The 72089-nt window shown below is 36.8% G+C and overlaps 3 protein-coding genes and 1 pseudogene across 5 annotated transcripts in view; all 4 read right to left on the reverse strand.

Annotated features, from left to right (window-relative positions):
* Positions 1-11657: 11657 nt before the first annotated feature.
* On the reverse strand, positions 11658-38205 carry LOC140988724 (telomerase reverse transcriptase). 3 transcript variants are annotated; one of them, XM_073457776.1, is made up of 13 exons: positions 37850-38205; positions 36528-36605; positions 36271-36336; positions 36017-36185; positions 35279-35401; positions 34904-35154; positions 18642-18768; positions 18082-18226; positions 16835-16973; positions 14624-15895; positions 13910-14469; positions 12396-12668; positions 11658-12111 (listed from the first exon to the last, which is right to left on the reverse strand). In XM_073457776.1, the coding sequence occupies exons 1-13, from the start codon at positions 38135-38137 to the stop codon at positions 11838-11840; spliced, it is 3765 nt and encodes a 1254-aa protein (XP_073313877.1). In that variant the 5' UTR covers positions 38138-38205; the 3' UTR covers positions 11658-11837. The 3 variants fall into 3 exon arrangements, with proteins under 3 accessions (XP_073313877.1, XP_073313878.1, XP_073313879.1); XM_073457777.1 differs by lacking the exon at positions 37850-38205 and adding an exon at positions 37206-37762; XM_073457778.1 differs by lacking the exons at positions 16835-16973; positions 18082-18226; positions 18642-18768.
* Positions 38206-61727: 23522 nt separating this feature from the next.
* Positions 61728-62738, reverse strand: LOC140988838 (uncharacterized). Its single transcript, XM_073457919.1, has one exon. The coding sequence runs from the start codon at positions 62669-62671 to the stop codon at positions 61988-61990; it is 684 nt and encodes a 227-aa protein (XP_073314020.1). The 5' UTR covers positions 62672-62738; the 3' UTR covers positions 61728-61987.
* Positions 62739-63221: 483 nt separating this feature from the next.
* LOC140988957 (thylakoid lumenal 19 kDa protein, chloroplastic-like) lies at positions 63222-64214 on the reverse strand (annotated as a pseudogene).
* A 2742-nt stretch (positions 64215-66956) lies between these two features.
* The window catches only part of LOC140987991 (uncharacterized), a 10383-nt gene continuing 5250 nt past the window's right edge, over positions 66957-72089 (reverse strand). Inside the window, exons 4-9 of the mRNA XM_073456816.1 lie at positions 69585-70394; positions 69353-69407; positions 68974-69035; positions 68765-68871; positions 68552-68639; positions 66957-67679 (exon numbers count right to left, since the gene is read on the reverse strand). Coding sequence (XP_073312917.1) covers positions 67374-67679; positions 68552-68639; positions 68765-68871; positions 68974-69035; positions 69353-69407; positions 69585-70394 — 1428 coding nt within the window. The 3' untranslated portion in view covers positions 66957-67373. The remainder of the gene's footprint in view (positions 67680-68551; positions 68640-68764; positions 68872-68973; positions 69036-69352; positions 69408-69584; positions 70395-72089) is intronic.

Raw genomic sequence — 72089 nt, forward strand, 5'->3', positions numbered from 1 at the left:
AAAACATGAACAAGAGACCTTTGATTAGTCAGTCTGCTCAGAGTGGCCCCAAATTCAAAAGGCCAAACTATTCAAGCGGCCCCTTAAGAGGAACCTTTAGCAGTCCTGGCAATAAAGAAGGGAAGTGGTGCGATACTTGTCGACAGAATCACATTGGGGAATGTTATAGGAAAACGGGCGCTTGTTTCAGATGTGGTAAAGTGGGTCATCAGATCAAAGATTGTCTGAACAACAAAGACAAAGGGACGGGACCCAGCAAACAAAATGAAAACAAGAGTAATGCTCGGGTATATGCAATAACCCAGGAAAAAGCTGATAACACCAACGAGGTGGTGGCAGGTACTGTTTTACTCAATGAAATACCTGCATATACTTTGTTTGATTGTGGTGCTACGCACTCATTTTAAGTCTAGAAGATTTGCTAAGAAGCTAAAACTTGAGCATGAAATTCTTAGTGAACCGTTAAGAGTTGCAACACCTGCAAGAAAAACAATTGAAACCCACAAAGTGTATCGAAACTGTCAAATTTGTATCAGTAAACAGATTTTATAGGCAAAATTGATTCAACTCAATATGATTAAGTTTGTGGAATGGATTGGTTAGCTAGACACCATGCAATAGTAGACTACCAAAAGAAAAATGTTAGACTTCAAACTCCGACTAAGGAGGAAATCATATATCACGGAAAATCCAAAGAATGAAAATCTCTTCTATCTGCCTCACAGGCCTGGAAAGCCATAAAAGGAAGCGAAGAAATTTGTCTGGCAATGATTAATGAGGTCAAAGAAGAAGATGCCCCAAAATTGGAAGATATTCCAGTCGTCCAAGAATTTCCAGATGTTTTTCCTGAGGACTTACCGGGCGCAATACCAGATAGAGAAGTAGAATTTGAAATCAATTTGGTCCCTGGTACCGCACCAATTTCAAAGGCATCATACCGAATGGCTCCAGCTGAATTGAAAGAGTTAAAGGAACAACTTCAGGAGTTGTTGGACAAGAAACAAATCCGACCCAGTGCATCCCCGTGGGGAGCCCCAGTCCTATTTGTAAAGAAAAAGGACGGAAACATGAGACTATGCATTGACTATAGGGAGTTGAATAAGATCACAACAAAGAATAAGTACCCGCTCCCAAGAATAGATGATCTTTTCAATCAGCTAAAAGAAGCCAAAGTTTTCTCAAAACTCGATCTAAGATCAGGGTACCATAAGCTGAAAGTTAAAACAGAGGATATCCCTAAAACAGCTTTTAGGACAAGATATGGACACTACGAATTCACGGTAATGCCTTTTGGTATAACAAATGCTCCTGCAGCATTCATGGATCTTATGAACCGAGTATTCAAACCATACCTTGACAATTTTGTGGTAGTTTTCATTGATGATATCTTTGTGTACTCACCAAGTGAGGAAGAACATAGAGAACATCTGCGTCTCACTTTGCAGACAATACGAGAAAAGAAATTGTATGCCAAATTCAAGAAGTGTGAGTTTTGGCTAAAAAGTATGGCGTTTTTAGACCATATAATCTCTGAATTAGGGGTATCAGTGGACCCTAAGAAAATAGAGGCAATTAAGGACTGGCCTCAACCAAAAACAGTAACCGAGGAGAGAAATTTTCTGGGTTTAGCTGGCTACTATAGAAAATTAGTGGAAGGATTTTCTTCGATAGCCATTCATCTTACCAGAATTGCTAAGAAGAATTCAAAATTTATTTGGAATGAAGCATGCGAGAAAAGTATAGAAACCCTTAAAACCAAGCTTGCATCTACACCAGTACTAATTCTTCCCGAGGAGGGCAAGAACTTCACAATATATAGTGACACTTCAAAGGGAGGATTAGGATGTGTGCTTATGCAAGAAGTTCAAGTAATTGCCTTTGCATCACGGCAATTAAATCGTATGAGCAAAACTAGCCAACTCATGACCTTGAGTTAGCCGCAGTCGTATTTGCGCTCAAAATCTGGAGACACTACCTTTATAGGGTAAAATGCGAAGTATTTATAGATCACCAGATCCTCAAATACATCTTCACACAAAAGGAACTAAACATGAGGCAAAGAAGGTGGATTGAACTTCTGAAAGATTATGATTTATCAATCAACTATCATCCGGGTAAAGCAAATAAAGTGGCAGATGCTTTGAGACGAATGAACATTGGGAAAATGAGCTTATCTTCTCTGTCAGCATAACCATGCCTTAAAGAAGCAATCAAATTGAAACAAAACTAAGATCCCTCTATCACAAAAATTAAGGAATAAATCCAAGAAGGAAAAGCCGAAGAATTCCAGACTGATGGAAATGGTGTCCTATGGATGAAAGGACGGTTGTGTTTGCCAGGCATCGATGAGATTCGTGAAGAAGTAATGACCGAGGCACATAAATAAAAATTTACAGTTCATCCGAGAAGCACCAAGATGTACCGAGATCTGAAAAACAATTATTGGTGGAATGGAATGAAGAAAAACGTAGCGATCTTTGTTGCCAAGTGCTTAACCTGTCAACAAGTTAAGGCAGAACATCAACGGCCTGGAGGAATACTGCAACCACTAGAGATACCCAAGTGGAAGTGGGAACAAATCTCCATGGATTTCGTAGTAGGGCTACCAAAGTCAAGACAAGGTCACGATGGAATATGAGTAATCGTGGACAGGTTGACCAAATCAGCACATTTCTTATCGGTGCGAATGAATTACAATTTGGACAAATTAGCCACTCTGTACATGGACAATATAGTGAGATTACATAGAATTCCGGTAAGCATATTATCTTACAGAGACCCAAGATTTGTATCACGATTTTGGAAAAGTTTTCAAAAGGCTATGGGAACCAAAGTCACTCTCAGCACTGCCTATCATCCACAGACTGATGGCCAAACTGAAAGGACAATTCAAACCATCGAGGACATGTTGAGGGCATGTGCTCTGGATTTTCAAAGAAATTGGAGCGAGCAGTTATCTTTGATAGAATTTGCTTATAACAATATCGATCACATCAGTATTGAAATGGCTCCGTATGAAGCACTATATGGTCGAAAGTGTAGATCACTTCTGTAATGGGATGAAGTCGGATAAAAAGCTATTACTGGACCTGAGCATGTTCAAGTGACTATTGACAAGTTCGCCATAATCGAAGAAAGACTCGAGACAGCTCAAGATAGACAAAAGAGTTGGGCAGATTTGAAGAGAAGACCGTTGGAATTAGAGATCGGGGAAAATGCATATGTCAAAGTCTCTCCTATGAAGGGAGTGGTTCGGTTCAGTAAATCCGAAAAGTTAAATCCAAGGCATGTAGCACCGTTCGAGATACTAGAAAAAGTAGGAACTCTAGCCTACCGACTGGCTTCGCCCCCAGATATGTCCAGAATTCACAACGTTTACCACATCTCACAACTGAGTAAATATGTCTCAGACCCGAGTCATGTTCTCAAAGTTGCACCGCTGATTATTGAAGGACATCTGAACGAAGAACTTAAATATGAAGAGGTTCTTATTCGAATAGTGGACACAAAAGATCAAGTGTTGAGACACCGGACAATCTCATATGTCAAAGTACAGTGGTCAAATCATACTGAACGAGAAGCAACCTGGGAACTAGAAGAGAAGATGCGCACACAATACCCTCATTTATTCAAAAGATCGAGCTGATCCAAGTTTCGAGGACGAAACTTTCAATAAGGAGGGTAAGACGTGAGAACCCGGAATTTCCGAAGCAAATCATGTAAGAAATAAAAACTCGAAATTAAGCTTAAACTCAGCTCAAAACTTTCATTCTAACTATAAAACTCAAATATGAACTTAAATTTTCAGCTCACTTGACTCGAGCAAGTAGCTCTGAAGCTCGGGAATTAGCTCAACGGGAAGCTATGCTATAGGAAATCGCATCTACCGAAGAATCATAGGAGAAGTAAACCCCTAGTTCAAGGACTCAATCTTTCAGCTCAATGAAGCTCAACCATGATTGTCCTAAAAGGACCAAAAAAGGAGGAGCTAAGGGTTTGGACAAATTAATTATGCAAAAAATGACACTTTAGAAAACCTAAATGACTCTTGGTGCTTGGATGGATTGTTGACCACATTGAAGGCATTTCTTGGAGCACAAGTGGTCGGCCAAGAGGGAAAGGAAAAGCCACCATTCACCTATAAATATTGCATGCAATGCTGAATGAAATGTTACCAAAAATCCCTCCAAAAAACCTCAAGAAATTTCGGTCTTCCCCTCACTCAAAAAGCTTTCGGCCAACGCAAGCAAGGAGGAGGAAAGGAAGTGTCCCAGTTGTTTTGCGTGTTAAAAAGTTGCTGATATTGTCGTGAAGATCCTGTCCAGGATCCGGTCATCACTTGGCCGAAGTTCCAGAAGTTTCGCTCAACTAAGTATGCATATTTCGAAGTATACGTACGCATTTCAGTAAGTGAGTTTTTGCTACATAGTTTATTGAATTTTTAAATCTTGTATAAAAATAACATGACATGCTTGTATGTGTGTCTTCATTTTCAAAAAATATGATGCCTTTATTTTTAAAACATCGATCGATGACTGTTAAGTTTATTCTGAAATTCGATATTCTTTGATTCTCTCGAATCCTGTCAATGTTCTGAAAAGTTCTGTCTGAGAAATCTGAGCCTGTGTTACACTGTTACAATTCGAGTTAGATATGAAACCATAATTGTAATTCTGTTCTGGGCTCCATCGGTGGGTATAAAACCGTGTTCTGGCCCCATCGGTGGGTATAAAACCGTGTTCTGTCCGGCCCCTATCGGTGGGTATAAAACCGTGTTCTGACCTCACCACTTAGAGGACTAACATATTGGAGACAATTTGACCATAGAAATGAGAAGAGTAATAGTGCTTTGTTTGATCTGCTTCTAAATTATTGCTTCTGATCTGCTTTTGAATTATTTATTCTGAAACGTCTGATGGTCTTTGTCTAACTTGACTCGGTTCTGATAAGGTAAAATAATAAGTTTTGAAAGTTGTTAAAAAAGATGATTTAAAATTATTTCTATATTTATTTGTGGAAATCAATCGACCCCCACTTGCTGAGTGTTTCCCAAAACGATCACCCCTAACATCTCTTCCCAGATAAGACTGAGGAACAAGTGAATGATGAAGAGCAAGAAGCATTCTGAGGTTGGTGAATGCATCGAAAAATCCAGGATTAAAAGTTGTATTTCCTTTGTATTTATTTCGTTTCCGCAACTCTGAAGTAATTTCCATTGTCATTGTAAAGACAATATTTATTTATGAAAAAGACTGGTTTGTTTTGATACGAGGCTTATTGTTTTCAAGTAATTGTGAAACAATGTTGGATGTCACCGACGCTTCGGTCTCGGGGCGTGACATTATCTATCCTATCTCCGATAGCGCATGGGTAAGCCTTGTTCAGTGTGTGCCTAAGAAAGGTAGGATTACAGTGATCACTAATGAAAAGAATGAACTTATTCCCACTAGGACTGTTACGGGGTGGAGAATGTGTATTGATTATAGGAAATTGAATTATGCAACCCCTAAGGACCATTTTCCCCTTCCCTTTATTGATTAGATGTTAGAGAAACTAGCGGGGCATGAGTTTTACTGCTTTCTATATGGGTATTCGGGGTATAACCAAATCACTATTGCACCGGAGGACCAAGAGAAAACCACTTTCACTTGTCCTTATGGCACTTTTACTTTTCGACGTATGCCCTTTGGTCTTTGTAATGCCCCTGCTACTTTTCAGCGATGCATGACTGCTATATTCCATGATATGATTGAAACTTTTCTTGAAATATTTATGGATGACTTTTCTATCTTTGGTGCAACGTTTGATGAGTGTTTGCAGAATCTGAGCTCGGTGTTGAGGAGGTGTGAGAAAACAAACCTGGTGTTGAATTGGGCATGGTACAAAAGAGAATTGTATTAGGGCACAAGATTTCGGAACAAGGGATTGAGGTAGACAAAGCTAAAGTGGAAGTCATCAAGAACCTACCACCACCGACTTCAATAAAGGGGGTTAGAAGTTTTCTAGGGCATGTCGGGTTCTACCAGCGTTTCATTAGAGATTTTTCTAAAATTGCTAAGCCTCCATCGTCCCTACTCATGAAAGATGTACCATTTGACTTTAACTCTGATTGTCTGCAGACATATGAGAACCTGAATGAGCGCTTCGTGACAGCTCATGTGTTGGTGGCACCGGATTGGGATCTGCCTTTTGAGGTAATGTGCGACGCAAGTGATACTGCGGTTGGTGCTGTCCTAGGCCAAAGACGAAACAAAGTATTTCACACTATATACTATGCAAGTAAGACTCTAGATGAACCACAATTAAATTATGCAATCACTGAAAAAGAATTACTTGCAGTAGTATTTGCACTTGATAAGTTCCATTCATACCTGGTTTTGTCGAAAGTCATTGTATTTACTGACCACTCTGCACTTAAATATTTGCTTGCTAAGAAAGAGGCCAAACCACGATTGCTTAGGTGGATCTTACAACTCCAAGAGTTTGACCTCGAAATAAAAGATAAAAAAGATGTAGATAATGTGGTAACTGATCATCTTTCTAGGATTGATCATGATAGCAAAAATTGTGAAAATGATGAGATAGATGATTGGTTTCCGGATGAACAGCTGTTAGTGGTGTTGCCCATAGTTTGCACATTTTGAAAAACTTTTGGACAAATATGAGGTCACTCATAAAATATCCACCCCCAAACAAGTGGTCAAGTTGACGTGTCGAATCGCGAGATCAAGAGGATTCAAGAGAAGGTGGTGGGGATAAGTCAGAAAGACTGATCGTTGAGGTTAGATGACGCGCTTTGAGCGTATAGAACTGCTTTTAAAACACCTATAGGCACGACACCGTATAGGTTACTTTTTGGCAAGGCGTGTCATTTACCTGTTGAGTTATAACATATAGCATATTGGACAACAAAAGCACTGAATCTTGATCTTGCTCTTGCAGGTGAACACTGGTTGCTACAGTTGGACCAATTGGAAGAATTCAGAGGTCAAGCCTATGACCTGACGTTGACATACAAGAAGCGTACAAAGCAAGCACACGACAAACGCATATTGCCAAGGGAATTCAAAGAAGGTGAAGCGGTGCTGCTGTACAACTCCAAGTTGCGCCTGTTTCCTAGCAAACTCAAGTCAAGGTGGACGGGCCCATACATGATCACCAAGGTGTTCCCCTCGGGAGCAATAACTTTGAAAGATGAAAAAAATAAGCCGTTCACAGTCAATGCTCAACTACTGAAGCATTATTTGGTTGGCACAGTCGAGCCACAAATTGGAATCGCTCGATTCCAAAACAATCAAAGCTGAAGAGAACCCACAATCCAGCTCTCGACTATAAATTGAGAACTAATTTCTTTCTCTTCCAACTCGTTTTTAATTTTATTGAGTTGAGTCAATCATCTAGATGTTGGTTGTTTTTATTGTTTTTATTATTTTAAAAAAAAATGTTTTTTATTTTTATTTTTAATTATAAAAAAAATGGAAAATTAAGGTGAGTGTTCACGACAGAACGATAAGATATTACCGCTCGAGCGCGAACGCCTCTGCCCGTGAATCAATTCCAGTGCAGTCGACGCTCGGGCGGTAAAATCTTACCGCTCGGACAAGACTTCACATAAATTCACCCCTTCTCTTTCCCCTTTCTCATTCTGCACGAAAATTTCCCCCAAACCCTCCTAATACACGCCCCTTTCGTTTTTTTTTTTGCAGCGTAAATCCCTAAATTCAAGGTTTCAAACGGCGTGGCTCGCACTCCTCGTTAGGACTCAATCGACATCTTCTCTCCGATCACCATCTCCATCGTATATTACCATGGCTCCCAAGAGGTTGAAAGGTAATCCCGGCTCTTCCTCATCATCTTCATTTGATAGAATTCAATTTGTGAATGAGGCGGCTCGAGCTCGGTATGACCATGCCAAAATTCATAGAAACCCGATAGCCGAGAGGGGGGTTCCGTAGGCAATTTGAGGATAGACATTTAGAGCATCTTTTGGAATTGGGCAGGCGGGATGGGAGAAATTTGGAGATCAACCTAATGCGACGATGGTATCGAGAATTCTATGCAAATGTGACGAATGAGGTGGATGGTAAGGTTTTTGTTAGAGGTCAACTTGTACCGTTTGATTCTGTTACGATTAACGCACTACTAGAGACAACTGAAGTTGATGACTCTAGATTCGAGGCGTTGGTCGCCGACCCCAATTATGATATGATACTCGCGGCGTTGTGCCATCCGAGCGCGACTTGGAAACCATTGGACGGACCGCCAAGCTGTTTTGATGAGAAGTATTTGAAAGCCCAAATTGCCATGTGGTATCTATTTGTGGCAAGACGGATGATGCTGGTCTTGCATAAAAGCGAAGTGCAAAAAGATCGGGCGGTGCTAATGTTTGCCTTGACCGAAGGGTACAACATTAACGTGGACAAGCTTATAAATTCTCAGATCATGATGAATGCTCACAACAGTCACATCAACCTCTTCTTTCCCACCATCATCTTGGAGTTATGTGCGAGGGCAGGGGTTGTCTTCCGGGATGACAAGGCATGGCTACAACCGATGAAACCCATTTGTGTGGAGGACTTATAGCAGAAGAGCGCGAAACGACAAATAGAGTTTCGCACTCACAAGGAGATGCAGGTGGATCGAGCACCGCCGTCCCGCATCGCCTATAGCCACAGCCCCGCAGGCGGTCCCAAAACGACAAGATGGATGAGACTCTCACCTTCATGACTCATCAAGATCGAGTCAATGCGAGCTTTAATGAACATTTCGCCTACGTCGAGTCCATGATGGGCACTATGCTCGTCCAAGGGGGTGTTGACCCAAGGACCATACCATCACCTCCGCCGTTCATCCCCCTTTACCATTTTCAGTACGACTATTATCAGCGGGATGCAACGAGAGTGCCACCACCAGAACACGACGAGGATGAGCCTTGATCAGGTGAGTTCCCTTCTTTTCATTTTTCTTTTCTGCTGCAGTATGTTTTTGTTATCATTGTTGTTTCATTCTGTCATTCATATTATATTTGTTTCTGTGTTATGCATCTGTGTGTCGTTTATGTGTTTTTGTCTTTGGTGCAATAGGGACATTGCACACACTTAGTATGAGGGGGTCGTTTGTGTTTTGCATGTGTGTCAATTGATGGTGAAACAAGCAGTTGGTAGCCTATGATGATTTTGGGCTTCATGAATTGCATGTTTCTCAGTCTTATCACTCGTTAGGAATACCCATGTAGCATGAACTGTCATTCACACCACTAACAAAACCCACTATATGTGCATATAAAAATTTACAGTTCATGCTACATGGGTATTCCTAACGAGTGATAAAACTAAGAAACATGCAATTCATGAAGCCCAAAATCATCATCGGCTACCAACTGCTTGTTTCACCATCAATTGACACAACGCAAAACACAAACGACCCCCTCATACTAAATGTGTGCAATGTCCCCATTGCACCAAAGACTAAAACACATAAACGACACACGGATGCATAACACAGAAACAAATGCAATATGAATGACAGAATGAAACAATAATGATAACAAAAACATACTGCAGCAGAAAAGAAAAATGAAAAGAAGGGGAAACGGTGAACTCCCTTGATCAAGGCTCATCCTCGTCGTGTTCTTGTGGTGGCACTCCCGATGCATCTCTCTGGTGATAATATTCGTACTGAAAATGGTAAAGGGTGATGAACGGCAGAGGTGATGGTATGATCCTTGGGTCAACACCCCTTTGGACGGGCATAGTGCGCATCATGGACTCGACATAGGCGAAATGTTCATTAAAGCTCGCGTTGACTCGATCCTGATGAGTCATGAACGCGAGAGTCTCATCCATCTTGTCGTTTTGGGACCGCCTACGGGGCTGTGGCTGTAGGCGACGCGGGGCGGCGGTGCTCGATCCACCTGCATCTCCCTCGTGAGTGAGAAGGTCTATTTGTCGTTTCGCGCTCTTTCGCTGTAAGTCCTCCACACAAATGGGTTTCATCGGTTGTAGCATCATCGGCTACCAACTGCTTGTTTCACCATCAATTGACACACATGCAAAACACAAACGACCCCCTCATACTAAGTGTGTGCAATGTCTCCATTGCACCAAAGACTAAAACACATAAACGACACACGGATACATAACACAGAAACAAATGCAATATGAATGACAAAATGAAACAACAATGATAACAAAAACATACTGCAGCAGAAAAGAAAAATGAAAAGAAGGGGAAACAGTGAACTCCCCTAATCAAGGCTCATCTTCGTCGTGTTCTGGTGGTGGCACTCCCGATGCATCTCTCTGCTGATAATAGTCGTACTGAAAATGGTAAAGGGGGATGAACGGCGGAGGTGGTTGTATGGTCCTTGGGTCAACACCCCTTTGGACGAGCATAGTGTGCATCATGGACTCGACGTAGGCGAAATGTTCATTAAAGCTCGCATTGACTCGATCCTGATGAGTCATGAACGCGAGAGTCTCATCCATCTTGTCGTTTTGGGACCGCCTACGGGGCTGTGGCTGTAGGCGACGCGGGGCGGCGGTGCTCGATCCACCTGCATCTCCCTCGTGAGTGGGAAAGTATATTTGTCGTTTCGCGCTCTTCCGCTGTAAGTCCTCCACACAAATGGGTTTCATCGGTTGTAGCCATGCCTCGTCATCCCTGAAGACAACCCCTGCCCTCGCACATAACTCCGAGATAATGGTGGGGAAGAAGAGGCCAATGTGACTGTTGTGAGCACTCATCATGATCTGAGAATTTATAAGCTTGTCCACATTAATGTTGTACCCTTCGGTCAACGCAAACACTAGCGCCGCCTGCTCTTTTTGCACCTCTCTCTTATGCGAGACCGACATCATCCGTCTCGCCACAAATAGATACCACATGACAATTTGGGCTTTCAAATACTACTCATTAAAACAGCTTGGCGGTCTGCCCAATGGTTTCCAAGTCGCGCCCGGATAGCACAGCGCTGCGAGTATCATATCATAATTGAGGTCGGCGACCAACGCCTCGAATCGAAAGTCATCAACTTCAGCCGTCTCTAGTAGTGCGTTAATCGTAACAGAATCAAACGGTACAAATTGACTTCTAACAAAAACCTTACCATCTGCCCCTTCCGCCACATTTGCATAGAATTCTCTAACCACCGTCGCATTAGGTTGATGTCCAAATTTCTCCTATCCCCGCCTACCCAACTCCACAAGAGGCTCTAAGTGTCTATCCTCAAATTGCCAACGAAACCCCGTCTCGGCTATCGGGTTTCTATGAATTTTGGCATGGTCATACCGAGCCCGAGCCCCCTCATTCACAAATCGAGTTCTATCAAATGAAGAAGATGAGGAAGAGCCGGGATTACCTTTCAACTTCTTGGGAGCCATGGTAATATACGATGGAGATGGTAACCTGAGAGAAGATGCCAATTGAGTCCTCGAGTGCGAGCCACGCCGCTTGAAACCTTGAATTTAGGGATTTACGCTGCAAAAAAAACGAGAGGGGTGCGGATTAAGAGGGTTTGGGGGAAATTTTCGTGCAGAATAAGAAAGGGGAAAGAAGAGGGGTGAATTTATATGCAGTCGCGCCCGAGCGGTAAGATTTTACCGCCCGAGCGCCAACTGCACTGGAATTGATTCACGGGCAGAGGCGTTCGCGCTCGAGTCACTAGATTAGTATCCCATTTCACTAAACCAGGACCATGACCAAGCATAGTTCATGTTTGTCACGAAAAATATATACACTTACTGAGCTCTTTCGACTGCCTAACTTCAAAAACATGAGAGGTTTGACAATATGAGGCAAAAAATGCAAGTTAACAGTCACAATCATGGTACTGAAGGTCAATACTTGATGCTCCAAAGTGCAGATGAATGTGTATCATCGGTAGCGTAACTCAGATCCGAGGAAATGTTCTCTACTTTCTCAAGTGCCTTCAACTTACGTGTCAGATAATGAAAGAGCTTCTTGCAACGGGATTGCTTCTTCTTCACAACCCGACTATACGCGTGAAACCCAAGCCATAGTATTTCATTCTTTTTAATTTTGTATTTTGGACGAAAATCAATCTCAGATTCAAAGGTATACATCTTTCTCTTTATGAGCCTGTGCATGTACCTGGAAATTGGTAAATATGATGCCTTCAGTAAAATGATGATTGGGAACAGGAAAAAATCTAATGATTTAGTCAATACTCAATAAAAATGACTTAATATTTCTATTTTTTTCATTTTTTTGGGGTTAGTTGCCCTATATCTGGATTCGCCCCAAGTTGGAAATGCTTCACTTAGAGAGAAGTGAAGAAATATAAAACATGAATGAGTCCGAGAACAAGGTAGTGAGAATAGTTGCTGAATCCCTCAACAGAAGTAAACTAACGGCAATAATATATAAATCCATACCTCAAAGACGCATCGATAGAATTGATGAGGAATTTTGGGTGGAATTTAGGCACTGATGAGAGGTCCGAGATATAACAAAGGAATTTCATGGCACAAAGAAGAAAAACTTGGTAGATGTTAAGCCTAACCACAGCACTAGAATTGATGTTTGAATCATAGAATATTGGATGACATTTAGGTCGTAGATAATCACACAACTTTGCCTTCAGCTTACAACCCACTTTACCTTGACAGCTGACTGTTAGAGTCGAACTCAAATGAGAATTCAGGTACCTATTCAGCATATAAATTTACATTCAGTACATAGAAACAAAGGAGCATGAATGTACCTCAAAAAACTTTATCAATAAAAATCAGTTCTTTGATGTCTACCGATAGCGGTCTCATATTGCAAGTTTGACTATAATACAAAACAGGAAAAAAACATACAAGACCTTCCATTTTAATGTAACCGATGATAAACTGAGTTTTCAGTTCATGGAACATTGTTTTACATTAAACTCTTTCGCGGAATCGACGGAAAGCCTTATAAAATAAAATGAAGGGACACACAAACATAGTGATACTTGAAAAATGAAAACAAACACATAAACCATATAACTGTACCAGAAGATTATGATGCAAACATTGCTACCACTATCTAATAAATTCGGGAAATTTCTGAGTATCATTTGATATCTGCACGGGTGTGATGTTCTTAAAAGACGATAGTAGTCATGGCGTATCTCTTACCCAGTATACTGTAAATGTGTTTCATCTGTTGTGGTTACATGAATAGAAGAACAAAACTTGAGAGTTGGTTAAGTCCTCAGTAGGAAAGAAACATGTGGAGTGAACATGAATCCATATAGTAAGCATAATGCAGATAAATACATAGAGAGATACAAGGTAAGGTTGTTAGCTAAGGCCATACTCAAACCTATATTATTGATCACTTAGGAACCATTGCTCTAGTATTAAAGATGAATACCATTAGAATACTATTGTCATCATCAGCTAATTGTGGTTGGGAGTTGTAGCAGTTTGATGTCAAGATCGCTTTTTTGCATTAAGAAGTAGCATTAGGGAAGCTAACATGATTTTTTGGGGTTGAGGTGGCTCAATTTAAGCATGGCATTTTTATCTCCCAACAGAAGTATGTTACCGATCTCAAAAAAACAGGCAAGGCAGCATGCAAACCAGCAATCATTCTAATAGAGCCAAACCTTAAACTTGGAAAGGCTGAGGAAGAAGGTGTTAACGGACAGGGAAATATATCACGACCTACCTGGAAAACTCATTTACCTGTCTCATGCATGACCATACACAGCATATATACTGTTAGCGTGATTAGCCAGTTCATGCATGGCACAAAGGAAATTCATTCAGGAAACTTAAAAAATGTCGGTGCCTGAAAGGAGTCATGAACTTATTGACTGATAACTTAGACAAGTAGAATATAAGGATTATAAGGGAAAAAACATTTCATTTCATGCGTCTATCCCAGTAAATATCGACAGAATAAAAAACACGACCTCGTGTAGTCAGCCTGAATTTCCAACGTACTGCAGTTGATCAGAAGTCCACTCCAACGAAGAAATGAGACACCATCTTTGCCAACATGTAGCCTGTTTGACAGAAATCCTTGGCTGCTGTTCATATTAAAATTTAAACCATATTTCTCCTTGTTCATGTAGCAATTGTACTCACGAACTCCTCTTTCCAACCGGGAGAAGAACATAGAAGCCTGCTTCTTAGAAGTTGATATGAAAAGGAAGTCATCAATAAACCTAAGTAGAAGAGATTCAGAAGTTCGCGCAGATATTTCTTCAGTATGATTACCCTCTGAAATTAATGCACCACGGGTACCACTATCTCCAGAAATGTTCTCAAAAGATTTCTCAAGAAACGGAAAGATTACTTTCCTTTCCATATGTCCATAGTAAAATGAGCAAAGCAAAGTAGACAAAACACTTCCTTGAGGTATACCAACACGTTGTAAGTAAAATTTTTTGTCTAATTGCACCACATTATGCTTTATGTGCTCTTTCAAAAGTATGTTAAACTCTTCCTTCCTTATTTTTCGGCTAAATGCCTGAAAAAGTAGAGGAAAGAAAGTGATTACTACTCAAAGAGTGGTCCTAATCGAAAAATTAGAGAAAAGAAAGTGACATACTACTTAAAGAGTCTGATCCTAGTTCTAAGATAATTAATTCACAAAAGCCATTCTTCTGAGAAAATAACAATACCTTCTTAACAAAAATACTATCCGATGAATGGGCAGGAAGTCGTCGACTGATTTTTTCAGATTCAGAAACTACGCCTTGTTGTGATAGTACAAGACGCTGATGGACCTTCAAAGATTTTTTTGTGCAGATAACTTGAATATACTTTTCCAAAGTAAATTCATCGTAAGACATGACATCCTTCATAATATCGAGCAATTTATCCTGATTAAGAGAATCAAAAGCTTTTGACACATCCGAAACCACAAGGAATGCACCAGGAATGGGGGCAGGTCCATTTTTCAGATTAAACAAGAAAGGAACTAGTTTTCTGTGGACATCATTATAATCAAATACCGATGAACCCAGCTTATCCGATTCTATCGTCTGTATACCTTGTAGAACCACATGCAAATCGTGAAGGACACTATTTACCGACTTAAATGACTCAAATTTGACACTTCGCAGATTGTGACTTGCTGTTCTCCCAAAAGGTTGATCGAAGTGAATTCCAGGAAGCAGTGGACAATGTGGAATTTTGGAGGACGACTGAAGGTTTGCCAGAACCCTAAAACCTTTTCGCTTGGGACAAAGTCTGATCCTCGAGAAACCAAATGACCTTTTTCCTAAAATTTTTCTGGTGGAAGCATGATTTAGTTGACAATAACTCTGATCCTTTAGGCCTTTCTCTGCTTCTCTCAGCACTTTCTTCCAATAAGACTTTCGATAATATGATACCTCTTGCTTTTCATTCTCACTTTCTGTGACATAGAAGTTTGCTTGAACCACTGGCGATACTAGTTGCGTGAAAAGCCAAAACATCCAGCATTCCAAAATCTTGTGCCTAACAAGATCTGCTACAGCAAATTCACTGCATCCCTTATCCACATATCTAGACAACCATCTAGAATGACCCATCCCATTAAAGCTTAAGCCACAAGCAAAATGGTTGTTTGACAATAAAGGAAACTTTGATATTTTCAATTTGTGTGTACATTGCTTCAGCGAGAACTTCTCAAATTTTCGCAGCTGAATGAATTTCGATATGTTCTTCCTCAAAATTCTCCAATTAGAAGGGGTTCCAAGCAATTGTACAGGAACTATTCTCCGACAAATTGCCCAAATAAACGCTATAACCTGTTTCTTCAGACAATAACTCTTACTTGGCTCAACCAGATCATTAGTGGCTTCAGAAAACATCTTGCAACTTGCCTCAGTATCATCATGAGATGTCTGGCCTTTAATTTCACCCCCACAACATCCACTCGCAGCTATGCTCTTTCCATCATCATTTTCCTAAACCCACAAGCCAAAAGCACCACAATTAACAAATCATAATAAAAACAACATGATGAAGTTTAAATGGACCTCAATGATAATGTGCGAGTCACATGGGAAGGAAATGGAGGATTTAATCTTGATCCTCCTTTTAAAAAGGAAGAATAGAAAACTAGATCCTGCCATTAGTACGAACTCATTAAATTTGATAAATTGAGCATGCACAACATAATAAAGTTCATGTCCTGTTCAATCTGCTTAAAAGGAAAAGTAACAGCAAAAAGAATCCATCAAAGAGTCATGTACTAAAAATCTGAACTCGTTAAAATTTTCTCTGGCAATCAAGCTGAAGCAATATAAAAAAGGTGAGTGGAAATAAATTGATCAGCAATAGTAGCAGGAGTGAAAACGAACCGACCGGCTCGAAAAAATACTTAATTTGTATTCAAAATTAATGAATTCAAGCCAAACTCGAACATGTTCGAACTATTTCGAGTCGATCTCGAGCCCAAATTAGTTATTCCAATAGTTCGTGAACCACTCGTGAGCTTTAATTTTTATTAATATAATTATATATTAAATGAATATGTTTTGAGCTTTTATTTTCGAGTAGCTCACGAACCTATTAAAATATTTCGAGCCGAACTCGAACATTGATTCAAACCGAGTTAAAACCAAAAATATTAAATATTTCGAGCTTCGAACCGGACTTGAACTCGAATATATCTATTTTGAGTAAAATTCGAGCCCTAATTTTTTCTTTATGTTCAGATTGATTCAGTTAATTTACACCCCTACACCTAATACATGACTCTTCAGCTTGAGATCAGAATGATTCAAAGTTCAATAAAGCATTCTTTATGAAGTGCTCATTGTACGAAAAACATCAATTGGAAAAAGGAGACCTTTAAATTGTACAAGATAAACAAGGAAATATCCTCGATCATAAATACTGACCTGAGACATAGGTCCAGGACCCTTACTTGCACTTTCATAAAAGGCTGTGACGGAGCAGTGCTTGTCCAACAGCCTCAAATGTCGGCAATTACGAGTCTTACGAATTAGAATTTTGAGTAGCTTAATAAGATAGTGATACCTAGATGACAGGGTACAAGACATTAGATGGAACATCTGATAAGGGAGAGAGTTTTAAGGAATTCCAAATTACATTTGTGATCACAATCTAAAAGGATAATGTGTTGATAGATGACCAAGTGCAGTAACTTTTTCAATAAGGTCCTCCAAACAAAAATAAAATATTTAGTGCAATCTTCCCAACCAATAAAACTAAAGCAGGTATCAAAAGGAGAATGTAATTTGCCATGGGTAGATTTTTCTATTTTTGTTTTGGAAACAAACCAAAGGGGGGCACTTTAAAACCATTTATCATGTGCCTGGCCCATTCTCAAAATATAGCGGAAAAATTTTCCTATATTTTATACATGAGATATTTCTTTAATCTATAGAGGTGCTTTGACATTACTTCAGATGTTTCGAACCCATTACCAGAAAACAAATATGAATAAAATTATGAACAAGCTAGAACACGTAAAATAAGCATCAAGGAACATTTGGATTGAATATTTCAGCTTTAAAAGCAGAAACAAAAATGATCTTCCCCTCAAGTCAAAATATCCAGAAAAATTTCAAAGTAAGAAAATTAAACCTCAGCTGAGCTGTAATATAACAAATCTAATCAATTTTCCATATTTTGATACATCATAAGTGAAGAAACATAAGGGCCAACTCCTTGACAACAAATCACTGAATATCCAAGTTATGTTCTTACATAACATACATATCTAAAACGTACTGTAAGCATAAACGAGCTCAAAATTAGAAATCAGAATATTTAACATGATTCAGCATAATTGAATTTCAGCTGGTGGAGCTCTTACATCCCTGTGCACAGATAACATAATTCATTTCATTTTCCTCACACTTTGCACAAAACAGAGAACGTGATGAGAAATATGAACTTCATTTCAACAGTGAAATGTCAAGCTCTAGACTTTGACCAACAGTGAAATATCAAGCTCTAAACCTTGACCATCATGTCAAATATAGAGGCCAACAACAAAGTGTAAACTTTTATGGAATTATATCAAACTCAACCATACAACCAACACTTTAAAAAAAGGCAGGGAAAAAAATATGAGATCACATCAATCCATGAAAATAACATAACACTATTTGGTTCTTACAAACAGTCAGATTTGATAGGGTAACTGCTTTTGCTGTGAATACACTGCAGTGCTTGAGAATTCTTGTCCATGCCAGGAATTCCAAAGATATTATTGAAAAGAACAGTTGCTCCAAATTCATTGGGCTTCAACCTATTCAAAATGTCTGTTCACTGTTGAGGATGAAGTATAATCATTTTCAAAACAAACTGAAAGGTTTCTTAAAAAAAAACTGAAAGGAATAATATTGCACAGGAGAGTAATGCCAGCGTTCTAAAAGTTAGAGGTCTTTGGGTCAAGTGCAAATGGGATAATCTTACGGAAGCTGGAAGCTAAAGAAAGTAACAGTGAAGATTTAACAGCTAATTCAAGCCAACAAATGGGAAATCAAATTAATTGAATTTGAAAATTTCTAAATAACGATGAGCGCAAAGGTCGTAAGTTTCCATGGAAAACAAACATAATGCTGAATGCTTCACTATGATTCGGTGTATTAGGATACCAGATATAACAGATACAGGTATCTTCAGGTAAAAAACTCCTGGACTGGCTGGATATACAGCAATATATGATAAGGATACGCTTTTTGGGGAACACAGATGATGAATTCTCCAATCTATAGAAGATATTTCGCCTACGAATCTCAGCACTTTTTGCCAACTTTGGTAAATTTCGAAACACCAAACAACAAAAGCATTGTGACATGTTCTGCAAAAAGTCAACCAAAAAGCCTATCATTTGAAAGAAAAAATGAAATGCAATGAAACAAAAAAGATTGTGTATTGATGCAAAGGTAAAGTTACAAAAAATACAAAAAACCCGCTTTAAACATTCCACCATGTAGCTTAATAAACAAGCATGATCATCTTGTCCAAAAAGGTTTAAACAAGTTAACAACTTCCTTAAGCAAAAAATCACCACTTTGACAACAGCATTCACTCTGGAAGTTGATTTGTCCCTACTACCTTTAGTATTAAAAACATGAGCATTCTCAAGTAGAGGCAAAGACTCCTCGTTTCATATGATTAGTAATTAATAACATATTTAAATTTCCGAAAGAGAACTGTGAATAATGCTGAAGGAAAATGAAGAAGAAAGACTAAATTTTCTTTTTTATTCGTTTATAATTCATATATCAATACATCTTTAAATAGAAGAAAAGTGTACAAGTCCAAATCTCACAAAATAAAGAAATATTCTAATCCTAATAATTACCTTCCTAAATTTATGTCAATCAAATAATATTTAGACATATTTAATCTAATCAAATCATGCCTAATTTATCGACAATCTCAGTCAAGTTGGTGCAAAGATGTTCATCATGCACGACTTGTTAACTTTTGTTTCAAAGAGTTGTCTTGAAAGTCCCTTGGTCAAAACATCTTAAACTTGTAGCGTGGTTGGAACAAATGGAGAGCAAATAGTTCCGTCTTCTAGCTTTTCTTTTATAAAGTGTTTATCAATTTTGATGTGTTTCATTCTATCATGTAGAACTGGATTATGAACAATATAGATTCCAGCTTTGTTATCACAGTATAGCTTCATAGGAAGGCTTATTGGTCTCTTTAGTTCATCCAAAACTCTCTTTAACCAAAGAATCTCACATACTCCTTGAGCCAATGATCTAAATTCAACCTCGGAAGTACTTCTGGCTATAACACTTTGCTTCTTACTTCTCCAGGTTACCACGTTGGCCTACACAAATGTGCGATACCCTGAACTTGACTTTCGATCACTAGCTGAGCTTGTCCAGTCTGCATCTGTATATGCTTCAATATCTCTTTCCTCATTCTTTCTGAAGAAAAATCCCTTTCCAGGTGTTCTTTTTAAATACCTTGTGATTCGTTACACTGCATCAAGATGTTCTTCGTATGGAGAATGCATGAATTGACTGACCATGCTCATTGTGAAAGTAATGTCTGGGCAAGTATGAGACAAGTAAACTAGTCTCCCAACAAGTCTTCGATATTTTACTAAGTCTACCGGAATGTCATTTTTATATCTCCCAGCTTTGCATTCACTTCGACTGGAGTATCTGTTGTTCTGCACCTACTCATCCCAGTTTCCTTTAAGAGGTTGAGAATTTACTTTCTCTTGAGACACCAAAATACATGTTTTTGATCTTGCGATTGCCATTTCGAGAAAGTAGCTTAGCTGACCCAATTCTTTAATAGCGAATTCCTTGGCTAGGTTTGCTTTCGATCTGCTCATCTCTCCTATATCATCTACATTCAAGATTATGTCATCGACATAAACGATCAACACAGAAATCTTGCTTTCTTCGAAGTTTTTGTGAATAAAGTATGATCATATTGTCCTTGGGTATAGCCTTTGTCTTTCAACAAAATTTGTGAACCCCTTGAACCATGCTCTGGGTGATTGCTTCAGTCCATGGAGAGATTTTTTCAGCCTACACACTTTTGACTCAAACTGATCAGAAAATCCTAAGGGTGCCTCCATGTAGACCTCTTCTTCTAAATTACCATTTAGAAACGCATGCTTCACATCTAATTGATTTAGAGGTTAATCGAGATTTGCAGCCACTGATAACAAAATTCGAACTATGTTTAATTTAGCTACTTGATAAAATGTTTCAGGGTAGTTTACTTTGTAAGTTTGCGTAAAGCCTTTAGCAACCAAACGAGCCTTATATCGTTCTAGAGAACCATCTGAGTTGTACTTTATGGTGAATACCCACTTACATCCAACAATCGATTTACCATGAGGTAAGTTTCTTCTGCTAGGCGCTCACTTCCTCAAAAATTGCTTCTTTCCACTCAAGTGTCTTTAGAACTTCTTGAATATTATTTAAAATATTAACACTGTCGAGTTGTGAAACAAAAGTACAATGGGAAGGAGACAAATTTTTATGAGATACAAAATTCGAAAATGGGTGTTGTGCGCATGACCGAACTCCTTTCCTTAGGGCAATTGGAAGATCAACTTGACTAGAGGAATTTAACTCAACATACTGTAGGGCCCAAAAACCAGTACACGTAAACCCCATGCATGATTAAAATAATCTAATTATTTAATTAATATTTTATGTGATGCATGTTATGTGATAAATTATTTTAAACATATATACATATATATTTATTTGATTATGCAATTTAAGATTTTTTCATGAGTTTTTAGTTTTCATACGAATATTTTTTGATGCTGAACCGGGAAAAGAGACCGGAGACGATTAAGATATTAAAAAAATTTAAAAATAAATTTTATTTTAAATCAAGAAAATAGAATTTTAAAGGATTTTTAAATTTTAGCATTTAAGGGCTAAATTTAATTTATCGAGTGGGATAAAGGTATGTTAAGTATTTTAAATAGAAAAATTCGAAAATAAAGGATTTAAATACTTTCACTTGAAATACAATATTTTAATAATTATTTTTATGATTTAATTAATTAAATTAGGTAGTATTTAATTATGCGTAGAATTTATAATTTGTAGTACTCTTAATTTCAAAAATTGGAGGGTTTAATTAGTAATTTTAAAAGGAGATTTAATTAAATTAAACCCTAGTCATTATTTTATTTAAATACTAGTATGAGTCCTACCCTAACACTTCGCAAATCACACTTACACACACAACACACACATTGAACAACAAGAACACAAACAAAAACACATAGTTCGGCCGAAATTCTTCAAGCAAGGGTTGGATTTTTTTTATCTTCTTCCATCAGAAGCTATAGCCGAACACTCACACTACAACCCTTGATTAATTTAGCCATTTTTCAACCCATTAAACGCTATACTGTATTTTAATACAAATTATGCATGCAAATACATTGGTTTGATTATTTGTATGCTAGAACGTTGTTAAAATCGTTTCAATATATATTGCATGAACTTCAACGTTTTCTCGAGTTTTTTATTATCGTTTTCGTTGGACCGATCCTACTTGCTGCCACATATGGTTATGTTTTAGAGGGCGTTTAGATGTCATTAGGTGGCCCATGATGGGGCAAGAGGCTGCTAGACAGTAGGAAACAAAGCAAGCACACAACCGCACACATAGGGGTCAGGCCGCGGGTTTTCACGTCGGGGTGCTTGAAGGCTGGACCAGGGTGTGTGGCTAGGGTCTAGGCGGGGTCTTAGGGTCCCGGGGTAGGCCTGGTATGGGTTGGTTAGGGTCCGGTTGGGTGGAAATAGCTGCTGGGGTCATGAACATCAGCTTGCGCGCGTAGGGCTTAGGCGCGACTAGAGCTCACGTTTTTTGTGGTTTAATGGGCTGTGGTGCGTTATGGGCTGGAACAGGCCGGATCAGAGGCTTAAGTGATGTCTAAGGGTCAAGTCTAGGGCTTGGTTAGGGCTTGTTTCGAGTTAGAATCGATACAATGCGTACGAAACGCATAAGTGACATAGTGTCACGCTTTGGGCAGCTTGTGTCTATATTGTTTGTTAAGCATGGTACGGGATTTGGTTATGGTTCGGGGCTAGTTTAGGGCCGTGGGCAGTAGCTTAGGATGTGTTTTATGTGTGGGTCGAGTCCCGAATCGATTGGTCCGTCCTAAGTGGTTCTATTTAATTCGAGAGTCGTATGTGTCCGAATGAACCTTAGGGGCTGTTTTGGGTATAAATTTTAGTATTTTAGGGCAGCATGTCCAAGGACGATCCAACGAGGTTCACGATGTTGTATATGACGTGCAAAATAATTATTTTTGAGGTATGCGATTTGTCTTGTAGCCAAATTATGTTACGGGTGGGTCTAGAAGCCGAAGAACGTGTCTAAGGACCTTTCCGACCTCTTCGGAGGAATTATTTTATGTTAGGGAGTGGACATCCAGTCCAACAGTTGTGGTGATCCCTGCCGTCCCAGTACTGTGGTTTAGTTTGATACAACGATTTCTGTTATAGGCCACTTGTATTGAACAGAACTATACGCAAAATGATTTACGATTACGATTTCTATGACGAGCATGAAAATATTATTTTTATGAAATGTTTATGCAAGAAAGTCGCGTTATATATATTTATGCTGATATTTATTCTTATGTTATGCTATGCACGAGCTATGTTTAAATTGCATGGATTTTTATTACGTAGTACCTATTATCCACGGTTTATGCATGCTAAGTCATTAGGCTCACTAGACTTGATCGATGCAGATGATGTAGTTGAGGAAACGGGAGGCGGTGACTAGTGAGCAGGCTCGGGCCAGTGGGAGAGCAAACCCGAGAACCTTGTAGTTCACGAGTTTTTATTATGCACATTTCAAAACTATTTACTTTGTTTTTATTGTATTGGTTTTGGTGACTGGTATGCTGAACTTTTTATATTATGTTAAGACTTTTTCAAATTATGGTGGATGTTTTAAACTTGGGATTTTGATGGTTTTGGTATTTCAAATGATGGTGTTCTACTGTTAATTCTATTTTAGTATGAGTGGTGAACGTTAATTTATTTTACGAGTTATATTTATAATAATTTATTTAATAAGAAAATTTTAAATTTTTCCACAAATATTAAAGCAGTAGTATTTTAAGACATGGTTCGTCACACATACCATGGGTTCTATTATCAAGGATCTTTGAGTAATCATTGTTGGTCTCATATTTTGCCTCTGATCAGATTCTTGGTTTTGTTATGGACGATGTCTTTTTTTCTTTGAGCCCGACCTTCCCTTCTGTAAACAAGACCTTTGAACCGATTGTTACCCTTTTCTATCATGTCATTGTTTTGAAATGGCACAAGTTTAGGTTCTTCCTCGAAATAAAAGGTTAAGTTCGACTTGTTTAAACATTCATCTTGCACCCCTGAAGATGAGAATCGTAGTAAGATTGTCCTTCAAAAAATGTGATATCCAAGGACACCATTTTTTTTTTTTGAAATTAGATCAAAACATTTGTATCCTCTATGATTTGTAGGGTACCCAACAAAGATGCATTTAGAAATTTTGGATCAAGTTAAGAACGTCTTGGGTCATGATTGTGAACGAAGACAATGCTACCAAAAAACTTTAGGGGAATATTTGTGAAGAGTCGAGAGCGAGGGAAACAATTTCGAAAGGTTTTTATTGGAGTTTGAAAATTCAGTATCCTTGTTGGTAATAACTTCGAGGATATGCTTATTTTTTTCTTTCAGTTACTCCATTTTGTTGAGTGTGAATACAAGAACTTTGATAAACAATTTCCTTCTCACCAAAAAAGTTCCCTAGCAATTGATTGAAATATTCTTTCTCACTATTACTATGAAAAATTTTAATATGTAATTGAAATTGTGTTTGAACCATATTATAAAAGTTATTTCCAACGTCAAATTTATCTTTCAAAAGAAATATCCAAGTCATTCTAGTATGATCATCTATAAATGTGATAAACCAATGTTTTTCGGACAATGCTACTACCCTAGAGGACTCCAAATATTTTTTTTTTTTGATAAGAAACTTGAATATTAATTAATAAAAATAGATTGTTTACAAAAAGAGCGGATGAGTGATCCGCGTAGAATAATACACGAAACATTTTTCGTCAAGACATTACAAACTTCCAATCCCTAACTACATCTGATATGGCCAAATGACTGAAATTTTTGAGCCTTGTTATCGACGCCGCAACCCTGAATTTGAGCTTCTCCCATACTTTATCAACTGAAGCCGAAAAGTCGCTGAATATTCTGTCATTCCTCTCTAGCCATAATGTCCAGAATGTGAATTGAACGATCAAATACCAGAATGTCTTGATAGTTCTCCCCTTGTGAATTCCCGGCTCTATAATGAACATATCTTGTGCTCTTCTCGGAAAGATCCAACAAAATCTCAGCTCTTGCAGCACCTTAGACCAAATGCCTCTAGAGAAAGAACAATGAATCAGTAACTGATCTTGATTTTCTTCATGCTTATGACATAATGTGCACCAATGTGGGCTCAAAGCACAAGTCGGCCATCTTCTTTGCACCATGTCTGATGTCGGTAGTTTTCCCAAAACCACGATCCACGAGAAAATTTGAATTTTTTACGGGATAGGTACTTTCCATATGTGAGGATGATGAATGAAAACTGGGAAGTTTTGTAATGGAAAGAAAGACTCATAAAAAGATCGGACAGAGAACAATCCCAAAGAATCCCCCAACCATACCCTGAAATCATCTAAACCCAATTCTAATCTGACCATATCTAAGATTCCCACTAAAGTAACAAATTCCGCCAGCTCGGTATCATTCAGGTGTTTCCTAAAACGCACATCCCATCGATAATTTTGATTGACTCCTGACTCGACAACCTCTATAATATGACGAATTGGTCTATTGATCTTAGTGCAAATCCTAAACAGAGACGGAAAACGATCTTTGAAAGAAAGACTCCACCCCAAACATCCTCCCAAAACCTAATGAAATTATCCCCTCTCAAAACCGACCCACTCAACAGTTGAATTGCCGGGAAAGAACGGGAAATTTATTTCCAAGGGCTTCTGAAAGTCACGTTCCTGGCCAATCCCAAATCCCACCCATTATCTTGAAGACCATATATGCTTGTAACCACTTTTTTCCACAACGGTTCCTTTTCCTTTGTACCTCTCCAAAAATCACTATCTATCAAAGTAAATGGTGCTGATTTTTTATATGATTTTAATGGAAACACCGAGCGATGATCAAGATTCACATCTAAACGATGGACTTTAAAATAACTTAGGAAATAATTGTCTTAAATATTGAAAGTTTGGATGTCGACAATGCCATAATATATTATAATCTCACTCTCATGAGAAGTAGAAATCAAGTTGAAACAGGTCTTAAGGTCTTGGCAATGATCTTCTCCAAGGCTAAATCCTGAAATTCACAGTGAGAGGACCAAAAACAGCATGACAGTTTAGATCAAAGGTAAGTTTGCTGACAAATAACAGGTTATGTGATAAATAGGGAACATGCAAAGCATCTCTAAGGACAAGGAAATGAGAGACAACAACAGTTCGTTTCCTTGCGATAGTAGCAAATGATCCATCAACAATTTTAACCTTTTTATTCCCTACGCACGGTGTATATGAAGAGAAAAATTGTGATATGATATCCCTATCATATGGACGGTGGCACCTGAATCTAATATCCAAGAACCATTTGAGTTTGTGCTGGAGATAGAAGCTATAGGGAATATACCTGTCTGAGCTAAAGAGCAAGAATAATTAGAATTTCCAACAGTGTGAGATTGAGATTGAAGTATTTTATACAGGTGATCTATTTGATCCTTTGTGAAAGTAAGAGATTCAGAGGCTCCTTTAGTAGCTTTAAAGCTGCTACCTGACTTCTTTTTATAATTTTCTGGTTTGCCATGGATTTTCCAGCATGTCTCCACAAATGTGCCACGGTTTGTGGCATCTTTCACACCAGATTTTTGGCTTATCTCCTTCAAAGCTGGTTCCTTTGGTGACAAGGGCAGATCCCTCACTATCCACTATCTTTGGTTCTTCAATTCCTTTCAGCATCACTTGGCGTCGAGCCTCCTATCGACGGACTTCTGAAAAAGCTTCTCTAATGGCAGACAGAGGTTTTCTCCCAAGCATCCGTCCCCGAACTTCATCAAGCTCCTTATTTAAACCTGTCAAAAACACAAACACCCTGGTTCTCTTTAGGTTCTTTTTTATATCGAATACCATCATTGGAGTTTTCCCATTCCTCTTCTTCGAATAGATCTAGTTCCTGCCATACAGTCATCATTTCATTGCAATAGGCAGTAACATCTCGGTTTCCTTGATGCATTCTCCTCATTTGAATATTTAATTCGAACAGTTGAGAATGATTCTCCATATCAGATTAGGTTTCACGTACACCTTCCCGTATATCACGAGCTGTTGGTAAGAACATGAAAGGCATGCCAATGATCGGGTCCATAAGCTAGGCAGTCACCAAAGAATTTTCCGAGCACCATTGTTTCTATTTCGGATCATTTGAGTCTCGTGGCTTTATTTCTCCATTCAAATGTTCGAGTTTCCCTTTACCAACAATCACCAAGCACACAGATTGAGCCCATTCAAGGTAGTTTTTTCCATTGAATCTATGTATGGTGATTTGGAGGGAATCGGACATGGAGAAATTTGGATTTAGTCGGTTCCTCCTTCCAAGGATGGTGCGGTATAGCCAGTGTTCGACCCAGACGATTTTGAGCTTGCGCCAACCATAGCGGCTTTGAAATTCATGACCGAGAGCCGGTCTCTGATACCAAGTGAATAATGCGCCGAAAGAAAATGAAAGAAAAAAACTGAAATCTCTTTTTTATAATTTTAAAATTCAGATCTCAATACATCTTTGTACAAGTCCAAATCTCACAAAATAAGGAAATATTATCATCCTGATTATTACCTTCCTAAATTTATGTCAATCAGATAAAATCATGACATATTTAATCTAATCAAATCATGCCTATTTTATCGACAAGAACTTAGGAGAAGAGTTGTGTAATTTTATTCTATTTTCAGCTATCAAACAAAGCTCATTATCAGTCCTTCAAATTCATATTTTCCCATTTAAGAGGGAGTTTTACTTTAAATAGAGTTGACATGAAAACCAACACAATGAACCCAATGAGATCTGGTCATATTTTCTGTACCAACAATAGAATATTATCCTACCCTTATAAAATTTTGTTGATTGTTACGTGCCCCTCTGACAGTTTGGAGTGAAGATTTCGAGGAAAACACATATATAGGAAGATTCGATTGATAATATTAGGCCATAGTTTATCAATTATACTCCCTTTAAGGGGGAATCATTGGTGATGGCAGCATCTCTCATTCTAGTTATTAGGGGGAATCATTGCTAATAACTAGAATGAGAGATACTGCCATCACGAATGAGGGTACTTATGGAAATAAAATAATTAATACCTTAATTAAAGACGAACAAATTTTAAAGACTAAAAAGTCACTTAAATTAAATGGAATAGTATAAAATAAGAGAAAAGCATTTAGTAATGTTGAATAATCGAAGAACAATAATCAATTGCATGAACAAAGCAAAAACTTGGGATTTTGACTCAGTTATTCTTCATATCGATTTGATTAATAATATTACATCAAGTGATTGATGTCCAAACTTGGGATTTTAACTCAGTTATTCTTCATATCGATTTGATTAATAATAATCACTTGATGTCCAAACTTGGGATTTTAACTCAGTTATTCTTCATATCGATTTGATTAATAATAATCTAGACTGGAGAGAACTTCTGAATCTATTCATAACAGAATTAGCCCAAGATCAGCCTGGGGGATCAATAAGGTCAGGCAACTCAATAAGAATGTCCAAAAGTCATCACCGGTGTAAGAAAATTTGTAGAGAGAGAGATAATTCAAAAATGCTCTATTCCCCCCTTTTCCTTCGTTCCCGTCTTCTGACAAAGTTCGTCAACACTGGTTCTTGACTTTCCGGCGGCGTCGATTATTCATTCAGTCCGGCGCCGACCATTGGTCGCCGGCAACAGATTCGTTTTACTGGATCTCTTAATCTAGGGTTCTTTACATCACTATTTACGACTTTCTTTGAGGAAGGAAACTTTATGGCTGTCCGCTATTTAAGGAATCGCCGGTATGGAGATCACGAAGGCAGAACAACATCATGGGAAGAAACGATTAAGATAGAATTCAAAACCTTCACGCCGAGGCTAGGGAATGATGGTCGTTCTATATGGTGGGCTGAAAAAACTAGGAAATCTAATTACTTGATGGACTTCGAAGGAGAGGAGGCGTGTTGGTTCAATATCCGACTCAAGGAATACATTAATTCAACAATTACAGGTTCGGGCTCTCAACGCTTCAGAGGAAGGAATGCAGTCTTCATTATACAAAGTTTTGCCAACCACCGAGGAAGATATCTAGAGCTGTCAAAATTTAACAAGAGCGGCAGAAAACAGATTACCATTGTACCAAGTGGATTGAGAGCAGAAGGTTTGATTAACATTTCAATTGCACTGGATAAGCTGACGACAAGCAGGTACCAGAGGAGCTCAAATCAGAGCAATTTCAATCCTCGTGCTGCCCAGGTGATGCACAACACAACCATTCAAGCTAACAGAAATTTGACAAGGATCTCCAATGGTGGAAAGACGAGAAATGCGGAAGTAACTGATAAGCAGCGGGCCCAGCAAAAATGGGATGAGGCAATAGTAGTCACCAGAACTAAAGTCAACGATTCACGGCAGCGTATTGAAGGGGTCTTAAGGAATTCAACAAACAGAGTCAAACTCTTTCCGTTCCAGGCTAACAAAGCTCTATGGTGGCCTCCCACTGTGGATGAAGCTTCTTTTTATGTCAACCTGAAAAGGGGATTCTTTGACCTTGGAGTGACATTAATATTTGAAAGATGGTGAAAAGACATTGACACTCTGCACACGGTAGAAGCATGTTGCAACAGCTGGATTTATATATATGGATTACCTTGGGAGTTATGGTCCCCAGCATCATTTAATAGCATAGGTGATCAATGCGGGGGTTTGCTGGCCATTAGTGTTGACACATTACATTTCAGAGAACTCGGTGCGGCAAAGATAAAGGTGAAAGGAAATGAAGGAGGGTTTATTCAAACTAAGATGCAAGTTCAACTGCAAGGGAGCATTATAGAGATACGAATCCAGGTGGAAACTTTTGATCCTAATGGCTATGATAAGTATGAGAAGCAGACTTACGCTCAAGTAGTAGTGAATGGGAAGAAAATCTTAGCGGGGTGGGGGAACAATAATATTTACAGGACATTAGCAGAAGAGGAGGATATCACAAGCAATCGGGACAAACATAGAGATACTCAAGTAATTCAATCCGAACAAGGAACAAATTCCATACACGTCGGATCAGGAGGTAGAGCGCGCAGCATGGAGGATAACATGGAAGAGAAAAAGGGTGTAATATCTCCTACAGATGCGGATAATATCCCAACCATGGTTTCTGAACAAAAAAACCAAACATTCCAGGCAAAGGCAATCAAGATACTGAGAAACATTGATCCAAAAGAGTCAAACAAATTCAGATGTTCTTCTATTGGTTCATTGAATACAAACCAAGGCGATGAAAGTTTTAGCAGGGACGGATCGGAAAAGAATAACAAAAAAATTAACAAGCTTTGGCAAACTTATAGCAGAAAAAGAAATAAGGGTGCTACAGGAGATACCGAAGGAAAAAACTTATGGGGACAATTTGGAACAGACATTCATGACAGCGGAATTTGTGGGAAGATGGAAGCTGGTGACGCCGAAGGATCAGAGGAAATCTCAATTCAAGATTCACAAGATGAATAATTTGAAGAGGAATTTGATTCATCAGATACGGGTAGCATGGGCTACATCAGTTTGGAATTTCCAGAAAATGATGAAGAGGGGGTAACAGACTTGGACACATTGTTTTCATCACCAAAAGGAAAAAAAACTTTCACAAGTTCCAATTCATCAGAAGATCCAGCTCCTTCAGTGGGACAGGTTCTTGTACAAAATCATTCTATATTTACAATCCACTCTTTGTCTTTAACTGTTCTTTTACCATCACCTTTCACATATTTGGGTTTCAAGTATCAAAATTGCATGGAAAAAATGGCAGGAAGAGAAACATATATAAGTCCCATTCCTATTAACATATGTCTAGAGGTTTTCTAGGTGGGGGGTTAGAAAGAGTTGGTGGAAAGCCAGGTAACGGGACATGTACACTTACAAGGAATGTGATGGAGGAAAGGATAACGGAAGCAGGACAGGAGGCGGCAATTGAAAGAGTTGTCAGGTGTGGAAGAGGGGCTAAGACGTCAAATGGTAATTTAAAAAAGGAAATGTACAGACTTCAATGTGGTATAAATTACGAAAGAGGTTCTACTTCGAAGGGTCTCAGAGTAATCCGATGAAAATATTTTCTTGGAATATACGAGGTGGAGGGGCTGCGCGAAGAAGACAGTTGGTAAGAATGCTTATTCGCAAAGAAAAACCAGATATTGTTATAATACAGGAAACAAAACTTGAGATGGTGGACAGAAAATTTGTGGCTAGTGTGTGGAAGTCAAGATTCGTTGATTGGGTCAGTCTACCATCACTGGGAAGATCGGGGTGATTCTTGTGATGTGGGATCCACGAGAAGTTAAAGTCTGCAATAACCTAATTGGGGATTTCTCGGTGTCAATTGAAATAAGGTGGAATGAAGATATAACCTGGTGGTTTTCGGCAATATACGGACCAGTGAAACCAAGAAACAGAGAGTTATTTTGGGATGAAATAGCGGGCTTGAAATCGATCTGTGGGGTTAATTGGTGTTTAGGAGGAGACTTCAATGTTGTAAAGAATGTGGGAGAAAAAATTAATAGTCAATCCTCAAATACAAGCATGGCCTGCTTTGATGCTTTGATAGAAGAGCTGGAACTCGTAGATCCTCCATTGCGGAACGCTAAATTCACATGGTCTAACTGTAGAACGGAACCGATTTGTTGTCGGTTGGATAGATTTCTCTTCTCCAGGGGCTGGTCGACTATATTCCCTGAATTCAGACAAAATGTGCTACCAAGAATCACGTCTGATCATTGTCCTATTGTGCTTGATACCGCTAAGACACGTTGGGGGCCAGTACCTTTCAGATTTGAAAACGCGTGGATGACACATCCACAATTCAAAAAACTTGTCGATATTTGGTGGAACAAAGAGGGAAACCAAGGGTGGGAGGGATACAAATTCATGCACAAACTAAAGGTGTTAAAGGCTGAGGTCTCCAAATGGAAAGTGTTTGGGAACGTGGGAGTGAGAATTCAAGACTTAAGCGACAAGATTAAACAACTGGATAGGCGTGAGGCAGAGGGATTATGGTCGGGAGAGTTACACGCCGAAAGGAAGGAAGCAAAGTGTGAGCTGGAAGAATTGTCCTTCAAACAATTTCAACTCAACAGCCAAAAAGCAAAATGTTTATGGCTCAAAGATGGGGACCAGAATTCCCATTTTTTCCACTTTTTATTGAACAAAAGAAGGAACAGAGCACTGATAGATAGATTGGAATTAAATGACGGCAGAGTGATTACGGACAGAGGCCAAATTGAACAAGAAATTTTGGAATTCTATGCGGCTTTGTTCAGGAAGATGGGAAGTGATGGAGCGAATTTTGAGGAGGAAGGGAGAGGCCTTCACGGTATAGACTGGAATCCTATACAGAGGACATACGCAGATGAGTTGGAAAAACCATTTGACGAGGCAGAAATTAAGAAGGCTGTGTTCGAATGCGATGGTAATAAAGCTCCGGGACCGGATGGATTCACAATGGCATTTTTTCAGAAAAATTGGGATACAGTGAGGGAGGATTTGTTAAAGGTGTTTGCTGAATTTTTTAATAATGGGATTGTCAATAGAATCACGAATGAAACGTACATATGTATCATCCCAAAAATAAAATATGCAAGACGGATCAAAGATTTCAAACCAATCAGCTTGACTACGAGTTTGTACAAGATTTTGGCTAAGGTTTTGACTACGCGACTGAAAAAGGTCATGTGTGATACCATTGCGGAGAATCAGTCTGCTTGCATTAAAGGTATACAGATATTGTATTGTTGCCTCATAGCGAATGAAATTGTTGAGGAATATCGACGGAACAGAAAAAAGGGTTGGCTCCTCAAAATTGACTTGGAGAAAGCTTACGACAACGTCGACAGCCAATTTTTAGATTTTGTGATGTTTAAAAAAGGATTTGGAGATAGATGGAGGAGGTGGATAAGAGGATGTGTATCTAATGTGAACTTTTCGATTTTTATCAATGGAAAACCACGTGGGAAAATTAAAGGAGAGAGAGGATTACGACAAGGTGATCCATTATCACCATTTCTGTTCAATATTGTCGTTGATGTGCTGGGGAGGATGATAGACAAGGCAAGGGAGGATAAAAAGGTCAGGGGGCTTGAAGTTGGGAAACATAAAATTGAAATATCACATTTACAATTCGCGGATGATACCCTTTTCTTCGCAAAAACCAGAGAAGATGTGATGGCAATTGTGGATTTAATAAAACTATTTGGAACCAACTCAGGGCTGAAAATAAATTTGGGAAAAAGCGTGGTTTTGGGATTGACTTGCTTGGATGATAAAGTAGACGATATAGCAATAACTTGTGGGTGCAAAAAAGGAATCTGGCCAATCAAATATCTTGGATTACCTTTGGGAGGAAATCCCACAAAGCTGGATTTTTGGGAACCGGTTCTTTCTAAAATGCATACCAAATTAGCAAGCTGGAAAAAATCATTCCTATCAAGGGGGGGAAGATTCATCTTGATAAAATCAGTCTTATGCGCTATGCCATCATACTTCATGTCATTGTTTAAGGTTCCGAATAGTGTGGCAAACTCAATGGAAAAAATCATGAGGGACTTTCTATGGGATGGTGCTGACGGTGAAAACCATTGCCATGTGGTTAGATGGAAGCAAGTATGCAAACCAAAGGAAAAAGGAGGGTTGGGGATGGGAAATGTTTGTCTAAGGAATAGGGCTTTACTTGGTAAGTGGTGGTGGAGATGTTCGGTTGAAAAAGAATCATTGTGGAAAAAAGTGATTAGGAGTATATACAGTTTACAGGACAACGGGTGGGATTTGGGTTTGGCGGAGAAGGGGACATTCAGAAGCCCTTGGAAAAGTATATCTCGTTCCTACCAGGCTTTCCATCAAATAGTTAGGGGGGTGCCAAAACGAGGTAATTTAATTCGATTCTGGGAAGATGTTTGGGAGGGGGAGTTATCGTTTAAATTACGTTTTCCATCTTTGTTTCGAATTTCCAGTCTTGTTAACAAACCAATTAGTCATTTCGTACAAATCGTCATTCTTGGGGGTAGTTCAACTTTTATTTGGGATGTGAGATTTCGAAGAGATTTTACAGAGGGTGAGCTTCTTGAGTTTACAAATCTGTTGACAGTTTTAGATAGGGTCAAACTGCAGGAAGGGGCTAGTGACATTAGAGTGTGGTTGGGGGACGCTTCGGGGATTTTCTCGGTGAAATCTTTTTACGATTCTTTCTTTCAAAACTCTTGCTCTACATTTTTTAATTTTCACAAAAGCATTTGGAAAGTTCCGGTCCCACAGAAGATCAGGATTTTTTCATGGATCGTTACCTTGGGAAAGTTACCGACATGTGATTACGTGCAGAGAAGGTGGAAGAATTGTGCTTTACGACCACAGTGGTGTTGCCTATGTCGAAAACATGAAGAAAGTCAAGATCATATACTGTTACATTGTTCATTCGCAGCAGGTATTTGGAATAAAGTGCTAACAGAGCTGGAATTTCAATGGGCTGTGCCAAGACAAGCAAAAGATTTATTTCATGACAACTCGTGGTATCCGTTTGAGAGAAAATTCAGAGAGTTTTGGTTTATTATCATTCATGGCATATTGTGGACAATTTGGTTGGAAAGGAACAAGAGGATATTTGAAGATGTTTCGGAGTCAACTGATCAAGTGTGGGAGAGAGTTAAATTGAGGGTCGCCACTTGGACTGTCAATATTCTTCAATATTATCATCTAAGTGTCTCCGATATGTGTAGGGATTGGAAATTAGTATGGTCTTGAGTTTTGTGTTTTGTTGCGATTAAACAGGTTTATTCTAAAACTGTATTGTAAGATTGTAGCGGATTACTCATCCGCACATATGATGTAACTAATTCCTAAATTAATAAAGTTTGTTTCTTATCAAAAAAAAATAAGAATGTCCAATCATAAAGCTTACATAGAGATTGACACCTTATTTACACATATATTAATGTCCACCAGGCATTTGTCATTGCTATAGAGTAGTAGTTTAAGTAAATAGATTCTGCTATTAGAAAAGACCTAATTATTTCTGTTCATCAATACGAGAAAACTTGCATACAATTAAAAGGAATGAACTGTTTACTTTTGACAGAAACCAACATACGTACAGTTTCATCACTTTGAACTGAACTTGAGAAGATGGCCTTTTGAAGGCCTATGGATAAGCCATTGTTGTTGCTAAAATCTTCTTCACCGGGCATCATCAAAGAATAGGTTTCTTGAATGGCCAACTGTTTACGTTTTATTTGGCGCTGCCAGCGATACAGTCTTTTACGCTTCCGACAAGGTCCAACATTTGGTTTTGAGGTCCCCTCAGATTTTTTAAGTGTAAATTCTTCCTTAGAAGAACACCAAGATCCTGCAAGTTATGCATCTTGTTCGGCAAATTTTTTGAGAAAGTATTATTCTTGTCAATAACTACGAGATAAAGTTCTTTTTTTTTATTAGAAACGAACTACGAGATAAAGTTGAGTCAACCCTACCATGAGGTCCAAGACTATCAACATGCCTAATAGAGTTTGAAGAAGGCTCAACACCCAAAGAACGTGAGCAGAGCTGTTTCCCTACTATTGACTCATCTTCGTCGGCCTTTTTTCTCTTCTTCCCTAATCATAAAAATTGCTTGAACCGGATACACTTTACGAAAACCTTAAATAAATTGGCAATTCTCACAAAGTCAAGTAATACAAGTTCCAAAGACAATTTGAATGCAACAGACAATAAGAGTAGCAATGAAAAGAAGTGGGCTCAAGCTATTGACAAACATTTTCTGAAACAGTTAGTGTCAAGTTGAAAAGGCTAAAATGCTTTGAGACGGTGCTATACATTAAGGTGCTTTGATGTCAACGAATGATTAAGCAATTGCATAGTTACGATAACTGATGATTTGCATATATGCTGCCAACTTGGCTGTAAAGGTGGTTGTCAGAGACTCAGAATGATTCCAATTTGAAAAGAATTTAAATAAAATGCATAGTTTACTATAGAACTTCAAGATTTTTAGGTCTCCAAGGAAGTTTACAACATGGCCATCCCAGATCCGATAGCATATCTTGTAGGTTGAATCTAAAAATTAGCACAAACATCTTCCAGCTAAGTTTTCTGAAATGGGGTACAACTATGTTTATATGCAGTGTCATTTAACTCATGTAGCTTGTCAATCTAAGAAAACAAAATACATACGAGAAACCATTTCAAACAACGTAAGTCCAAAGCATTACCGCAATAGGTGAGTGGATGATTATGAGATTTTGACTCAGGCAAGGAACTAGACAACTTTAAGCTCAGGTCGCTGATAGGAAAACCAATTATTTGATGATGTTTATGTCGAGGCAGGGGCAAAAATAGTGAAGTGTACTTCAGTAAATACATCATCAGAGCATCTCCGACCTACGTAAATTGTAATTGGTACACCACCATGGTTGCAATATACAAAGCTAAAGAAAATACTGATAGAAACCATATAACTACTTACTCTTGTAAGGAGTAGAATCCATGCTGAGGACATTAATATATCAATGATTCCACTAGAGCGATTGGCCTGCCAGACATGAAATTCCTCAATGGGAATTCACGTACCATCAAGCTATCTTATGCATGATAATTAAAAATGGCATTTATATGTATACTTGGTTGATCTCCGAGATCCTCTCGATGAATTTTAGCATATGAAACTTCTACCGGTAATAGTATACTTGAATAGACTAATTTGTAAAAGTTATAAAAACTCACTTTGTCATACCCGCAGCAGATCAGATTTGAAGAAGATGGTTGTTCATACAATATCATTTCAATGGATCTTCTGACAATCTGACTCAGGAAGTACGATATTAGACTATAATACAACCAAAATCGTAAACTTCATTCCAATTGGTATATTGAAACTAAGATAATTGCTTTGGTAAGGCCCAGAGTTCCACTTACAAGCAAATTAAAACAGTTGTTTAAGTGGGTTCTATATTCTTATAAGCAACATTGATACATTTCCCTCTTGAAAGTGACATCACATTAGAACCATACTCACAACAGTAACATAAGAGTTATGTGTCCGAAAACAAAGAATATTCAGTTATATACTTATATATCTAAACTGAATAATATGTGCGTCCATGTGTCAAATCATGAATGCTTCCACAAATTGAAAGTGGGTGGTAATCTTTATGAATGTAAAATAATACCATTGATAAATGCAAGTACCAAGAGCCATAAGCTTTAAGGCAAATAATATATTAAATCAAGTAGTCTGAAAGAACCTTTTGTCACTAAAGGTAATTTGTAATATTCATGAATATGAGGTGCCCAAAAATCAAGTTTAAGGGTTCTTCAGATTTCAGAATGAGATAAGTTTAAATGTCATGCATATTTTAATGATCATGTGAATACTGATACAATGGTGGAAATCCAAATTACACGATGCCGTCTCTCTCTGTTGTAGGCATGCTCGACCACTTTTATGTATTATTAGTACATCGCTTGATCAGGTGCACACATAGTGTGTCCAAATCGGTGACTTGTACACTCTGATGTCTCCGCAATCTCAGATAAACTCCAGCTAAAAACATGTAAACTCGAGTATTGAACTGTGTAAAGGAATCATTTCAAAAGGACAGGAGTCATGATTCCACGATTTCCTTATCAAGTTTTTATTTTTTTCTTAAGGGTGGCTTTCAAGGTCATTCATCTTGTTCACCTCTAATTTTCCTAATAAATCTCCCATAGAAGTTCGTCCAGGCCATCCACCATGGTGCGTATATCTGTAACTTTCGACCAGTCAAGAAATTCCAAAGTACACAAGGATCTAGATATGCACGTCATGTTTGTAAATCTAACGGTTCACCATAGAAACTTCATACAGGTCCACTAAATGTTTAAACCCGGGCTGGAGGCACGACAACTATTACAAGAGAACGCAAAAAACACGAATCACGCCATGGCATAGCAAAAGCCTCCCTCTAAAAATCAACGAAACGAGAATAACTGGAGATACTTCACTATTCTCTTCATCTCTACAGTAAGAAGCACTGACAAACAAAGAAAGGCATGGAGAACAATACCTCTCGTTGCGGCCAACGGCAGTGAGGGTCAAACACCGGAATCAGAGGAGCATTTTCTGAAACAACAGCATAGCATCCAGTTAAGAGCTTACGGTACTCGGGAGGATCTTCGGGTCGAAGAATGAAGGACATTGCTTGGTCGCACATGCAACTGAGGCAGCGCCGCCCACGGCACCTGCATTCGGCCGGCGGTGGAGGGACCAAAGCTAAGATTGTTTCTGCTAGAGTGCGAGCACTGTTGTGGAACAGCCTCCACAGGACCTCCGGGACTCTCCTTTTCCTGGCCATCGGCGCGGAGGAGCAATGGAGAATTGAACAGTCGCTTTGGGGTGTGTCAGTGTACAGTAATCGCCATTATAGCTTTGGAGCTCCAACTTTTTTTACGAACACTGTTTATTGTTTGGCAAATTGTAAATAAATACCTAAATCATCATTTAAGTTTTATTCTCTTTTTTCTTACAAATTAGTTTAAACTTCATATTTTATTTTTAATATTATAAAATAATCTTTGAGCTCTTTAATCTGGGTATATAATTTTGTTATATCTATCAAACATGTTTTTATAGCATATAGCCTAAAAATATACAACTACACAAAGTTTCCACCTATATACCTCATTTAAATTAAATTTATTTTTTTTAATTTTTGTATTGTTCATTATGCTTCCATAAAATAAATTGAATGTTTTACCTATTTGATCGGAGTGCCACCGGGTTTTATATATTGCTCCTTAAAATCTAACCACATAGTCGCAACAAATTGTTCCTGACATAGATTCCTTCAACAGCACTTAACATAACTCTGTTTCATTTCATACTTTAGGTTATATAAAAAAGTAGTTCAATTTGAAAATAATACATAAGAAAGACAGTAAACCTTGGTCTTTTTATGCAAACATACAATTTATTAATAATGGTAATCTCATGTAGAGTATGAGGAACTTGCTTAACTACTTATAGTAGCCGAAATACAACACATAAATTTAAAAAAAAAATATTACAATTTATTTTAAAGAAAATAAAAAAGTTAAATGATGTATTCATCTTCCTTCTGTCTTGATATTTATAGAAGTCTTGGTGGATTTGAAATCCGAACTTTAAATCTTGCGAATTATTCTGACAGTTGTGACCGACAACATCTTGTGTTGGTCCCTTCAACCACTAGTTATTGGCTTGTCTTTATGCGTGGCTGAGCGGTTCATCTTCCACCGATTAGTGAAATTGTCTTTTAGTAGTGGTTCATCCTCCACCATTAGGCTGGTTGGATCACATATATGTTTTATATTTGTCGAGGAATCTTCTGTTTTTGTGTGGTCTCCGAGGAAATTTTTTTTTATGTTGTCCCTCACCACTTGGGCATGTTTCTGCATTATGGTTTCGGTCAGATTTTGATAGAAAACCTTTCCCGAATTCTGGATCTTTCTGGTTCGGGTCATTCTGGGCAGATGCTTTCTGACTATCTTCTCACATGAATCAAGTTACAAAATTTCCGGCGAGATTTTTTGCTCCCCGGCAACTTGCTATTCCACAGAAGATTTATTTTCTTTTCAAATAAGTATTCTGCAAAAAAAAATTTTTGTCATAGTATTTAATAGAAAATATCCATTGACAAGATTCTGATAAAACTTAAATGGAAACTTGACTTTGTCTATTTCGATTAGAAAGACCCATAGGCCTCATGCTTTTCTGGTAGAGATGTCATCTCCAGTTAATGAAGCTACAAGGGGTGTTTCTTCGGTTGGAGGATCTTTGATAAATTTTTGAATATTTGTCTCTGACCTCCTTAGCTTGATAAAATGAAATGCTTCGTGTGAGCCTTTTCCGGCTGGTTCTGGTGTTGTACTGAAAAATATAGCTCTAGAATGTCTCCTCTGGACAAAGAATCATTGTTTGCTTATGTTTCATAAACAACTTCCTGAATCCACTTAAGTAATCCTGAAATTTCTGGGAAGTTGAGTGGTGTAATATAAACTGATGCAAGAGCCCTGAATTCATAGAATGCATTAACCTCCTTACCTACTCTTATTTTCAATTTCTCCAAGTTTTGTTGATATATTCGAAATGGAGAAACTATAAATTCATTAATACCAACCTTAGTTTTACCCTTGTGTGTATTAGGTCTAAGGTTGATCTCTCTATCTTCAATCTCAGAGTTGGAGGGTTGACTTGAAGACTCAAGATAACGATCTGGAGTCTCAATTTTTGTTTTGGCCAACTCATCTGGGGATGATCCCGACTTAACACTTGTGCTACGGGTATTTAAATCCTTTCTCATAGGTCTAGAGTCATATACTCGAAAACTTTCAATTTGGGAAACCAATGGCTTCTCAATGCTTTGGATGATAGGCCTTTGCATTACAGATCATACCTGAGTATAAGCATGTAAACAACTTGTAATTTGAATAGAAATAATTCTCTTAGTGGCTTTTTGTAGCCTACCCGCAACTTCTGAATTTATGGCAAGCTTGTTAAACTTATTTTGAAGTATTTCAAGGTGTTCTCTCAAATGCATCTGCATTTTTATAATGACATCGATATCACCACTATCCATATCTTGTTAAGAAATCTGCAAGAATATTTTAATGAAATTTAGTAATCACAATATCAAAAATATAATTTTGACATAAAGCTTGTCACCTTAATAATCTAGCCTTCTCGGGTTTAAGTTCTATTTTATTTTTCAAGAAAGATTTTAATGAGTGTTATCAACCTTTATAAGTAAATTTTTTTGCGAGTAAAAATAATGGTTATTTTTCAAAAGCTTTTTTTACTGCATTAACTTCATTTTCGTTGATATGTCATCGTATGACTTCTGCTTCTGAAAATAGACCGCTGCAATACATGCATGTTTGTTCCCTTTCTGGTGTGCCCACCAATGATCACTGGAATATGTGCATAATATCAGATCATTTTCATCTTAAAGAATAATCATTTTTGGAAGTTTTTTACAAATTTCCTTTAGTTGGCTAAGACTTTTCGTGTGTTCTTCCGTTCATATAAATTTTGCATATTTTTTCAATAATGGACTAAACATTTTTCTGTGTTTTGCTAGGTCCTTAATAAACATCTCAACAAAATTAATAAATCTTAAAAAGCTTTAACTTTTTTCTTTTCTTTTAGTATGTTTGGGAAATTTTGCACATTTTCTACTATATGTTCTTGCAAAATTATTCTTGACCCATCGATTTCTATTTCGAAAGATTCAATCTTCCTTTTAACAATAACCGATTACTTTTAAGATGAAACAAGTCATTCTTTTTTACAAACTTTAGAGAAAATCTCTAAGTGTTTGATATGTTCTTCCATATTTTTAGATGCTATTAAAACATCATCAATATAGATAAACTTGAATTAAAATAATCTTTTAATATATTATCCATTTTTCTTTGAAATAAATTAGTCAATCTCATTGATAAGACTTTCCAAATATAGTGACCTTGTGTGTGGAGAAAGCAACAAATTTCTTACTTTCTTATTCCATCCGGATTTCTTACAATCAAATTTAGAAAATAATTGGGCATTATGCATACAACTAATCAAATGTTCTCTACCAAGTATAAAATACCTATCAAACTCCAAGATTTTATTAATTTCTTGATAATCAATAACCAATCTGGGTTTGTTTCTTTTGATCTCACCATGATTTCTTACCAGAAAACATGGACTGCTATGTAGTGATATTCCTGGTCAAATGTTCTTTAATGATAATCTGCATATCCTTTTAATAAAATTGTTCATCGGGATATGCTTGCATATGAAAAATTCACACTCTTCGTCTTCTTTGATTTTAAAGTTGGATTTGAATTGATTTTTTATCCCACCATGTCAAAAGATCTTCATTGTAATTTTCTTTGATCATTTTCTTGATATCTTATAGAGATACTTTCTATTCAAACTCTACCTCATTCTGGTGGTGTATAGATATTGATAGGATCGATTAACGTATCAAGAGTGTTTAGAAGGGGGGTTCAATAAACACTCACAATTAAAATAAATCTTTTCGAATTTTGAATTCAGTTTGGTGACAAACTGATTCTCGGAATCTTGTTGGTCAATGACAAACAGTTAAACTAAGAGTAGTTGCGGAAAATAACTGACTGAAAGATAGAATACAAAACTGAAATAAAGTACGCAAGGATTGTTTCTGGATGTTCGGAGATTTCAATCACTCCTACGTCACCCCTTCTATCTCAAGGATAGGATTTCCACTAAAAGACTTTGATCGAATACAAGACTTGTACTGACCCACTTCAGTTTGGACTTAACACTGCCAAAACTGAAACTCTTAGCATACAACAGCTTTTATCTCTTCGTGACTGATCTTAGCACAACTGATATATTCTTGAATGAATTACAAAGTGCTAACACGCTCAAAGTGTAGCTTTAGATGCTACTGATATGTCTGATATACGTGAGCTGTGGATTGTGATTTTAGCAGCGTAACAGCAAGCTTCAATAATGCGTTGATGGTTCTTCTTCTTCTCAGCTGCTTTGTTCACTTATTTATATGCTTCCTTTTCAACGGTAACTTGAGATGAATTTGAATCTTTGTATCCGTTGATTTTTTACTTGATTATTCCTTGGATATTGTTTCCTTCATTTATTGTGATGCGGCGTCTTAACTGCTTTCGCCGAAATGCGTTGTTCTAAGCTGTATTGATTTAAGTGCGACGTTGCAATCTTCTATGTCTCTTTGTCGGTTGATCGTTCTTTCCCGAGACATGTTTAGTTGAAGGAAGCATACGGCTGAACATATCAACTGATCGGTTTCCAACTGATCAGTCAGCTGCCTTCGAGAATTCAATTAAGTTCAACTGATCAGTTGGTTTTCTTCGAAAGTTCAGTTCAGCTGGGTTCGGTTGCCTTAGATAATATGCGCGATACTCTTCAGTTAGGCAAGCTGTATAGATCGAATATTTGATCAGTTAGTTCCAATAAATAATCGGTTTGTCAAACATCCGAAATTAAGTTTCTAACAATTTCCTCCTTTTTGGTGTTTGACAAAACTAAGCAACGAATAACTGATCAATGAAGCTTATATGATCTTCAAGTTCGTTGTAGATAAAATAATCAACTGTTGTGTACAGATTCGTACAATGAAAGAATGAAATAATCTGAATGAAATAATCTGTAGCTACATTGTATCAAATCTATTGAGCTGATCTCCATTGAACTGCTGATCTGATGATCTATTCCCTCTTTTTGTCAAACTCCTCCATTTTAACAGATAATCTCTTAACATCGGTTGAAAGAATCTTGACAGAAGTGGCTACGTCTGCGACTGCATTGAGCACAGTGGTTTGCATGAAGTCTATCTTTCTTGATACGAGTGTCTCCACCGCATCAACTCTTTTGCTGATAGTGTCTTGAGTCGCTGAGAGACTTTCTGCTATACCTTTATTCTTTTTGATTTCAGCAATTGCAAAGGAAAGAGAGGTCACGGTAGCTTGAACTGCCTTCAATTTCTCTGAGTTAAATACTTCTGCATGTTCCAGTTTCAGAGAATGGGCGAGTTGAGTATGCTGAATGTTAGAGATGGCAGAGAGAATTTTATGCATATTATTCTGAATATCTTGAATTTCTTCAAGAACTAATTCAAGATCATTAAATGAATGAGGTAGTGAATGTCCAGAAGTTCCAGGTGCTTGTCCTTCGGAGACTGGATCAAAGACCACTAAGGTCTTGTCAGTTATAACTGTCTCTGCAATGGTCTATTCTGGAACAATTATTTCAGCAACTCCAATTTGATCTGGGGGAGGAGAAGATAGATCCTGAGTAGCAACTGAATTGTCCGGCTGAATAGGCAAATTTGTGGTATCTTCAGTCGGAGCATCAAGAACTGGTGCTTCTGCTGGAGATTCAGCTGAAACGAGGACTGGCTCGTCAGTTGGAATAATTTCAGAATGTAGCAACTGAGCCTCCACATTTTCAGTAGTTTCTTGACCAGGTGACTGAGCTGGCACATCAGTAGGCTGAACAAGTTCTTCAGGTAAGACGGGATCCTCTAGAACTGCTCGATCAGTTGAGTGATCAACTGAGACAGAAACAAGTTCCTCTGTTTGAGATTCTTGAATCACTGACTGAATAATTTCATCAATATTGACGAGTGTCAAGTCAGCTTCTGAGTACATTTGAGGATCAGCAGCAGTAGGTTGAGGCACATTCTGAACTGGCTCATCAATTCTAGCAGTTTGTTCAAGAGATGGTTCACGGTGCCGAGAAGGTGAATCAGCTTCTTCACCTTCTGAAGTGCCTTCATGAACAACAAGTTCCTGATCCGTCTCCCAAAATTTTATTTAGGATTGCAGAGTTAATAGATCAGTTTCTAGCTGAGTGATCACAGCTCGATCATTGTATGCAGTTGGACTTGTGGGAATATAGTTGGCTTTCAATTGTTCGATCAGTTGGTCCAACTTTTTAGCTCAGACTTGACCAAAGAAGTAGTTCTTGCGCTCCAAGGCCTGAGTTATTGTTGCAGCTTGACCACTCTCAGAACAGTTGTCTCCACTTTGATAAATGTGTTTAGCTTGGACTTCTTCTTCAGCTGCTTGGCAAAAGTATGAGTTCTAAAATTCGTCCAAGCTTCAAAAATGTTCATTTTTGATGCAGCAAAGGCATTGACCTGTTCCCATATGAGGTCAATATGAGTTTGAATAGCATTTGAGGGCCTTGGTTCTTTGATCATCTTGCCCTTTCCTTTCTCATCAGTAAGAATATGTGGAATGTTTAGTCCAGAGTGAGTACAGTCCACTCTTTCCTAAATAACAATTCCCTTAGATAGAGTAGGAGCAAGAATTGAAGGTCGTTTGATTTGAGTCAAGGGAGCTGAAGCTTTTGCTGATTTTTTCTCCTTATCAGCAGGAATTGGTGTCAAGGGAACAGCCTGAATAGGCTGTTGAGTATCTGATGCCTTTGGTTTCTCAGGAACAGCTGTCAGCGAAGCCACTAGCTTTGTTTTCTGAGTCCTTTGCTTCTTGGTGATCAGCTGAAAAGGTGTTTCCTCAGAATCTTATCCACTGACAATCAATTTCCTCTTGGTAGCTTTCAGTTGGGCCTGAGACCTAGCCTTTTTAACTGATTTGGGAGCAGCCTGCTGCGTCGCAATCTCTTTCTTGATCTTCACGAATTGATCAGGAGACAGTTCCAGTTTTGTTTTTGGTGGCAATATGTTCTTGTCAGAGAATACCTTAAACTTGGATAGCTTTTCGGCATTGTCAGCCACTAAACCTTTTGTTTTCAGTAGATAACTGATTTGAATTGCATAACCTCTGGACTGCTTGGTAGATTGAAGCATATTTCGCAAAATACTAAAAATAATATGCCTCCAGTTCATTTTCTTCTCTGCCATTATCACGGTCATGGCTTGAAATTTTTCAAGAGTAAGGGCTGCAAATGAACCAGCCTTAGCCAGAATGCCCTTGGCAACAATATCAGCCAGCAATTGAATTTCTGGCTTCAGTTCTTCTTATGATCGGAGACTTTGATTTTCCGTCCATCAGCAGATAACAGAGATTGCATTTCTTCAATATCAGCAATTCATACCTCAGAGAAGCTGATAATTCCTTCAGTTGGTAGAGAGAAGATTTCCCTGAAAATTTCTTCAGATATGATCATTAGCTGATTATTGATAGTAATAGAGATATTTCCATCAATAGTAACAAAACCCTTTGTATATAAATCATTGATTTCCTTTGGATAGATGGTTTGTGAAGATTGCCCTAGAAACGTCTTCAACCCAGCTGATTCTAGTTTCAGAAAAACATTCTTCACATCAACCTCAGTTACTGATAAAACTGAATCGAAATCAATAGCCATAGCATTTAGAACGTGCGCGGGGATTTGGTTTGCCATTTCAGATAATGAAGAAACCTGTAATTTTCAAGAAATAAGCTTTGAGAAGGTATTTGCTCTGAGAAAATCTTTGTGTGCGTAAAAGAGAGAACTGAATCGAGGCGGGGATAAATACACATGTGTGTGACTGTTCAAATTTTTGGACACGTGTCAGTCCATTTAAGTAAAAACGTGTGTACGTGTGCAAGAGTCGTGTATATAAGTTTAATGGCCCAAGTGTGTCTACGTAGTGAAATTCTATTTGTTATAATATCAGTCACATCACTTTGATTTAGGATATAATCATTCTTAATTAGTTAACGTATGTGAGAAGATTTGTAAAATAACCAACTGAACGATCAGTTGTGAAACTGATCCGTTTCAGTTGAGAATTTACAAACAATTGTCTTCTCAGTTAACCTCTTAAAAACTAATATTCCCCCTTAATGGGTGCGCAAAATAATTAAAAATGACGATATAAAAATAAATTTAAAGCTTAAAGAATTTATTGTTTGCTGGAACGTGCACGGCCCTTCAGCTTCCATAACTCTCGGCTATAAATAGAAGTAACACAGTTAATTTCAGTCATATTAGTGAAATATTTAAGATAAAAGAAATGGCTGGTGCGAGTAGCTCGAGTGCTTCGCCGTTTTCTCTGGAGGCCAGGAAGGCTGAGATAGAAGATGAAGTCTTCTATGAGAATCTTCAGTACTGGGAGAAGTTACAAGAACTTGAGTTCTTGTATAACACTGGAGAGGCTACCACTCCTGAATGGGTGGCAGAGCTGAGGAAGGTGCGGGAGCACTTGCACATAACTGAGTGGATTGACGTCTTTAAGGATGGTCATAGTCATCAGCTGATGCTCCGGAAGGAATTGAAGATCCTGAGGCGCATAGCTTATTCACACAGCTTTGCCAAGACGTCCACTCCACCTTTATCCACTTGGTTGAAGATGTGGATAAATGATGTAGAGGAAAAATATTATGCTATAATGCGAGCTAATGTTTATGCTTGAATAAAATATTTATCTGAGTTAATTTTGTCTTTTTCTTTCCTGCAGAGTTAATTTTGTCTTTTTCTTTCCTGCAAATTGATAGTTTCATTAGTTGTTGTAAATGAATTACTAACTGAACAAATGAACTATTAAAGAACTAATATTAGTTGACTGTAAACTGAAATCAGTTAAGATTTAAAAATCAAACTGATATCAGTTGAAAAAATGAATCAACTGGTAATTAACAATTTTCTTATGATAAATCAATTAAACCAAGAATATTGCGAAAGTAAGAAAATTTAGTCTCGGGTAATTGTTTGGTAAAGATGTCAGCTGCTTGTTGCTCAGTTGATATATACTCCAGTCGAATGTCCTTCTTCAAAGCATGATCTCTAATGAAGTGGTGTCTGACATCTATATGCTTTGTCCTTGAGTGAAGAACTCGATTATAGGTAATGGCAATTGTGCTCGTATTGTCACAAAATATGGGAGATTCATTTGTAATTACTCCATAATCTCTCAGTTGTTTCTGGATCCAGATCAGTTGTGCACAGCAACTACCAGCAGCTAGATATTCTGCTTCAGTTGTTGAGGTAGCTATAGATGTCTACTTCTTGCTGAACCAAGAAATCAGTTGGTCTCGAAGAAACTGACATGATCCACTTGTGCTTTTACGATCTAGCTTACATCCTGCATAATCTGCATCTGAATATCCAACTAAATTGAAAGAAGAATCTTTAGGATACCATAATCCGACATTTTGTGTGCCCTTAAGATATTTCAAAATTCTTTTGGCAGCTGAGAAATGTGATTGCTTAGGATTTGCTTGAAATCTGGCACACATACAAACTGCAAAAACAATATCAGGACGACTAGTAGTTAGGTATAATAATAAACCTATTAAACCTCGGTACAGCGTCGCCTCAACTGATATTCCCCCTTGATCAGTGTCCATTTTAACTGATGAGCTCATGGGAGTGGTTGCATCTGAACATGATTCCATTCCAAATTTCTTTAGCAATTCTTTTGTATATTTAGTCTGACTGATGAATATACCAGTCTCCAGTAGCTTCACTTGTAGTCCAAGAAAGAATGTCAGTTCACCCATCATGCTCATTTCAAACTTGTCCTGCTTTAACTTAGCAAACTTTTTGCACAATTTGGGTTTAGTTGACCCAAATATAATGTCATCAACATAAATTTGAACAAGTAAGTTATGATTATTTTTAGAAAATTTAAACAAAGTCTTATCAATTGATTCTACGGAAAAATCATGATCAGTTAGAAATTTTGAAAGGGTTTCATACCAAGTTCTGGGAGCTTGTTTAAGACCATACAGGGCTTTGTTCAAATGATAAACATAATCAGGTAAACTATGATTTACAAAACCTGGAGGTTGTTCAACATATACTTCTTCCTGCAGCTGACCATTTAAGAAAACACTCTTCACATCCATCTGGTATACTTTGAAGTTCTTGTGTGATGCATAAGCAAGAAAGATTCTTATTGCTTCCAGTTTTGCAACTGGTGCATAATTTTCATCATAGTCAATTCCTTCTTCTTGCCTATATCCTTGTGCCACAAGTCTTGCTTTGTTGCGTACAACTGAGCCGTCTTCATTCAGTTTGTTCCTGTACACCCATTTTGTACCTATAATAGTTTTTGAAATTGGTCTTGGAACTAAGTTCCAGACATTGTTATGAGTGAACTGATTTAGCTCTTCTTGCATTGCATTTACCCAGTTAGGATCAGCAAGAGCTTCATCAGTTTTCTTCGGTTCTAGTTGTGAAACAAAAGCTGAATGGATAAATAAATTTAGCATTTGATTTCAAGTTCTTACTGGATCTGATGGATTTCCTATTACCAGTTCAGGTGGGTGTGATTTTTTCCATCTGTACTCAGTATTTGTTGTATCAGCAATTTCTTCAGTTGGTAACTGAACACAATTTTCAGTCTCAGTTGGTGCTTCGTCAACTGGTATTTGAGTGTTATCATTATGCTCTATCAACTGATCATCATCAACGACTTTATGTACATCTGATTGATCCAGTACTTTTGGTTCAGGTGTTTGAAATCTATTTTGATTGCTGTGACTTTCATTTTTGCTATCATCTTCCAAACTGATATCTGTAAATCGATCAGCTAGCTCAACTTGATCAGTTGGCTTATCAGTTAGTTCAGTTTCATCGAAATCAACATGAGCTGATTCTTCAACATTTAGGGTTTTCTTGTTGAAGACTCTATAGGCTATACTAACTGATGAGTATCCAAGAAATATTCCCTCTGCAGATTTAGCATCAAACACATTTAAATAATTTTTACCATTATCAAGGATAAAACATCTGCAGCTGAATATTTTGAAATAAGTAATTATACTTTTTCTTCCATGCCAGATCTCATATGGTGTTTTCATATGATTCTTATTAATCATTGATCTGTTCTGAGTATAACACGCAGTGTTTACTGCCTCTGCCCAAAACCTTTGAGAAATACCAGAATCAGCAAGCATTGTTCTAGCAGCTTCTTTAAGGGTCCGATTTCTTCTCTCAGCTACACCATTTTGCTGAGGAGTTCTGGCTGCTGAGAGCTCATGCTTAATTCCAGCATTTTCTAGAAAATTTGAAAGAGTTTGATTGATGAATTCAGTTCCTCGATCAGATCTGATTCGATCAATTCCAACTGATTTTTCATTTAAAAGTCTTTTGAAGAGCTTTATCAGTTGTGAAGCAGTATGGTCCTTAGATTTGAGAAAAATAACCCAAGTAAATCTTGAAAAGTCATCTACGACCACCAAGGTGTATTTCATTCCCCCTAAGCTCATGACTGGTATAGGACCAAAAAGATCCATGTGCAACAGTTCTAAGCATCGGGATGAAGATTTACAACCCTTGTTTTTAAAAGAGGATCGTACTTGTTTACCATACTGACATGCTGAGCAAAGTTTTTCTTTTGAAAAATCTATTTTGGGCAAACCAGTTACAAGTTCATGTTTACTCAGATAGGCAATGGTTTTAAAGTTTAAATGATTTAGTCTCTTATGCCACAACCAGTTTTTAGATGACTTGGAAGCAATAAAACAAACTGGTGCATAAGTTTGATCATTCCAACTGACTTTATATGTGTTTCCACAACGTTTGCCAGTTAGTATGATTTCATCAGTTGAAGTTTTGACTGAACATGAATTTTTGTCAAATTGTACTGAGAATCCACTGTCGCATAACTGACTGATACTAATCAAGTTATACTTCAGGTTTTCTACTAATAGAACATCTTTAAAAGTAAAGTTACCATGGATAAGCTTACCCTTACCCACAGTTCTACCTTTGGAATTGTCCCCGAAACTGATGTTTGGACCACTGTATTTGGTCAGTTGAGATAGCACACTTGCATCTCCTGTCATGTGTCGCGAACATCCACTGTCCAAATACCATATTGAGTTCTTGTTTGTACCTGTTATCTGCAATCACACACATAATAAAACTTGGTACCCATACTTATTTGGGTCCTGAGCTGATTAGTCCCTTAGGAACCCACACTTGGATTAGTCTAACAGACTTTCCAGTAGTTGTATTCCAAATTGTTTTTCTCGGCTTTTGTGTGCATGGTGTGTAGTGTACAGATGATACATTATGTATTTTAGGTTTATTCAACTGATTGTTTAGTCTGTATCTCTTCTGAACTGGCTTGCAGTTATAGTAATTGAAGTAGCTATTTGAATAGTTTTTGTGAAACCTCTTTGATGACTGACTTTGTGAATCAGTTGAGGATTTTTGACTATAACCAATCCCATATCTTCTAGCCTTGTTCATATTTACAGTAGGTTGCTCAATCAGCTTACTAGGCTCAATTTGTTCTTGTACTACTGCTGATTTAACAAAGTGAATATATTTCCCTTTGTCTATTTTTAGCTTTGGTTGAGTGTCATTTGGACACATTTCTCCTTGAGTGTTGAACCCTAAACCAGTTTTATCAGAAACTGATTTTTGTGAATTCTGCATTTCATTTAGTGCAGTAGATGACTTGTTCCAAGATTGAATGAGCTCAGTCTGTTTTGAGTTTTCAAGAATCAACTTTTGGATTAATAACTGATCTTTGTTTCTTTCTGCTTTTAACTCAGCAATTTCCCTTTTCAGACTCAACCCGTCAACTGATTCATCAGTTTTGGTTTTATTGTCTGTGGGATCAGTTTGCTTTGCTTTGATTTTTTCGAATAATGATGCAAGCTTTTGATATTCATTTACCATATCATGTAGTGTTAGAATGAGTTCTTCTCGTGTAAAGTCAGTTGAGCTGAAATCAAATACCTGTTGACTAGATGATTCTTCTTCTGCATCATTAGCCATCAGGCACTTGTCTTCCTCATCATCACTAGAGCTGCATGAGCTTTCTGGTTCTGACTCCTCACTGTCAGTTTCTGCCCATTTAGATTTGCTTTCTTCGGCTAAGAGTACCTCATGTTTCTTTCTGAAGGACTTCTTATCATCCTTGGGTTTTCTTTTGTTCTCATATGATTTCTTTCTTCTATCAGTTGAGCCTTGACTGTCCTTCTTGGGTTTAGGACAGTCAGCAATGAAGTGACCTGATTTGCCACAATTGTAACAAGCATTTGTTTCATCTTTGGAGTTGTTTCTTTGGTATGACTTCTGAAAGTTTCCTTGATTCTTTCTCATGAACCTTCCAAACTTTTTGATGAATAGTGACATAGCATCATTGCTTAACTGATCAGCAGATTTCTCAACTGAACTAGTTGGTTCTGTTCTGACAGCAGCTAGAGCAGTTGTGGCTGCTGGTGTGGATGGTTCTCCTTCTCTGGTTTGCAGTTCGAACTCATAAGCTTTAAGATCAGCAAATAGATCATGAAGTTCAATCTGGTTCAGGTCTTTGGATTCTCTCATTGCCATAGTTTTGACATCTCATTCTTTGGGAAGACCTCTCATTACCTTCAGTGCAACCTCTTTGTTTGTATACACTTTTCCAAGTGCATTTAACTCATTGATGATACTGCTTACTCTTTCATCATACTTGTGCATTGATTCTCCTGCTTTCATTTTGATATTATCAAACTTCTGAACTGCAACTGAAAGTTTATTTTCCTTGGTTTGATCATTTCCTTCACAAAGCTGGATCAGCTTTTCCCAAATTTCTTTGGCTGTCTTACACATCTTTATTTTGCTGAAAGTTTTTTTGTCCAGCGTCTTGTACAAAATGTCTTTAGCCACATTATCAAGATTGGCTTTTCTTTTATCTTCAGTTGTCCATTCTTCTCTGGGCTTTTCTATTCTTTGTGGTGCTCTTTCTGTTATGGCAACTGCTGTATTAGTTTTCAGAATCTTCATGGGTCCATCAGTTATGACATACCACATGTCATCATCTGTGCAGCTAAATGAGCCTGCATTCTGATTTTCCAATCATCAAATTCTTCTCTGGAGAACATAGGGATTTTGTTGAATGAAGTCATGCTAGCAAGTTTATAGATCAAAAGTATTCAAGAACAAGATTCAACTGCTCTGATACCACTTGATAGGATCGATTAACGTATCAAGAGTGTTTAGAAGGGGGGGTTGAATAAACACTCACAATTAAAATAAATCTTTTCGAATTTTGAATTCAGTTTGGTGACAAACTGATTCTCGGAATCTTGTTGGTCAATGACAATCAGTTAAACTAAGAGTAGTTGCGGAAAATAACTGACTGAAAGATAGAATACAAAACTGAAATAAAGTACGCAAGGATTGTTTCTGGATGTTCGGAGATTTCAATCACTCCTACGTCACCCCTTCTATCTCAAGGATAGGATTTCCACTAAAAGACTTTGATCGAATACAAGACTTGTACTGACCCACTTCAGTTTGGACTTAACACTGCCAAAACTGAAACTCTTAGCATACAACAGCTTTTATCTCTTCGTGACTGATCTTAGCACAACTGATATATTCTTGAATGAATTACAAAGTGCTAACACGCTCAAAGTGTAGCTTTAGATGCTACTGATATGTCTGATATACGTGAGCTGTGGATTGTGATTTTAGCAGCGTAACAGCAAGCTTCAATAATGCGTTGATGGTTCTTCTTCTTCTCAGCTGCTTTGTTCACTTATTTATATGCTTCCTTTTCAACGGTAACTTGAGATGAATTTGAATCTTTGTATCCGTTGATTTTTTACTTGATTATTCCTTGGATATTGTTTCCTTCATTTATTGTGATGCGGCGTCTTAACTGCTTTCGCCGAAATGCGTTGTTCTAAGCTGTATTGATTTAAGTGCGACGTTGCAATCTTCTATGTCTCTTTGTCGGTTGATCGTTCTTTTCCCGAGACATGTTCAGTTGAAGGAAGCATACGGCTGAACATATCAACTGATCGGTTTCCAACTGATCAGTTAGCTGTCTTCGAGAATTCAATTAAATTCAACTGGTCAGTTTCCAACTGATCAGTTGGTTTTCTTCGAAAGTTCAGTTCAGCTGGGTTCGGTTGCCTTAGATAATATGCGCGATACTCTTCAGTTAGGCAAGCTGTATAGATCGAATATTTGATCAGTTAATTCCAATAAATAATCGGTTTGTCAAACATCCGAAATTAAGTTTCCAACAGATATCTTGAGGAATTTTATTTCTTCTTGTCGGATGTCCTTATCTGCTCTGAAATGGAGCATTATTTCTCCAAATCGTTTTTGGTTCAGAAGTTTTCCTTCATCGCCACGTTTGCTGCAAAACTGGATTGACAATTTTTTTGTAAAATGTCTCTCTTAGTCTTTGGACTATGACTTAATGGTCACACATTGTTGTAATTACTAATCTTCTAGTCTCATTTTCTTGTGTACGGACTTAAAAATTTGTAGGAAATTGTTTCCTAACAGAATATCAGCTCATGTGTTATGGAGATAAATCGGTGGTATTTTTACTTTGTACCTAGATGTTTGTCCACCACCTTCGAATAATATTTATGTCATCTTAATCCGTTTATATAAGATTAAGATTCGTTTATAGAAATCTCGTCCAACAATTTGAGGTAATTCTTCTTCCAATTTTTTTTGGAAAAACTCATATTTTATTGTACAAATTTCAGCCTCTGAATCAATATAAGCAGCAAAATATTTGACTTTATATAACATCTCTATCGGGATGTATATCGAGAACGGACTTGTGGTTATTGGATTTTCCATATTCTATCATTTGTCATGAATTCTATTTCATTTTCCAGTCGTTTCCAAGGTTTGTGTTTCTCAATAAACTCTAGCCCAATAACCAATTGATCTGATTTTTTCTTGGGATTCCTTTGATGTAAACTTTCAATTATCCAATATTGATCATTCTTTGGTAATTTCCTATCATAGGTTGTTTCAAATAGTATATAGTTACAAGGAAATTAATTTCTTTTGTCTTGTACTGTCAAATTCTATTTCAACTTCTCTCTATCCTTCCGAATATCTAAATTTTCCAATTGTTGAAAAACTTTTTGTTCCCGGTTGAACTTTTTGGACATCTTTTTTCCCCCATTTTTGAATTGTTATTCTATCTCTTTGAAAAGATAGTAGGAATTTTAAAACAAATTGATCCTTTAAAAAAACAAGAATACCTTATAAGGTTTTATTTGGAAAATGGAATAATGCCCAGAAAAATTATTCAGCAATAGCTAAAGAAATTCTTGTCATTGTTAAATGTGTATTAAAACTTCGAGATGATCTATAAAATAAAAAATTTATTGTAAAAACTGATCACTTATCAGATTTCTTAACTCGTGAATATTTACATAAATGAGTCAATGAGATCATGGAGACTATTCCTCTTATAGAGGATTCCTCTTATAGAGGAAAAAGAGGAAGGAGGAAATTCTCTAATTTTATAGCTCAACATAGAAAACAGAGGCTCATAGCTCATAACATTTTTAGGTCATCAACTAGTAATATATTAAATCATAATGATCTATTATACAATGATTTTCAAGAAAGAAGAAAATATTGATAATGATTCTCAGACATCATATGTCAATATTGCCAAAGAAGATAATGGTAATTCAGCTCTATATATAGAGGAACATAATCGAGATCTTATTCTTCTTATAAAAGAAATAGATACCAGTAAAAAAAAACTCCATGAACTATCATGGAAAGATATTTGATCTACACAATATATGTAAACAGTTCATACAAACACATAAGATTATATTAAATCTTTTTGCTATCTACTAAAAGTGTAGAAATTACTCATTTTTTTAGTAATACTCAGCAACAAAGAAATTATAACTTCTCGAAATTTATTATAAAGAAATTAAATCTATTGAAAAATGAGATATATTGCCATTAGTGGAGAAAAATTTTTATTCTCAAAATCATAAAATTAATTTTAAGTTCAATTATTGAGATTATATTGAGAGTTTTAATAAAACTCTATTTTATGAAGAAAAAAAAACATTATTGGTTTCTTAAAATCTGTGAAAATGTTTTTCACTATCTAATTCCTAATTAGTTTTTTATACGATGGAAAATATTTGGTGCCTCAGCAAAAATTCTACCAAAACCCTTTAAAAATTTATGAAAAAATGAATATCATTCTGTACAGTGTTTAGAAGCAATTTTCAAAAAATTGGATTGATGGAAAAACTTTATTTTTATTCTTTATTATTTGGTATTCCATGGATCTAGAGATGGATACCTGAATTTGGTTATACTGAAAATGATATTCCTTCTTTATGGTTGGTTAGCCTTAAAAAATTATGGGAAAAATGTTAAAAGATGATCCACAAACAGGAAAGTTCTATGGCTTTGAAACCATCCAGCATCTATAGAAAAAGATTGCATATTATAAACAAGCATATGATAAAGAATAAGAAAAAGGACATGATTCTCTTATTCATTTTGTAACGCCCAAAAAATCAGTACACGTAAACAACATGCATGCAAATTATTTAAATTGCATATTTATTTTATTTAATTGATTTTAAATGCTTAAATGATATATTTTACATGCTTAAATGTTTAAAGTGCATGATTTCATGAAATTGAAGGATTTTACCCGAATATTCGATAAAAGGCTAAAGAAAGGAGACCGGGGACGACCAAAATAAATATTTTTCAATAAATATTTTCAAGACGTATCAATATGATTAAATTTTTCTAAAAATAGTAGAGTTCAAATTATTTTACGAGACGAGCTCGATTTTATCCGGGAAGCCGGTTTTGGGCAAACAAGATACTTTTAAAAGATGAAAACTATTATTATTTTGGAAAACTAATTTTTATAAATTTTTATTTTTCATTTAAAAATAGGTGTTATTGGGCCTAATTTACCTTAGATTAGTATGCCAAAATACTCTTAAACTCAAAGGCCCAAAACCTAAGCCCATTAACATTCAAATTAAAATCTATAAAAAAGATTTCTAGGTCTTTTGTGCATCATATCAGCCGAAATCACACACGCAACACACACAATTTTCGAAAAATTGGAGAGGGAGAAAACAAGGAGTCTCCGTCGCTTATTCGATCTTCTTCGAGCATTCTAAAATGCAAAGGCACGTTTCTAAATTTCTTTGACGCATCATTCAATCCATATTATGCATTTTTTGTTTATTTTTTGCATGAAAAATATTTGAGTTCAAATTGTTTATCGTTTTGACGATTATTTTTAAAGTTTTGAAAATTTTACGTGTTTATGAATGTGTTATGATTTCCAGCGAGTATTCTACCAACATAGGACTTTAAGGGATTGAACAAGTGCCGTTTAGGCACGAGACGATGGACAAGAGTTAGAAGGGCCGTGCATGGCTGATGGTTAGAGGCTAGGGTTTTCATGGGACATGTGTATGTAGGGTCTCGGCTAAGGGAAGAGGGCGTGCGGCTTGTCCATGGCTTGGGCAAGAGGTCATGCTGGATGTGACTAAGGGCTAAGAAGAGTCCTAGCCATGGCGGCCGGTAGGGAAGAGTCCACAACCGCATGGACTCTTCCCATTCACGCGTCGGGCTGTTGCAGAGGGTAGGGCTCGCGGCGTGGCTAGGATGGTCTAGGGAGGTCCAATAGGGTCTAGGGAGGATGATCGAGAGTTAGGACAGAGGTTGGTGCCGCTTGGTCCATGGTGTCTTGAAGAAATTGGAAGAGATGGGATGTGGCTGTGGCTGTGGCTGTGCGTCTGGGCTTTTTCATGGGCTGGGGAGGGCTTGTGCATGGTCCAGGGGAAGTCTAGGAGGGTCAGGGCAAGGTGTGGTTCAAGGTGGCTCGGCCATGGTTCGATGAACTTAGGGCCATTGCTCAAGGAGAAAGTTGCTAGGGTTCGATTGAAGGGTTTAGGAAGAAAGGGTTCAAACCATGGTCCACGGAGGTCGATTCATGGTTCACGAGGATAGTTTAGGTATGAAAATCTTATGTTTAAAGTTTGGGAAGAAGATATTTAAGTTTGAATTAATTCAGGAATTAAACGCTTTACGAATTAGTAATTAAGGAATTAAATTGAAATCCTCGAATTTACGTTATATAAAAATATTAAAAGTCAAATTTAAGCTTAAATAATTATTTGGGATAGTCTCGAGTCAATAAAAGTAAGAAAAATTCAAAATCGAGAAATTTTAAATCCAAGGGCAAAATGATCATTTTACACCGGGGTAGTACGGAAAGGGTTGACAGTGTCCCGAGAGATCATAACGCATGTTAAAAGATATTTTAAAAAGGTTTATGATGAAAATTTGAGATTTTATGATTTATGATAAAGCTGTGTAATTTTTACTGTAAAATGCTATTTTTCAAATGTGGAAAGGACACGAAATTTTATGATTAAAAGGAAAAGGAAAAGTATTTTGAAGGATGTGAATTGACTGTGACATAAAGGATATGATGTATGATTTTTGGAAATATCGTGAGACAAAAGGTCCCAAATGGAGCCCGTTTACGGGAAAATACCTCAGAGAGAGCCCAACAATCGTATTTTTATTTTATGTCGGTGTCTTGTGCCCGTCCCCATGCGCAATGATGAGCTAAGACTGATCAGTCGACCAGAGGATAAAGGCTAGTCACTTTCAAGTATCAAAATTCACTCAAAATGATAAATGATTGACAGCTTTACGATTTATGATATATTTATGATTACAAGTTTATTTTAAATAAAATTATGATTTTAATGCATGTTCTTGTATATGTATTATTTGTTACTCATGTTTATAACGTGCTGAGTAAGTAGACTCACTAGGTTTGAATGCTGCAGGTGATGATGTTATTGAGGGAGGAGCTCACGCTTGAGTAGATCGAGGCAGACAATACATTCCCGAGGGCCTTTATTTTCCACATTAACTTGATAGTCTCAGTTTTAAGGAATCTGTTAATGATTAATTAGAGATTTTATGCATTATTTTGAAGTTAGTTTTGATCATGTTAAAATGTGCAAGTTGAATTTTGTTAATTGACGATTTAGGGATTTTTATGCATTTGAGATTTTAAATGTTAAATTATTTTGATTTATGGAAAGTTTAAGTTATTTTTAATGGTGAATTTCGAAATTGATGTTCTATTTAAAAAAAATTTAGTAGGATTTTAAAATTAAAAATTAGATAGTGTTTCACCTTTTAAAATAATCATTCAGAAGTATACCGAGATTTATTCTAAGTAAAAAATGATTGATTTATATATCGAAGAAATGAAGAATGATTTTCATAAAAATATAAGTTGTTCAGATTCAAAATCTGATAAATCTATAGTTTTTTAATCAAGTGATACTCAGTTCATTAACATCATACAAATGCAAGATACTCAAGAACCTGAAGAATGTATTCCAGAATTGTAAGGCCCTGTAATTAATTATCCGGTAATTTGGTATAATTAGAATAATTATTGAGCTGTAAATTAAAAATAATTATTTATGCCAAATAAATTCAAGAAGTGTGTTAAAAATATGTATTTTAGAATATCAGAGAATTTAACGATATAAAATACATATAAAGTTTAAATAACACACGAGAGAAAAATTAATACAGACCGAGATAAATGGGCTTGAGTTACTATTTTAATAACCAAATACATAATATATAAATATACATATACATACACACATAACTTATGTGAAGTGAGAGAAGGAAGAAAAGAAATAAGAAGAAAGAAGCTTTCCCCCAAACTCCATTCCCGTCACTTGTGTAGCAGCCGCGGAAAAGTTGCGATATCTCCTCCGTCCGGCGTCTAAATCTCAATCGGTCTAAAGGGATGTCTTTCTAACATCCTAAGCTTCGATTTGAGTTAGAAATCGTGAAGTTTGAGCAAGGATTCGGGTAGATCAAAGCTGCTGTTCCGGTGCTCTGTTTCTGCGCGAATTCTTCCGGTTTTGGGGGTTAGAGTTTTTGTGTTGCTGCGATTATTACAGCTTGAATTTGTAGAAATGACCTAAATAAACTTTCTAGTGGTTTACGTTTTCTGTCTTTAGCCTCTAGAATCATTGAATTTTGATTAGAAGTGAATTTGATATGATTTTTCTACCAAAATGTGTCAAATGAAATTCTGTGTTGGAGATGTGTTCAATAGCTACTGTAATTCGGGATTATGGCATTTGTGCACTCAGATTCTGGGTTTTTGGTTAAATGAAAGTTTTAAAGCTATGTGTTGTCTTCGCAATGATATAAGAATCGTTAAATTTCATTAAGAATTGAGATAGGTATACTCATTTTGCCGAAACTGCTTAGTACGAGATTCTGTTCGAAAATCTGTTGAGTGGTAGTGTGTTCTTGATAATTCTGGGATTTATCTACTGAGATTTGGAAGATGGTTTCTTCTAGAAAAATTATATATTCGAGTTATCTTTCATTTCCAATTGGCAGATATTGATTTGAGTTAATATTGAGCGATATACGAATTTTATGCTCTTTTGTATCAAATCGGACATTGGTATGGAATGTAGTTTTCATGATCGGCTTATTGTGGTTTTGTTTAGGCCGAGAGTCTTGAAGTGAAGTTGATATTGGATTGTCAAGTTGGTATAGGTATGTTACAGCTCGGTAACATACGACGATAAAACATAAATCATGTTTAATTGTCATTCTGTGTTGCATTGATCGTGTTTATAATTTGTTGACTGTTGTAAGTTGTTAAATGCCTTCGTTGTGATATATGTTTATTATTGTGACATATTATTGGCATTTAGCATAGGGCATACTGTTGTGACATTCATGTTGAGCCTATCGTTCTTGTTAGCCTGTTGTTGATATCCGTTGTTATCTGGCACTGTTGTTTATCTCGGGATCATTGTGTGGCTGATAAACCTATATACATGAGACCGTAGATGTGATTGAACAATCCCGTGGTTAGTGTAGCGTTTTGAGGTGAGCGTTGGGATTGTGTCATCTAGTTCGTTCTGTTGTGCCATCCTGTTATATTGTATCAGCTGTATGGAGGCCAAGTCAGGGGTGTTATTCAGCACAGCTTGGCATACCTCGCATACTTGGCAGGGCGGTTTAGCTGCATGACGATGTAGCTCCCCTATGTTGTTGCTCGAGCATTATTCCAGTTGTTATCGTACCGTTTGTTGGCTCCTGTTATCCCGATTATGCGTTGAGCCTTTCATGCATTGCATATTACATTTTATTATATGATTTATGATTATTGTTGTTATTGTTGAACTGTTTCATACCAGAATCCTAACCTCAGTTGTTTTCTGGGGGGCTGCTGTGGTTGCTATTGGGGACCATGGTAGATCTCCCGAGTCGTTTTGCAGCATCAGGCCGAGGTTCTGCTGGTGGAGCTCGGGATTGAGGTTGGATTGCTTGGTTCTGTTCAGTGGAGTCTCCTAGTTAGTCTATATGTATGTCTTGAGTTTGTTTCAGCTTTGTATTGTACTTTATTTGCCGGGGAGATGCCCCGTGTATCTGTAGTGGTATTTAGTTGTTTTTGCGATGTTCTGAGTCGACTTTGTGATATTTATGATCTGGTGAGTATTTTGTAAGTTTTAATTTCTATTTAGTCATGGCCAGTGCGACTATAGGTTGTTTAACTTCGATTTTGTTTTAATGACTCTAGTTGGAGTATATTTTGATATAAACTGCTGCTTGAGTTTTCGGGATGTCCTACTTACGGGGAGGTCATACCGAAATTTTTCTAGACCCCGAGGTCCATTTTAAAGTATTTTAAACCTTTTTCAGTTGCGGCTTTAAATCAAACCATTATTGTTTGATAATTAATTATCATTAGATTAAATGGGCCTCACAAGAATTCTCTATTGATGCAGTATTTGAGAAATTAAAAGATTCTTTAAAAGATAATATCAAGGGAAATAATATTTTATAACAAGGAGTTCTTATAGCTATGTAATAAGTGACATATCTCTGTTATATTTTTCAATTTTGTAACATATTCATTGTTTGCTTTTATAAAGCATTCAGTGTTTATACTTTGTTTTGGAATCTGAGATTTGATGTCCGATTCCACTGTCTATATATTTGCTATGTTTGTGCCATTAGAAGTCACGGTCGAGTTTGCTCCCACTCATCTCTCTCTTCTCTCTGAAAAATCTTCTTGCTTGAATAATAAAGCTCTCAGCTTTTGATGTACAAACCGTAAGTTTTATTTATATTTTTAATTTTAGTTTATAAATATTTAGTTCTTATTACTATTTTATATGACAAACTAATTTATTTGTGTTAGATCATAATCTTACTATAAAATGATTTATAATTATTTAACTTTGAAATTCAAAATGAAATATTACTAGTTAAAACATAATGTTCGAGTTTAACGGAGAATGTATAAGTTCATGATGTAGTCATTTGTCTGTTTTGCCAAGATATAACGTGTGAAATATTTTTAGAAGTAGTTTTTATGAACTTATATTTTCTGAGTTAGTCCTCGACAAAAAAAAATCTTTTATTGTTTTGTAAAAGTTCAATGCATAATAAATCAATCTCAATTTGTGGTTAAATGATCTCTCTTTAAAATTGAAAGATGAACCCTTGATAATTTTCCATGAGAAATAGTCAGTTTTATTTCATAGAATCTTAAACATTCAAGTACAGTACAAGATCCAAAAGTATATGAAATCACAGAGCTTGAATACTCCAAGAAAATACCTTGAACTAACAAGGATTTAATTGCCACGTAATNAGCTTTTTGTTGAATATATATTTATATTAGTAGTACCGATTTTTGTGATGTTGGGATGATAATGATTGCTTATGGATGGTGTATAGTAGCTAGCAGATGATGATCTTGGAGATCATCAATTTTTGTATGTAATTAGGGGCTGGTTTAAGATGGAAACTAATGGGACAGGAAAAAGTACTGATGTGGGTGTCAAACTTTATGGTTGGGTGGTGGTGATTGTGGAATTTGTGGTAGCGATGATGCTGGTGACGACTCCTATTATGGCGGTGGTGGTGAAGATGGGGTCTGTGGTGGGGATGGTGGGATTGATGGAGATTTGGGAGGCTGTTGAGATGGTGGTGGTGGTGGTGAAGCTTGGGGCGGCGGGGGCGATTGGGGTGTTGAAGGTGGTGATGGTGATTGGAATGGTAGGGATTCAGGTGGTGGTGGTGGTGGTGGTGGTGAAGCTTGGGGAGGCGGAGGCGATTGGGATGTTGAAGGTGGTGATGGTGGTGTTGTTGAAGCTTGGGGCGGCGGAGGCGATTGGGATGTTGAAGGTGGTGATGGTGATTGGGATGGTCGTGATTCCTGTGGTGGTGGTGGTGAATAAGCTTGGGGTGGCGGAGGCGGTGGTGGTGTGATTGGTGAAGATTGAGGTGGTTGTTGGGGTGATGGTGGTGAAGATGGAGGTGGGGATTGTGGCCTTGTTGATGGTGGCGGAGGGGTCAAGGGTGTTGGAAATGGTGGCGGTGGCGGTGGCGGTGGCGGAAATGGGCAAAATAAACGTCCGAAACGTCTACGCGAATTTGGAGGGCGAAGTCTACGCAAAATTGGAGGGAGCATTATGCATCGTTTTGGTGGAAAGGTTGCATTGACAACAACAGTGATGAAGGCATTCGCATTCAGAGCCAACGAGGCAAATAATGTTGCAAGAACCCATGTCTTCACTTCTTTAGACCTCATTTTATCTACTATGCCAAAAAGGAGGATTCTAGTTCCTATTTGTAGGCAGAGCTTTGTGCCCTTCTCTGTTTTTATTTTTTTTTTATATATATATAAAATATCAATAAATGAAATAAAAACTATATAAAAATCAAATTGGAATAGATAGCTACCAAGCTCGTTGAGGTCCTCATTCTACCAAATAATTAGGTACTTGGGAGTCCATACCAATGACAAAGCTCATTGACATATCCTCAACTGCACGTAAATATTATTCTATAAAAAATATTTAGTTTCATTTCACCAAATTATAAGGAACACACATCATATATAAGAATCTAATTTATCACAAAATTGGGTCGTTACCATTTTGAAAGGTAACATTCATTTAGTCGCCCGATCACAACTAGGTATCGTAAATGAACTGCACCAGGCCAAAATTTGAAGATTTGAATTCGAGCTCAATTTGATATTGCCTAATACTTTGTTAATAACAATTTAATAGCATATACACATACATTTTTTCAATCTCTGACATTCATTTAGTATATAACAAAATGTAAATCTCCTGCCAATGCAGCCTCCCACTTCCTAAATTTCGAGAAAAGAATACAATCCCAGCAACACTTGGTTCCACATTTTTTGCACCAAAATCCGTGTACTAGAGAACACACTTATATTTCCATCTCAACATTCAAATCTCAAATACATGAGATATATACATATATCCACTGACTAGTCTATATATGTGACTCATACAAAGTGAATGGATCCAAAAAATTAATATGATATATTACAGGAGTGGATCAAAAAAATCATCCAACCACAGTTTTGAAAGATTCATGATGAATGTGCCTCAAAGTTTCTTGATCCCTATTCCACTCAGGCGTGGGAGCCTTGACAAAATGTGCATAGAGCTTGTTGTTCGCACAAGTTACGGAAATCAAGCTGTGTGCGCCAACCCCGTCAATCTCATACACATAATATAGCTGCCCTTTATCGTCATTACTTTATTCCGAGCTCACGTTTTCTGCGGTGGCAATAAGATCTTGTAAATCTACATCCGACAGAGCAAGATTGTTCAAGACCAAATCTTTTGGTGCCAATTTCCCGAACCCATCAAGGAAAGTTAAGTAAACCTTTTCAGTCTTCTTCTTGGGGTTAAAGAATTCGCTGTCTGTTCCGTTAGTCCCCTTCTGAATCTTGGACACCAGCTTTTACCCATCTGGGACGTCATAGATGTACTCCGCGGAGGCTTTCTTGTCGGAGTTTCCACCGTATCCGCCGTAGTTGGCGGCGCTGGCGGCGGTGCCGTAGTAGAAGCGGTAGGTTGTGGAGGAGTCTGCTAGTGAAGGTGGGGTGGTGGTATTTGGTAAGGATTGCTGTGGCCAGAGCTGTGGCGGCTAGGGTGGTGGTTAATTTGGTCAGCAGTGGTTTTGTGGGCGAGATGGGGAGGTGGGTTTTTGGCGGCTGCAGCGGGAGTGGTGATTTTAGGGTGGCGGTTGTGGAGGTGGAGGAGAGGAGGGCGGAGTGGGAGAATATTGTGGCCATTTGGGAGCTTGGGTAGCGGGAGCTTGGATTTGTGGTTGTTTTTGCATGAAAGTTTTGGTTTTCTTATTTTTTTTTATTCCTTATCCAATACGTGTACACAGGCTATAATTTTTGAGGAATAACATATGTATAATTAAATTTATACAACAATTTTTACCATACAAAAAATTTAATATAAAAATTCTATTTATCAAAATCTCATGATGAATTCAATACAAAATCTCAAAAAATAATAGTAAAATTTCACTATATAATTGTTGTAAATATCGTTGTACGATATTTTAGTTGTACATTTAGCATTATCCATAATTTTTAGTGAAACAATTCAAATTATATGTAATATTTATATAAATCCAAGATAAGAAAATTTTGAATATGCTAATATCTTTTCCTAATAATAATATTTTCAAAAAAAATTAAAATTATTATAGAATATTTTTCAAACCATTACTCTACTTTAGGACATCACTAACTTCACAATAATATAGTTTATACGTTAAATATAGAACACATATCCAACCCGTTAACTCTAAAATGAATATTCACGAAATATTACCTATCATTTTATTTATAACAATTAAATTATTTCACAAACGACTTAATTTTAAATTTATTAAAATACATATATAAAAAATTTAAACTTGAATATAATTATTTTTTTTGTTAAATAATTAAAATATTCGATTTTCCTTTTTATAGATTTATAGAACCTAAAATTAATCATAATTTATTTTTAATATACTAAATTTTTTTAAAAATATTTATATTATCATTATCTGTTATTTTATTATCTAAATTTTCAACGTCTTATATCATAAATCAAACGATTTAGACTGCACCAAAATAATGTAAATGGTATGAGCCAATTTTCCTCCATTGGGGCTCAGCCCCTTCCTCTACGCCGAATTTGGCGAGAAAATCTTTTTTTTTTAAACAAAATTTTTTTTATTTCTATTTATTATAAATATTTATATTAAAAATTATAAATANTTGGAGATGACTGTTGTATTTGATGCAGAAATCATATTATTTTAATTTAAAATTTACACTAAAATAGATTTTGTAGTTGGAGATATCCTTGAAAACGGTGTTCACGCTATTTTAGCATTGGACTTTGCAATCCGACGGGGGCAGATATCCCACGCGCGAGGATAGCTGCCATCCTGTTCATGAGCCACCGCTATTTCTTTTATTTTTTTATATATAATATTTTAAGTTTTAAAGTTTACTAATGTAACCCACTGATATTTAAATAATATAAAGTAAATTACTTAAATATAAAATTAAATAAATTATTTAAAATTATTGAATTAGTTAAATAAGTAAAATGAATGTATAAATTTAATATTTTGATTTAAATATAAATTTATAAATTGATATGTAGTGGGATAAAATAGTTGTTTTAATTAAAATAATAAGGAATATTAGGAGTTAAAGAGTAAAATTTGGAGTCGCTGGATTCTAGATTATTTTATATTTAATACAGATTAATACTAATAGTGTTCAAGATCACAATGTGCCCATGCACGTATGGTAGAAAAGAGATAAAGTAAATAATAATATGTTTACATTGATTAATTATGATTACAATTGATATTAAAATTAAATTATGATTCCTAGCGTACCCTTTAATCCTTATAATTTGTAAAATAATATTAAATAATAATTATAGCTTAAAATTATTATTTTTACATTTTATATTATATATTTAATTCTCTTTGTTTTAAATAGTGTATGAATAAAATATTTTATAATGTTCCTTAAAAAAATACTTTTAATTCAAAATAAATGCATACATAATTTTTTTTAAAGTGCTTAATATTTTCTATAAATAATATCTAATAATATTGCATTATCTCAAATATAATACCATATATTTTTAGTTAATAATAATTATTTAAAACTTTTATATTTAATTTTTTATTATTATATTTATTCTATTTTTTATAAAAAAATTCTTGTAATATTTCTTTTCAAGAATTATAAATCTACTTATTTTAATTTTGCTAAATGTAAATTATAAATATGCTTTTATAAATCATTTAGTAAATAATTTATATTAATATATGAAGTTTAATACTTGATATGAAATAATAAAATGATGCGTGAATTATTAGATAGAGGTATAAAAAAATCACTAATTAAAATAGAATAATGATTATAATTGATAAAACTTCTAATAAACACGTGATAGAATATGATAATTAATTAATATGAACTCTAATGAAGCTAAGTAAAGGCAACTTAAGAGTAAGTAAATATGATTATGGAGTCAATATTTACACTCTATTTTGTATTATTTACACTTCATTTCATATGTAACATATGTCAAAATTATTCATAAATAGAATACTAATAACAAAAATTGGAGTGTAAATATGAAATCTTATATGATTATTATCTTTGTTTTAAAAGTTAAACAAAAAGTTGTAAGCGAACTAAAATACTTTCATTATTTTGTTATAGATTAATTTTCATAATCAAACAGGGTTACTCGAACAATCGGTCGGTCTTAATTCCTTTACAACACTCAACTTAGAGCAAACTGAATCGAACGAGTCAAACTACTTGAACACAACATCTGGTCTTTTCGTTTTGAATTGAGCTCCGAGCCTGACTCGAATTCAAATGCGAAACTATCTCTAGTATTATCGGCCCCATTCAGTTTTCAGCATCCCTATGGTAAATTGGGTGCACACAACAATTTCAGAAGGTACAAAGCACATAACCACACTTGAATGTCTTCTAATCTTCCTTTTTCTTTTTTACATCTTTTCACATATTTTAACAGATATTAGACAAGGCAAAAAAAAAAGTTGTAAAAAAATATCGCCTGGCTCGATTCCAACTCGTATACACAGAGTAAAATCTTGCCACGAATTGTTTCAATGCCTCTACATAAATGAATAAATTGTACCGCATGTTAACCCTTCAAGATTCAGATCACCTGAAAAACTTTACTAAGTAGAGCAAAATTATGGAAAACCATCCCCTCCATTTGCGTCATCTCAGATTCAGAGCGTGACCATGTATGCCATGACTCCAGGTGCAGCCTTTTATATCACGAGTGAAGAAAACATAGTACGAAAATAAAGCCGGTTCAACCTTTATCCTGAAGTTCAAAATTGCATTTCATTGCATTGGACGCCCCATCAAAATATAATTAGACAAACTATGCAGTGCCAGAACTTCCATTTGCCTTAGGTTCTGTTCGAACATACGTGAGGCTGCGGGTAGTAGAAGGCGGAACAACACTGTTAGAGGCCTGATTTGAGGTCTCAGTCAAGGTGGCCCCTCTCTTCCACTGAAAACTCCTAGCAACGGGTTTACTAGGTATGCGAGACCTGTATGAAGTGGGTATACCTCTAGCAAAAGGACCTCTGCCAAATCTTGGAACAGCAGATGGGGATGCTCGAGCAACTCGGGGCCATGTCGTAAGAGAGGCAGCTTCAGGTTGAACAGAACTTTTCCTCACGATCTGTGAATAATCAGACGTAATACTGGTCAGATTCATTTAAAACAAATGTGAAATGGGAGAAAAAGAAGAAAAGGACCATCCACCAGTTTAACAGATGAATTTTTATAATTCAGTTTTTCGGAAAAATGTTGCGAAACAGATTTTGCTTCAATCTGGCATTGGAATAAACTGTTTTTAAAATTCTATAAAATATAAGATCTCACCTTTCAAGCGAAACATGGAAAAAAGAAAGAAGAAGAAAGAACCGTGCTACTATAAAGTTTTAAAGTTTCAAATTTTAATAGGAACCATTTGCACCTTAGATTTGCATATTTTCACTTTTTAAAAATAATACAAATAAATAATAATTATTATAATTATTTCAGCAAGTTTTAATTTGCATCTTTACATGTACACATCGAGGGTTTTAATCACTAGTTTTTCATGATGACTCAAACAATCTATTGGAAATTCCAACATTTATTGGATGAATTTCATGCCCATCTGCTTGCTTGTCTTCACATGCAGGTGGCAACTCACTTGTTTTGGTCAACAAAGAAATTTTTCATGCAAGCTTTTAGAAAATTAGCGCGCATCCACCCAATCAAAACATCATCTTCAGGCAACAAATAAAATTTCAGGCTCAACAAGTTTCTATTAATTTTTTCTGTAGGAGGAACCGGATTTTCACAAAAACAAAAACAAAACAGAAAGGGAGGGGGGCAAAAACCAAAACCAACCAAGAAAAAGGCAACCAAACAAACCTGTGACAATATACAAGAGAAATATCAGAGACCATTCCAAACAAATAATTCATCATGCAACCACAGAACTCGAAAGTCCAGACATTTCTTCAACTAAATAATTGACATTAGCATCTTTCAATCACTTACCTTGAGAAACCGAGACATAAAAGAGGTACCATCCAAAGAAAGAGCATGCTCAGCAGCTTCTTTTCTTATGAATTCTATATAAGCTGATCTGAATAAGCAATGCACTTCAGAATCCCTTATAAAAGGGGTGATATATATATATATATATATATATTGTATGTATGTAAAGAAAAGGGGTAAAGATAATGAAATGATGCATCCAAGAAACCTTACCCTTTCGGTTGCCCAGTGGCAGGATCGGTTAAAATAATTACTTTCAGGACTTCTCCAAGCTTGTTGAAGTGTCGTGAAAGACTATCCTTGGTGGCAGCAAAATGAACCTAGTGTAGGGAATAATAAGTCAACTACAAAGAAAGGAAAAAGAATAAAAGAACATAGTCCTTAAAAATCAGAATTTTTACAATCAAGATTCAGGTAATTACATTGCTAAGAAAAATGGTTCGAGAATCAGCATCTTCTGTAGGCCCACCTGTAGAATATAATCCTGCATCCATATGTTAAGATAAAAGGATCAATAATGTGGGATCTAAAAAATCTAATCATTTTAGTGGTGGCAAGGCAAATCAGGTGTGCATCTTGAGTTCCTGATTTAAACTTTGAATGTAAAACCAGGACAACAAAACCAAAAGCACATAACTGCAAGCAACCATCAGTTTTAACTAGTAAAAAATGACTACAATATTGAAACCACATAATTTGGAAGCAACCTTAATTTTTAAAAAGTAAAAAAATGATGCATATGCTCTCACATTTGTTTTGAAAATTAAAGATGCACGAAGATGGGGAATAAATAAGGCTTACCAATTGGTGCCGGAGCCGTTTGTAGTTCATGTTTAGGATCCATACCTGATTGTGCCTACAGAAGAGAAAGCAAGAAGACATGGGTGAATATGACAACTTTAATTTTTCCCACTACTTTTGTGCCCTTAGTAGGCCTAGTGTTTCCGGCAATTGCAATGGCTTCTTCAGCCCATTATGACAAATAAAAAAAGGACACAAAAACATAAGACATTATTTCAATCGGATATCTTACATGTCCATTGAAACCTGCTACAGAGTTGTTTCCCTTTGTCATCCATGCTTCAGATTTAGCAACCAAAGCATCAGTATCTATGTATTCTTCAAGATTATGCATCTTAGACCCCTCCCTAGCCTCCTGATATTGCGGAAGTCTCAAGGTTTTCATGTTTGCAGATGAAGCAATCTTTAAATATTCACTAGGCACATCCACAAGACGATCTTGAGGTGCTCTACGTGCTCTTCCTTCAGAATTATTAGTTGCACCATACTGAATCTGTAAGTTCTCTGCCAATTTTCCTCTGGATAAGCCTGACATCACATCATTATAATCATCATAACCTACACCCAAATCGGAAGCCACAACAGGGTTGTCATCGAAGGATGAAGTACTCCCATCTTGTTGCACCGTGCCATGATTCTGTGGATTATAAGTAGAACGAAAATCCTCAGTTTCATTAACAAATTCTGTTTCATCAACAATATCTCTGAATTCTTCTTGATTGATAGTGTTTGAAGCAATAGTAGGATGATCAAGCCTATCAAACACATTACGCAATGGTCTATCTTTGCTCAGATCTTTCACCGCGTCTGTTGCAGCCTTAATAGCAGCTGACATGTCAGCACGCAATCCAGTCATTTGTCTAGTTCTCCGTGGACGTTCTTTCGGTGAAACATCCTCTGTCGAAGTTGAGATAACAGAACGTAGGCGTGTGAGGGAACATTCTGCCATTGAATTTGGTGGCCTAGAAGTACCAACAGCTTCTCGGACTGCAAACTGCAATAACCTTTTTGGGGCACTGATGGTTTCTTGAGAAATTTTCCTCTGCCAACGTCAAACAAGTGAGAAAAATGGAAATAAACAAGGGACTGCATATCTTTTGGCATATTGAGCAAGGATTATAAGCAAGAACTACAGCTACATGAAGGATGGAAAGAACAGGAATGAATAGCAGCCATAGATTAAACAATTTATAGGTCTAATAATAAAGAAAAAAATGTCAGAGCCCATGTAGAAGTTTTCCATCCAAGCATTATGAAAAGGCAGGACATAGCTAATGAAATTAACAAAGACATCAATTATAATGAAGCTAGATCTCGGGAAAATAAAAGATGCAAAAGGATCTTGAATGAAGTCATTTTCATACAAAGGAAAAACAGCTATTGTGGTGAAGATGTGCACAACACTTTATTACTAAAAACTTGGACCAAACATTTCACAGGTGCAGGAGAAGAAACATTATCATGGATCCAAGTAACATAACATAAAACGAGAGAATTCATACAGAGTAAGACCCCTACCTAGTACAATGGTTCCAGGTATCCTAATATAAAATGAAGACAATATACAATCAACGTAGATTGGTTTATCACTTCTATAATCATAAAAAAATTTAAAACTCACAAGAAGAAAAGGAAAAAACTTTTGCAAAGGTGTTTATATATTATGTTTTCAGAGTTGATGTATTGAGAAATGACTAATGTTGGCTAATTATCATTGGGAAAAAGAAGTAGAAAACAGAGTGGTTCAGTAAATATTGGGCAAAAGTCAGGTGATGGGTTTGACATCAGCAATAAAGAGTGTTTGAAATATTTGAAGGATGTTCTTGAAAAATAAGGCCAATTTTTCCATAAAACAAAGGAAGAAGAGTGGAGAGAGGAGAGAATCAACCAAACATAATCAATGACTTCTAAAATTAATTTGCTCTTGAAAAGAAATAATAATTCGGATAAAGAAAATTTTCCACTTTAAAGTATAATTTTTTTTTTTTGATCAGAAACTAAGATTTATTATAATATTAAACGAGTTTACAAATTTAGTGGATGAGCGGTCCACATTGCACAACATCAAAATTCAAACTCGACAGTAGAAATCCTATAGCACTCTATCACGAATTTGCTAACAATAAAGAAAACTCCAATCTCTAACAATGTTCGAGACCGTCATATGCTGAAACTGTGGTAAAACGATCGTCCAACTAGCCACTCTGAATTTGATCTTCTCCCATAGATCTTCCCACGAGTCATCTCTATCCCTGAAGATTCTATTGTTGCGTTCCATCCAGATTGACCAAAAGATGCAATGGACAACTATGTACCAAAATTTATGAAGTCCCTTCCCCTTTAGGAATCCCGGTTCCATGAGAAACATGTCTTTCGATCCGCTTGGGAAAGTCCACTCAAATCAAAGTCGATGCATAACTTTGATCCATATTCTAGTCGTGTATGAACAATGCAACAAAATATGATCTTGATTCTCCCCGGTTTCCTTGCATAGAGTATACCACTGGGGTGATAATACACTGTCCGGCCTTCGTTTCTGCACCGCATCACAAGTCTGCAATTTTCCCAAAGCCACAATCCAAGAAAACACCTTTACCTTTAGTGGTATTGGAACTTGCCAGATGTTAGGATAGTATGGAAAGTCACGAGATGAGTTGACTGAGAAAAAAGATTCATAAAGAGATGAGACCGAAAAAGCACCAGAAGGATTTCCTAACCAAACCCGAATGTCCACTAA

The sequence above is a fragment of the Primulina huaijiensis genome, chromosome 11 (genome assembly GCF_012295235.1).
Source record: "Primulina huaijiensis isolate GDHJ02 chromosome 11, ASM1229523v2, whole genome shotgun sequence".
Lineage (NCBI taxonomy): Eukaryota > Viridiplantae > Streptophyta > Magnoliopsida > Lamiales > Gesneriaceae > Primulina > Primulina huaijiensis.

Coding starts and splice junctions, on each gene's coding strand:
- LOC140988724 (XM_073457776.1), bottom strand. CDS start 38,137: ATGGCCAGGAAAAGGAGAGTCCCGGAGGTCCTGTGGAGGCTGTTCCAC. Junction 15,896..16,834: donor GTCCTGGACCTATGTCTCAG/GTCAGTATTTAT, acceptor TTGTGGGTTTAG/GAAAATGATGATGGAAAGAG. Junction 12,112..12,395: donor TCTATCGATGCGTCTTTGAG/GTATGGATTTAT, acceptor ACCAATTTCCAG/GTACATGCACAGGCTCATAA.
- LOC140988838 (XM_073457919.1), bottom strand. CDS start 62,671: ATGAGGTCTAAAGAAGTGAAGACATGGGTTCTTGCAACATTATTTGCC.